At 37.3% G+C, this 72,089-nt stretch overlaps 2 protein-coding genes across 2 annotated transcripts; both read left to right on the forward strand.

Moving 5' to 3' along the window:
• The first annotated feature begins 29,316 nt into the window (after positions 1 to 29,316).
• LOC141602062 (uncharacterized) lies at positions 29,317 to 29,682 on the forward strand. Its single transcript, XM_074422371.1, has one exon. The coding sequence runs from the start codon at positions 29,317 to 29,319 to the stop codon at positions 29,680 to 29,682; it is 366 nt and encodes a 121-aa protein (XP_074278472.1).
• Positions 29,683 to 37,668: 7,986 nt separating this feature from the next.
• LOC141602063 (uncharacterized) lies at positions 37,669 to 41,749 on the forward strand. Its single transcript, XM_074422372.1, has 6 exons — positions 37,669 to 37,895; positions 38,330 to 38,583; positions 39,476 to 39,728; positions 39,879 to 40,148; positions 40,281 to 40,743; positions 41,660 to 41,749. The coding sequence occupies exons 1-6, from the start codon at positions 37,669 to 37,671 to the stop codon at positions 41,747 to 41,749; spliced, it is 1,557 nt and encodes a 518-aa protein (XP_074278473.1).
• The last annotated feature ends 30,340 nt before the right edge of the window (positions 41,750 to 72,089 follow it).

The raw sequence follows: 72,089 nt of genomic DNA on the forward strand, positions 1-72,089 counted from the left end.
AGTGAGAAAACATAATGTTGACCAAAATCAATAGAGATGGAGCAGTTCAGAGTAGCACTTACTTCCATTTCAATTCTCGCCCTGCTTTCTCGATTGAGGCATATACAACCTCAACATCACCAGGACGTCGCGCAACCATTACAAGAGGAATTTTCTGTGATGAGAGCTTCATCAAAAAGCGAGTCTGGAAAGGGATCTTGCATCCGTGCAACGTAACTTGGAGGGTCTTACTGACACTTTAACCACTCAAATGCAGTATGCCAGGAATCGTCTTAATTGACTCTCTTTATATCGAATCTTTGACAAATTTGAGTCGAAGTTAGACACTCATTAGCCTAAGATCTTGTTGATTGCCTTGCTAGAATAATTTGGTGTAAAACTAGACCAAATTATAACCCTAAAACAATTAAAAAAAATTATACAACATAATAAAATTAAACCGTTTAGTCAATCCTGGCTTTCATTATTTATTCCACAATATAATACTGAATACTCCTCTAATCATCTCTATCCAATAATTAAAAAAAAACAATTAATAATCCATCAAAAGACAAAATCAACCCACATACTTTAAAAAATCAATAATAATAGTCACACTTGGTATCCTCAAATTTCTGGGTAGATTTAGTATTATTCAAAGGCACCTTCAAATCACACTTAACCTTAGGCTTCCAAGTAACAGTCTTAAGCAAACCCACTTTAAATCTAATCCTTAAGTGTAGCTTCACGCCTTCACCTGCATCTCATACACTACTTCACTCTTCTGATTCTCATAATCCGTCTTCCCATCACTTCCAAGTATAACCAAATTCTGTACCTTAAACACCAACAGTCCAAACGATGTCGTATTCTTATATCCCGGGTAAAACGTGGTTCCTTCAACGGTCTGTGGTTTGGATTTGATTCTTAGCCTTCTCCTTTTCAATTATACAAATCTCATACTGAAAGAGAATAATGTCACCTTTGAAGTACCAGACAAGGTGTAGACAAGGTGTGTTGCTGTTTTTCCGGATAAACAAGGATTCCTTGTGCGTGCATAATTTGTTATGTCATTTGCATGCATGATTACACTGATAGCTTACTAAGACTAAACTTTTGATTATCTATATTGCTTAAAAGATACACATGGTATTACTACTATATACACAAATCGATTTGTGTATCCGAGTAATACCACGTGTATCCGGTTGTATTTCGTATCCACGATCAAAAGATAAACTACGACCACCAAACTGGCCATCACAACCACCAACACTACCACCGCCACACCTACTTCCCTGGACTAACCCCACAACAAGCCCCGACTCCGCCATCGCCCGACAACCACTTGAACCCGTATCGGCGACATCACTTTGGTGACATAAACGACCACCTCGGATCGCGACGGGGACATCACCCGTCACCACAATACACCACAACATACATCTCCAAGGCCACGATCAGGCCAAATTATAACCCAAAAACGATTAAAAAAATAAAATTTATAATGATCAATTTTTATAAACCTAATTTTTAATTAGAATTCATACCTAAATATCAAATTTCAGAGATTAAAATAAGAATTAAAGCTCACCTTTCTTCTATAATAGACTGAAATATGTTCTTGGGTGGTAGAAGCGGCGGTGGACATGGCGTCCGACGGTGGAAGTGGCGGCCGACGGTGGAAGTGTGAGAGGCGATGGAAGTAGAGTGTTTGTGGTGGTTTGGTGTTGAATTGTTTTAGTTTGGCAGAGAAAAATAAAAGAGCGTTTGAGAATGACTTTAATAGGTCAGTTCGTACGGTTCGCACCGTACTTTAGTTCGCACCTGACCCCGACCCTATATATATATATATATATATATATATATATATAGAGAGAGAGAGAGAGAGAGAGAGAGAGAGAGAGAGAGAGAGAGAGAGAGAGAGAGAGAGAGAGAGATAAGATCTTGTGAGTTTGGTTTATTATGGTGAGTTGTGAGTTTGTGCTTTGAAATCTCAGCCACTAGATTATATTATAGATGAATGGCCAAGATCTAATCTTACCCGTTATATAAAACCACTGTCATTTACTTATTTTCTCTTTTTTCTAGTGTTACTCTTTTTTTTTTACTTTAATTTTTTTTATCTTTTTTTTTCCTCGTGTTATTATGCTGTTATTGTGCACTTTGATTTTTTTTTCTCTTATATGTTTTTCTCTAATTTTCTCATTATGTTACCTTTTTATCTTTTTCTTATTGTACCAGTTTTTTTTTACTTTAATTTTTTTGTTCTTTTTTTTTTACCTCGTGTTATTGTGCTTTTTTTTAGAGTAAATTATCAATAACTCCCTTTTAAAATACACCTTTTAAAACTTACTCCATTTTAAAAAAAAGTTTAAAAATTACACCCAAAATATTGCAAAAATTTAAAAATTGCTCCCTAACCTATATTTTTGCATTTTTATGACAAAAATGCCCCTCATTTTTTATTTCTCATATGTTATTGACCTCCCTTACAACTCTACCCACCTTTCTACCACTCAAGGACTCCACGGTAAACCACCGCAATCCTCCACCCAAAATCCACCATCATATTCGTTATATAAGAATAAAAACTTAGGGGCATTTTTGTCATAAAAATGTAAAAATAGGAGTTTGGGAGCAATTTTAAAATTTGTGCATTATTCTGTGTGTAATTTTTAAACCTTTTTTTTTAAAAGGGAGTAAATTTTAAAAAGTGTATTTTAAAAGAGAGTTATTGATAATTTACTCTTTTTTTTACTTTGATTTTTTTTCCTCTTTTTTTTTGCCACGTGTTATTGTGCTGTTATTGTTACTCTGGTGTTATTGTGATGTTATTCCAGTGTCACTTTGATTTTTTTACTTTTTTCTACCACATGTTATTGTGCTGTTATTCTGGTGTTATTGTTATCCTGCTGTTATTGTGATGTTATTCCGGTGTCATTTTGATTTTTTTTACTACTTTGATTTTTTTACCACATGTTATTGTGCTATTATTGTTATTCTGGTGTTATTGTGATGTTATTCCGGTGTCATTTTGATTTTTTTTACTATTTTGATTTTTTTACCCTTTTTTAGCACATGTTATTGTGCTGTTATTCTGGTGTTATTGTTATTCTGGTGGTATTGTGATGTTATTCCGGTGTCATGTGATCTATCATATATACCTCTGTTCATCGAATCTTAATTATAGCGAGTGCTACCCCTTGCTACTAATGTGCGATCCTCTTTACAGGATCCGGCAAAGAACAGCGTTCTAGCAGTGCAAACCTTACGGAACAATTTAATGGCATCAACATTATTGGCAACAATAGCCATAACCCTGAGTTTGATAGTTTGATGTGAGGGCAAAAACAAAACCTGATCTGGGTTTTCTATTGCGCTGAAATATAGGCCATCCGGGGAAACTTCAGCAACGGAATTCAATAGATTTTTTCTAGGGATGCGAAGATTATCAAACCTACAATAAATAAGGAAAAACAAGATTATATACACAAAGTTAAATCAACTGAAAGCAAGACTAGTGTAAGAGAAATAAGAATCATTAGTTTATCTTGATCCTCCTGACTAGTGTAAGAGAAATAAGAATCATTAGTTAAATCAACTGAAAGCAAGACTAGTGAAATCAATGGAAATAAGTCGAAAAGACATGAAGAATGGGCTCATAATTACAACCTTTTTGTTTCCACCCTTTTAAAAAGGTAGGCATAATTTCAGTACATGGAAGATGCTAATTCACGAACTTCAGATGTAACCTGATCATAATCAGCCTTCAATTTATCTTGATCCTCCTAGCTCCACTTTTGTCGGCTTGGGTAGCACCAGAACACAGCCGGTTGGTCGCTTAGTGCCCCTGCATGTTAGGATTCAATAATCTCATTTGTTTACATATTGAATATGTAAATAATTAATTTAGTCATAAAATTAATTTAAGATCTTATGCATGCAAAACAAATACAAGAGTAAAGGAAAAACCGGTTCCTTACATTTGTAGTTTCGGCTATATGGGCACTAGTAAGGTCTTCTGCCTTACTTAGTTCTTGAGCTTTCCTAATGGATGAACACGATTCAAGAGTAGAATCTCTCCCCAAGGATTTGTACCAAGGAAATCCTTCTTAATACAAATATTAATTTAGATACTAGAAATTAATATATGTTCCCTTAAAACTAATATTATAAGTATACTACTTCTAGTATTGATTGAATAATATTAGAGGTTTATGTGAGATTTTATGAGTTTTGTTCAACAACAAAACTAGTGAGATAAGTTGTAATTCAAGTGATTGAATAATTGTAAGAATAAATTGTAAATATACGAAGAGAAAAAACTCTCTTTTTCTCTAGGGTGGCCGGGTAGAGGGAGAAGGGAAGAGTGCCCAATACCTTTTGTTGTTACTCTTCACAAGAGTGTAGGTACGATAGTCTATGTTTAGTAGGTAATGATTATGTTTCCACTTAATAAAATAATCAAAACACAACTAACTCCTAATCTCTCCATAATCACGGCACACCCATATTAACATGTGTCCATTTCAAGTTTGTCAATTTATTAATTGTATTGTGTGACAAATTGGACATGTTACTAGACATGTCATTTAAATAATGCATTTTTAACACATTAAAAATCATTATATAAATGAAATAAATCACATACAAAATTAACTAGTAATTCACAATTACAATTACTTAAAATGGGTCATATAATTATAAATCACAACTACTTGTATTTATAATAAACAATTCATTCTTATTTTAATTGTTTCATAAACAATAAATAAACCTTAAGCAATAAAACAATTTTAATTACTTAGCACGAATCTTATTTAATCAAATTACAATAAGATACGTATAATTACTCACAAAATTATTTGTTCAATTTTAAAGAATTAATTAACTTGTATCATCATACAATTAATTAATTGATCAATTAAGAATGTTTCCCTAAAGGTATGACCTTAAGGGATCAACTGATCACCACCGTCACACGACAGTAATGTCAAACTCTAGTAAGCCAATCATTACCGATTAATGTGAATCAGTTGACAATAAAATGTTACAATCCCTTATGTATTCTTAATATGAGATTTAAACATGTGATCGCATTATTGTCGAGGACACATACTCCAACAATCTCCCACTTGTCCGCGACAAGTGTGCGTCATCAATTCTCTTGTCCTATTACTATCTCCCACTCAATGCAAGGTATCTTGCAGGTCGTACTTGCATTTGATCATATCTTGAGTGATTTCCTCGATCTGGAGAATAACTGTCTGACCGGAATTATCTACCATAGATACCTTCCGAGCGTGGCCACGCATTTCCAGTTTATTGCTCCTCGAGTGGCCTTGAGATATAAGATAACCCTGACGGCGATGGACAATTCCGATTGCACTCTTCCCTTTAATTAGGCACAGCTCATCATGGACAATTCCGATTGCACTCAATGCAATTTTACTCTTCCCTTTAATTAGGCCTTGAGATATAAGATAACCCTGACGGCGATGGAATGTCGACCTCAGCCGGGATCACTGCTTCACATCCATAGACCAAGGAGTAGGGGGTTTGGCCTGTGGATGTTTTAGGCGTGGTTCTATCAGCCCAGAGGACTAGGGGGAGCTCTTCAGCCCATCTGCCTTTCCTTCTTTCTAGCTTCTTCTTTATGCAGCTGATTACTACTTTGTTCTTTGGATTCTGCCTGACCGTTAGCTTTTGGATATCCTGGTGTGGAGGTTACCAGGTTGATGTTCCATTAGGCACAGAAGGCTGCTGTTCTTTTTCCCACGAATTGCGTGCCATTGTCGCATACTATTTCAGAGGGGATGCCATATCTACATATGATGTTGTGTTTGATGAATGCTATGACATCCTTTTCCTTGACTTGCCTGTATGAATCAGCTTCTATCTACTTGGAGAAGTAAGCAGTCATTGCTAGCATGAAAACTTTTTGTCCGGGTGCTTGAGGTAGTTTCCCTACTATATCCATGCCCCACTTCATAAATGGCCAGGGTGCGGATATGGAATGTAGTTCCTCAGATGGCTGATGGATATATGGTCCATGAATCTGGCAAGCTTTGCATTTAGAGCTAAATTCCAGGCAATCGGCCCTCAAGGTGGGCCAATAATAACCTGTTCTGAGTACCTTGCTTGCCAGGCTTCTTCCGCCTTTATGATTTCCACAGTATCCTTCATGGATTTCTGATAATATTTGTTCAGCTTCTTGTGGTTCCAGGCATCTGAGGTACGGCCCAGCCTGCGATTTCTTAAAAAGCACGTTGTTAATAATAGTATATGAAGCAGCTTTTATTTTTAGTGCTCTGGCATCTTGCTTATTTAGGGGAAGGATTCCTGTTGTGATCATAGTAGGGTTTTGTCCAAGAATTGGCAACATAAATTGGGAAACTTTCATCTTGTTTATTTATTGCAGGTTCTAATAAATGTACGATGGGTATTTTGTCGAAGTCAAGGGGACTGAAGTTGGATCCTAGGCCGGCTAAGGCATCGGCCGGGGTATTCAAGTCCCTGGGAATTTGGTCAATATTAAAATTGCGGAATTTTGATTTTAAAATTTGAACAATTTCCAAATAAAGCATCATTTTTGAGTCTTTTGCAGTATATATTCCGTTTACTTGGTTGGAAATAAGAAGGGAATCAGTACGTACCTTTAGGTTTTGCACACCAAGGTCAATACATACCTTTAATCCAGCTATTAGGGCTTCATATTCTGCCTCATTGTTGGTAGCCTCAAATGCACAGCTTATAGCTTGTACTATCTTATCCCCCTATGGCGTTTTTAGTACTACCCCCAGGCCTGTGCCTCTCATGTTGGCTGCACCATCGACAAATAGGGTCCATTCTAGGTCTGTGTGGTCGCTGGTCAGTTTATTTACTTCTTTTATTAGGTCGGGTTCTAGGGTTGGACTAAAATCAGCCACAAAGTCTGCTAGTGCTTGTGACTTAATTGTTGTCCTTGGTTCAAATGTTATGTTGTATGTGCTTATTTGGGTGACCATTTGCACATTCGTCCGAACAATTCGGCTTCCTAAGTACGGACTTGATAGGAAGATTGGTTCGACTATTATAGGGTGGGTTTCAAAGTATGGTCTTAATTTTGTGCAACTCATAATTAAAGCTAAAACATATTTTTCAAGTAGGCCATACCCGATCTCGCATCCAGTAGAGTTTTACTTACGTAATAGACGGGGTGTTGTTGTCCGTCTGCTTCTTTGACCAAGACCGCACCGACGGATTTAGTTTTGTGGATCGATGGGTATATTGTCAGGGGTTCATCTTTGACTGGTTTTGCCAGCAAGGGAGGAGAGGATAGATATATTTTCAGGTCCTCAAAGGCAGCCTGATGATCAGGGGTCCATTGAAAGTCTTTGTTCTTCCTTAGCAGACTATAGAATGATTTGCACCTCTCTGACGATCTTGAAATGAACCTGTTCAGGGCCGCTATTCTTCCAGTCAGCTTTTGTATGTATTTGACCGTCTTTAGTGGTTCTAGCTCTAGGATAGCTTTGATCTGTTCAGGGCTGGCTTCTATTCCTCTTTTTGTCACCATATAGCCCAAGAATTTGCCTGCTGAGACTCGAAAATGGCATTTTTGTGGATTGAGCTTCATATTGAATTTCTCCAGTATTTGGAAGGCTACTTCCAGGTCTTTGACGTGGTCTTCTGCCTTTTTTGACTTGACTACCATGTCATCTATGTAGACTTCCATGGTATCTCCTATTTGGTCTTTGAACATCATGTTGACTAACCTTTGATAGGTTGCACCTGCATTTTTTAATCCAAAGGGCATAGTAGTATAACAATATATTCCTCTTTCAGTGATGAAAGCTGTGCTTTCCTGATCTGCAGGGTGCATCTTTATTTGATTGAATCCGCTGGAGGCATCCATGAATGTTAACATCTCGTGGCCTGCAGTGGCATCCACCATTGCATCGATGAATGGCAGGGGAAATGGATCTTTTGGGCAGGCTTTGTTTAGGTCGGTGTAGTCTACACAGACTCTCCATTTGCCGTTTTTCTTTTGGACGACTACTACATTTGCAAGCCAGTCAGGGTACATTACTTCCCTGATCATTCCCATGTCCAGTAGCTTGTCAACTTCTTGGTTGATGATTTCATGCCTTTCTGCCGCGAATTTTCTCCTCTTTTGCTGTACAGGCTTAAATGATTTGTCAATATTTAACTTATGAGTTATAATATCAGCATCTATACCAGTCATATCAAAATGTGACCAAGCAAAACAGGACATTTTAGTTTTGAGAAAGCTGACCAGATCGGGTCTGACCGAGTCCGGTGCATCTGACCCTACAAGTACCTTCCTGTCAGGGAACTCTGGGTCCAAAATGACCTCTCCTATTTCCATCTGTGTTTGTGCAATATATTCTTCCCTGACAGGTGACTTTAATTGCTATGCAAGGGACTTACCTGACTTTGAGGGTTTCAAAGCCTGGGTGTAGCATTCCTGAGCCGTCCTTTGTTCTCCCCTGATGGTGGTTATCCCCCATTCGGTTGGTATTTTCACACATTGATGGTATGTTGATGGGATTGCTTTGACGTTGTGGATCCATGGTCTGCCCAAGATTACATTATATGAGGATAGGCAGTCCATTACCCCGAATCTTTCATACGAAGCCACGCCTTCCACATAGGTTGGCAGGCTAATTTCTCCCAGGGTGTTCTTTGTTTCTCCGCTGAATCCAACCAGGACGCTGGATTTCTTGATGATCTTTCCTTCATCTATCTTCATAGCTTTGAGGACGTCAAGCATCACCAAATTGATTGAACTGCCTCCGTCTATCAGGATTCTTGATACCTTAGCTGTGCCAATTTGCATGGTGATTACCAAGCTGTCATGGTGTAGATCTGATATTCCCTGCAGGTCCGAGTCATCAAAAGTAATAGCAGGCAATGACTTGGACCTGGAAGGGGGCTGAAGTCTAGACTCCCTGGATATTCTTTTGGCAGCCGAGCTGGTCAGACCACAGATTTCTGATCCTCCATTTATGAACTTGACTTCATAGATGGGGGGGGGGGGGGGGGGGGGAAGGAGGATCTCTGCCGTTCCCTGAATCTCTCTTGTTTTGTCCTTCATCTTTGTTCTTTGGCTGCTGGATTAAGTCCTTCAAATAGCCTTTCTTTAGGAGATATGCCACCTGTTTCCTGAGTTGGATGCATTCTTCTGTGGTGTGCCCGATGTCCTGATGGAAATCACACCATCTCGTTGGATCTTTCCTGGGGTTGTCGGATTTCTTGGGCCATCTGACCGCATCTCCCAGGCTTTCCAGGCGTTTGATTAATCCTGCAGTATTAATAGAGAAGTTATATTCAGGAATAGTTGGAAGGCTAGAAAGGTTACCTTTGTGTTCTTGTGCCATGTTGACTTCAGATCGTTCAGGCCTGGAATAGGGTGCTGATCTGGGGTTGCCTCCTTTCTGATAGGAGCTTTTCCTGTTAGTGTGACCATAACCTTGTTTTCCTCCGGATGAGTTTGTCCTGAAATTGAGATCTTCCTCCAATCTGACATGTTCTAAGGCGATGGATTGAACAGTGGCAAAGGTTGGGCAGGCTTTCTTGGTTAAGTCCGCATAGATGTCACTGTCAAGCAGGACTCCTTGCCTGAAGGCTTCTACTGCTGTTTCTTCGTCACACCTGGGAATGGCCACCTTCTCTTTGACAAATCTGGCCAGGAATTCTTTGAGAGATTTTTCAGGGAGTTGTTTTACCCTGAACAGGTTACTGGGTCTCTTGGCCATATCTCTGCTGCTTGCGAATTGTTGATTGAAGGCATTGATCAATTCTGCAAAATTCTTGATACCTCCATTTGGGAGATTAATGAACCATTGTAATGTTTGCTCGGTCGGGGTTGTACCAAAGCCTTTACACATGCAGACCCGCCTGAGTTCACTGGGTATTGAGGCAGCCAACATCTTCTGTTTGAATATGGCAACGTGATTTTGTGAATCAGAGGTCCCATCATAAGTTCTCATGGATGGAACGGTAAATTTCTTGGGGAGATCAATCTTTGCAATTTCATCTGCAAAGGATGAATCTGCAAAGCTGTCAACTTCTACTTCAGCCACAGGGTCTGGTACTCCAGGTATATTTTCTATTTTGTTGTGGAGTTTTTGAATTTCCTGAAGCATAGCCATCATTATTGCTTCTTCAGTTTTGTTTGTTTCATTATTGGAAATGATTGGGGTACCGGATAATGTATCCTTCTCCGGGGTTCCAAAATTGGAAAAGTCAATGTTTTTGATAATGGATGAGAATGGGGTTCCTGGCTCGAATCTGGTCTTGGAGCCTGAAGCATGATTTTCCAATTTTTTCCTCAGGCTAGACTCAGATTCCTTCAGCCTATTGATTTCTGCTTCTGCTTGGGCTGCCTTCTCTTGAATTGCCTCAAATTCTTTGATTTTAGCCAGGGCAGCCGCTAATTGTTGTTCTGGAGTGAGTTCCACCATTTTTGTATGTGAATATTAAATGGAGAATGGTAAAAGGATTTTTTTTTTGATTAAAGAACTAGATGCCCCACGGTGGGCGCCAATTGTTTTAGCAGGATTTTCCTGAATGAATCCGGCCTGATTAGAGGGTAATTTGGGTATCTAGTTCTATATGTTTGGAAAAGATTAACGAGTAAATAATAAGAAAAGACTAAGTATAGAGAATATTGCTTATATTATATGGATAAGTTGAGTACAAATTAGTGTATATGATCGAATATTTGGGAAGTAATGAAAGGTAAAATGTAGAATAACTAAGGAGTAATTGATTAATGATTATCTCTCTACAAATGCTATTTATAGTTCTCTAAATATTAACGTTACAATGATTTCAACCTCTTTCCCAATTGTAGGAGCTGTTGCCGGATTAATAGGGCATGCTCCCTATTAATCCGCTTGACTTATTCTACTCTTAACCAATCTTCAGCTTTTTCTCCTTTACCCGTCTTGATTCATGGATGATATAGTCTTATAGTTGGACTTGGTCTTCCTTGAGAATAGGACACGATTATTCATTCCCAACAACTGGTTTTCTTGTTTATCTTCTTCCAGCCTGTTTTAATGCCCTACCAGGCTATTCTGCATTTACCATCAGGCTTCTCTTCCAGGATTTAGTAGCCTGCTTGCTATAATATTCTTCAACAGCTAAATAGTAGTTAGATTTGTCCGGTCTCTGGTTGCCTCAATCAGCCTAGTAAGGTCAGGCCAGGTTAGAGTCAGACCAGGCTAAACTGGGCCTAACACCCATAAGACCCCAGTTACGAAGGTCGCCGAACATAAATCAAAGTCAATCTGAAATTGTGCCATCTTGGGCGAACAGTCATTAGTCAAAGAATCGACTCATAAGAATACCATAGTAGCTCTCGCCACGACCATGCTATAAAAATTGCCAGAACTCTATAAGCGGTCATAAGCCCGACAGAGTGTCCCTCACAGTCTGCCTATGTGATCGACTAGTCATCTCTTATGACTCTATGGCACTTGAACTTGCCATCAACCGCATCACCCTCTAGTTACTTCGAGATGTCACCTCATGTAAGTAACTATGGGCGATTACTATGTCAATCTAGTTCACTTTAATGGGGTTCAATATTGTCTCAACAACCCATTTGGACATGACAAAGTAATAAAATTAAATTTAAAAGACAAATGCGATTATTCTATATGAGCAAATAAAACAACATTTTATTTCATATCAAATAGTCTAGTACAAACTGGGCATATGTTTAAGCCCCATGGATACAACATGTCCATCATGTTTAGCCTGCGATAAAGGCTTGGTGAGCGGATCAGCTAAGTTATCATCCGTCCCAACCTTACAAATCGCAATTTCCTTTCTTTCAATAAAATCTCTAATAATATGAAATTTTCTGAATACATGTCTAGATTTATTACTAGACTTTGGCTCTCTAGCTTGGAAGATAGTTCCATTGTTGTCACAATAGAGAGCAATGGGATCCTTGGCGGTAGGAACTACTTTTAGCCCTTCCACAAATTGCCTAATCCATACAGCTTCCTTGGCAGCTTCTGATGCTGCAACGTACTCAGCCTCCGTAGTAGAATCCGCAATCACAGCTTCTTTGAAGCTTCTCCAGCTGACGGCACCACCATTGAGCATGTACACAAATCCACCTTGTGATTTCATGTCATATCTATCTGTTTGAAAGCTCGAGTATGTGTAACCCTTAACACATAACTTGGAGTCTCCTCCAAACACTAAGATAGAATCCTTAGTCCTTCACAAGTACTTAAGGATATTCTTCACAGCTATCTAGTGACTCTCACCTGGTATCTCTTGATATCTACTTGTCATACTTAAAGCATATGAGACAACTTGACGAGTGCATATCATGTCATACATGATTGATCCAACAGTGGAAGCATAGGGAATAAATTTCATGCGTTCAACATCTCCGGGTTCGGAAGGAGATTGAGACTTGCTCAAGACGATTCCACTACCCATAGGAATTAAGCCTCTCTTAGACTTATCCATGCTGAAGCGTCGAAGAATCTTGTCAATGTAAGATTCTTGACTCAATGCCAATATCCTTTTGGGTCTCTCTCTATAGATTCGGATACCTAGTATGCGTTGTGCTTCTCCTAAATCCTTCATTTGGAAATAGTTTCCCAAATACTCGTTGACGGAGGATAACATTGGAATGTCATTTCCAATAAGTAGTTTGTCATCCACATATAATATTAGGAACACAACATTGCTCCCACTGAATTTCATGTAATAAACATGGTTCCTCAACACTTCGAGTACAACCATTTTCTCTTATAACATGATTGAATCGATGATTCCAGCTTCTCGATGCTTGCTTAAGACCATAAATGGATCTCTTAAGCTTGCACACTTTGTTAGGATTTTTAGGATCTACAAAACCTTCAGGTTGCATCATGTACAGCTCTTCTTCTAAATGCCCATTTAGAAAAGCGGTCTTTACATCCATTTGCCATATTTCATAGTCATGAAATGCGGCAATCGCTAACAATATCCGAATGGATCTTAGCATGGCTACAGGGGCAAAGGTTTCATCATAGTGAAGACCCTGAACTTGAGTAAAACCCTTTTCAACTAGCCAAGCTTTGTAGACATCATCATGTCCTTCTATGCCATTCTTTACTTTAAAGATCCATTTGCATTGAAGAGGTCTCACCCCTTCAGGCAAATCCACCAAGTTCCAAACTTGATTTTCATGCATAAAAATAATTTCGGATTCCATGGCTTCAAGCCATAAAGCTGAATTAGGACTAGAGATTGCAGCTTTGTAGGTGGCGGGTTCGTCACTTTCAAGAAGTAACACATCAAGACTCCCATCCTCTTGGATAAGTCCAACATATCTATTAGGATGTCGAGAAACTCGACCCGACCTCCTCGGTTGAGGAATGATAACAGAATTAGACGACGAAGGAACGTTTTCTTGCGTTTCTAATTCGGTTTGTGGCTCTTGAAGTTCATCAAGTTCAATATTTCTCCCACTCTGTCTCTTAGAAATAAACTCACTTTCTAAGAAGACAGCCACACTAGACACAAACACTTTATTTTCTTGAGGTTTGTAGAAGTAATATCCTCGGGAGGTAATGGGGTAACCTACAAAGATGCATTTTTCGGATCTTGGGGCAAGCTTGTTGTCGGTCTTTGCCTTGACGTAAGCATTACATCCCCAAATCTTCATATAGGATATATTAGGAACCCTTCCTTTCCACATCTCATATGGAGTGCTTTCGGTTGCCTTTGTTGGACTATTATTCAATGATTTGATTGCGGTTTGGATTGCAAATCCCCAAAATGAGTCGGGTAACTCGGTTTGACTCATCATGGATCGAACCATATCTAGTAGGGTTCAATTTCTCCTTTCCGCAACACCATTAAGTTGTGGTGTACCGAGTGGAGTGAGTTGTTACATGATTCCACAACCCTTCAAGTGTGAATCAAATTCATTACTAAGATACTCTCCACCACGATCGGATCGTAGTGCTTTTATCTTCTTGTTCAATTGGTTTTCTACTTCATTTTGAAATTCTTTAAATTTTTCAAAAGCTTCACTCTTGTACTTCATTAAGTAGATATACCCATATCTACTTAAATCATCGGTGAAGGTAATGAAGTAGTCATAATTACCCCTAGCGGTGATAGTCATTGGTCTACATACATCGGTATGTATAAGTCCTAATAGTTCACTAGCTCGAGTCCCTTTACCACTAAAAGGATTACGACTCATGTTGCCTAGGAGGCAAGATTCGCATATACCATATGATTGGAAATCAAATGGTTTGATGACATTAGTTGAGACTAATCTTTTTATGCGATTCTCGTTAATATGACCTAATCGACAATGCCAAATTTACGATTCATTTGGATCACTTGATTTGAGTCTCTTGGGTTCTATGTTATAGATGTATTTACTTGGATTTGAAGTTTCTAGAACATAAATGCCATTAATAGACGAGCCTTGGCCTATAACCAAGTCATTTCTAGTAATAATACAACAATTATTTTTAATGGCAAAATTAAAACCCTCTATGTCTAACATAGCAATTGAAATAATGTTCTTAGAAAGAGAAGGTACATAAAAGCAATTATGCAAATACAACTCAAATCCATTTGCTTAAACAAGTACATAAGTTTCCTTGGAGGTGGCCGCTACTCTAGCTCCATTCCCAAGTCGGAGATCCACATCGCCCTTGCTCAGCTTTTCCACGTTTCTTAGCCCCGGGCCTGTAAATGGTTACAAAGGTGAGAACCGTAACCGGTATCTAATACCCACGTCGTGGTGGAAGTAAATTTTACATCAATAATATAAATTTCAGAAGGAATTTTACCGAGTGGAATAACAAGTCCATCCCTAATATTTCCCAAAAATATGGGGCAATTCCTCATCCAATGTCCCATGCCATGATAATAATGGCATTCATAATCAACTTTGGCTCCTTTGGAAGTCCCACTAGCCATTTTGTTTCCATTGTTGAATTTTCTACCTTTCTTTCCCTTCCTTTTGAACCATTTTCCTTTAGTTGCAAGAGCTTGCTTGCTAGGACTCCCACTAGTTTCAATATCCCTTTCTTCCAAAGATAAGGATCCCATAGATTTAGTGAGATGGTCTTCCGATCCCGAGACACTGATGCGTGTCCTAAATATGTTGTTTTACGCCCTATTTTACACGCATTTCAGAGCTCATTTAAGTAGTTATTGCTACTATTCTCCCCATTTTGTCTACTTTCGTATTTTTATGTAATATTGCAGATTTATGCGGAAATGAGTAGAAATCGAGCCAAATCCGTCCCTAAGTACTTAGCATTGCATTTGACATGGAGTAGTGACTCGAGGAATGAGCTTGGTGCGCGTTTCAAGGCCTAAAGATAGCAAAAGCATGGGTGCGTACGAGTTTAACAAGCAAAGAAGCACTTCACATTATTGTAGCCTGCTTCAGATGGCAATATCTCGAGTTCTAGAGCTGATAATCGAGTGATTCCAATTGGAGGTGAAATCTTATCCTCTTAGCTTTCCAACGCCGCATAGAACGCCTGATTTGACCAAGTAACGAAGAAATGGCAGCTGTTTTAAGATCGGTGCGCGCTGCAGGAATCGACAGAATGCAATTCTGTACAACACCCTTGGTCGATTGACTGACCTACATGGTCGATCGACCAGAACACGACATACAGCAGCTCCTGTACAGCGCAAGTTGGTCGATCGACTGATGCTTATGGTCGATCGACTGAACAACGGGTCTGACGCAAATTAAAAGATCGAGGAACTTGAAGCCCACTATGTTTAGGTTTTGATAATAAGTTGTTACGTATGTTTGCTATATAACGTAACCTAGAACATCAGAACAATCATCTAATTTTCATTCAAGTTTAGTAGACAGTTTTAGTTTATCAATAATTAGGGTTCAAGGATTAATTCGGGATTGAATACAATTCACTTTGGCATTCGCTTTGTTCTTTTCCTTCGCAATTCACACGGTATTCTCCTGTTTATTCTGTTATTTTGCTTTCGTTCATAGTTATCGAATTGCTAGATCAGTTCCAAAGCCGAATTGCCATCTTTTGTTAATTTTTTATTTTACCGTATTAATCATGAATTCCGTAGTTTTAATCTTTAATATTATTGTTGCCTTTAATTTCAGTATGAGTAACTAATTTATTCGTGCTAGGATGTAGGGGAATTATAGTGTAGGCGGCAATATAATGAACACGGCCTGAATCGCGTGTCAGTCGATCGACTGACATACTTGGTCGATCGACTGACCACGTGAGGTTTTATTTTCGTTTTAATTGTTTTAATTCTTTATTCGACGAATCGAGTGCACACGACTAGTTGAATGTTTAGGATTTGACTGACCCATTAGATCGAGAGATAGGGACAGTTGTTAGATCATCAATTAAAATGACTAAACTATGCTGAGATCGAAAGATAGGTAAAGTTTAGACCGTTAGTCACTTTTCAGGACGAAAGTTAGTATTAGTGATATTAGGGACCTATAGCGAGATCGAAAGATGCTATTTGTTAAGAGTGGACCGAGAGGACCTCTTTATTTCCCGCCTCATGTGTTTTGATTTAGACCTGTTTAGTATGCTGCCGCCGAAGCTATAATGAACCGATCATCCTTGCACCCCTTTTTATATCTGTCTTTTTCACGTATTTAGTTTATTGTTTTTCTTTGCTATTAGCTGTAGACCAAATCAAATCAACCCCCACACTTGTTACCGTAGACTAAATTAGACAATTAGAAATTACATTCGCCTCCTTGTGGTTCGACCCTGTTACCACTAGCCTAGGTTAGTTTTAATAGGGAATTATAAATCTTATTTTTGGTACTCACAACGACGGGTATCAAATTTTGGCGCCGTTGCCGGGGAGGCAATTGTTCTAATTTTTGGTTGTCTTTATTTTAGTCTGTTTTTCACCTCAAGGGAAGACTGAGTACCTTGAGGCAGTTCTTATCTTATCCTTTAGTGTTGTTTATTTGCAGTACTTCAGGAGAGTCCACCCATGTTCCATTCTTGGGAGCAAAGCGGTGGAGATTTGTGGGAGATGTGGCGCTAAGGGGCATGCTTTCGTTATGTGCCGAGCGAGATATGGACCAAGTCTATGCTTATCGACATTATAAACAAGATCATTATGCGCCGCCACATCCGTGCTATCAGCAAGGCTTCCAAGAGCCTTCATATTCCTTTGCACCGCCTCAGCAAGGCCCTCTTCCTTCTGAAGAGAGTGCGGAATTGAAGTCTATGGTGGAGATGCTTAAACTCCAAATGCAAGAAATCGCTGAACAGAGAGAAGCTTCTTTCAAAAGACTTGAGCTTCTCTTGGCTCAAGTAGCTGCCGAACAAAATGATGATGTGTATGACTCGGAGGATGATGATTTGGGGGAAGATGAAGCGTCAATTGAAGACTTCAATCTTTGTGCCACATGAAGAATTCGATCAAGCGGCAGATTTATGTGGTCGAACGAATGACATTGCGAAGGGAGAGCGTTCGATCGATTGGAACCAAGTGGTCGATCGACCGGTTATCTTTGGAGGAGGAAACTATTCGATCGAGTAGTGATCTTTGTTCGATCAACCCCGCAGCCTTGGGAATTGTTAAATCGTCACCAACGCCTATTCCGGATGACGATGAGAAGGTAAATGAAGACCACTCCTATCCGATTAGAGGTAATTCCACTCCTTTAGTCGATTATGTGTACCTTCCTACTCCTTCTGTTGAACCATTTGATCGTTGTAGGATTGACGCCTCCGTCCCAGTTTGGGAACAAATTGGAGGAACATCGCTTTGTTTCTCTTTCTACAGGTCTTGGCAAGTTCAAAGACCCCGGAGGTGAGTTGGGTGTTCCTAGCTTGAAGTCACGCCTTTGCCGGATATATGATCCGAAGGAGGTCCCGATGAGGATATGCCGTCTAAGAAGAAGTCAGTGCGCTAAGGTGAAAGATTGGGATCCGGATCTTTGCGAGACGTTGTTGTTCTTCCGTTGCCATGTTGTGGAGGCCGGGAGTAGATTTGACGATTCTTTGAAGCCACCTGCGTTCGATCGAAGCCTAGTAGTGGGCCATACGTGGCCGTTATTGATCAACTACTAGTTGATCACATGCTTTATAAAAAAAACCTTCATTTTATTTGCTTTTGTTAGACACTTTTTATTGCTTTTGTGTGCGCGAAACTTCGCATTTTATTTTGCTTGCTTAGGATTTTATATGCTTTAGACTTTATTTTGGGTTTTGTGCAATTTTGGGCGTGTATTATTGTGCACTTGCAGGTTTTTAGACCTCATTAGCTCAAGTAATTGAGCAAATACGAAGAAATAAGAAGTTACAGCAGTATTTTTCGATCGATCGATCGATTTGTATGGTCGATCGACTGGTCTGCGATTTCCAGGAGATTCTGTTCCTGTTCACTTGGTCGATCGACTGAGTGGTGTGGTCGATCGACCACCCTGCACTGCTGTACCTGATCACGACCTCTCCCCTGCTGTGTTTGGTCGATTTGCGGACTTGAGGGAGTTTTCTACTCCACTTTATCTTCCGTCGTTTTATTTATTTCTTCTGATTTTCTCATTTGTACACAATTTTACCGCTTCATTATTGTCTTTCTCGGTTTTATGCGTGGTTTTTGTCTGTCTTTCAGGTACTTATTGGTAGCACTGCTGGCTACTGAAACCTCCTAGCTCACGCTGGTTTGGGGAGGTTTCCTTTGCGCTTAAAGTCTTGTGAGTTCCTGATTTCTTTACTTCATGTCATATTTATTTCTTTTCTCGCAAATTCCCATTTCTCTTTTCTTCACTACATGATTTTGCACAATGGGGACATTGTGCGATTTGGTTTGGGGAAGGGTTTTGCGTCGCATATCATTTGCTTGCATTCACGTTTAATTTTGTTTTGCATTGTTTATTTCATTTTTCATATATACAGAAAATCCAAAAAAATTGAAAAATTTCAAAAAAATTCAAAAAAATGCATGTTTATTTTAGCATATAGGTCGAGTCGGAACGGTAGTATTTCAATGATGATATTGCAATTACAGCTGTTTATGCCTAAGCCGTGCTTAATTGACATGTTATTAGTAGAATCACATATGCATATCTACGAGTTTTCGTTAAATTTCTTGCTGGACTTGAGACTTGACTTAGAATTTTGGCAACCTACATCATATCTCTGAGATTTAGAGCCTATAACTGATGACATCTATGACCGGTTTATTTAGGAATGTGAGTAGTACTCCTTATGAGACATGTTTCCTTAATTTGCATAAATATGAACTTAATCTGCTTAATACCTGTATGCATTCGGTTTGTGGATTGTTGACACATGTGGTAGAGGTTTTCCTTTATTCATTATGCCCATAAGCTCCACACTACCAAAAATAGCCTTTTTTGTCCCGTTAAACACATCCTACATATAGCCTGCCCTTGTCAAGCTAGTAGTTTACGTTTTTGGGATTGTTACTTCGTTTTTGGTGGTATTTGCTCGATTGAGATGTTGTTGGGAAAATGAAAAGAAATAAAGAAATAGAAAAGAAACAAAAAAGAGATGAAAAAAATGATTCGAAAAAAAAAAGTGAAAAAAGAGGTTCTGTACTGTTCAAAGCAGTCGATCGACTGCCATATATAGTCGATCGACTGAAGTTCGAAAGAAAGAAAAAAAGAAAAAAAATCAATTCGCATAGTTTAATCCTTATCTTTTGGCGATTTTTGCTCCCATGATTCATTCGTATCCTATGGGGAGTTTATTGATTTAGTATTTTGGAGACTGTGAGATTTGTGCTTGTTATAGCACCGTTTCGTTTGTTTATGAGCAAGAAGTTGGATGTTGCCATTTGGTTCCGTTTTGGTACTAGCTTGATCACCTGTACCTCCACTTTACCATAAAATGTTTTGCCTCTTCTTACCCATACCTCACATATCCCATATATACCTCGGCGTGTGTCATTGGTCATCTGTTTGGTTGGAATGCATATGTACGGTCATAGAGATCATTTTCATATTCTATTGCTGGCATGTTTTCATAGGTCGTAGTTAGGTGAGAGTCACTACAAAATTAATTCTTTCTATCTTACATATAATCACCTGTACTTATTGAGTGATTTGAGCGACCCGTGAGAGTCCAATTTGATAAGTCTCTACAGTTGGCGGCTCAGCATGTCTTTGACGACTCCATAACTCGTTTGCATGATTCACATTACTAATTGATTGTTGGTTGTGCATTAAATTGGTTTAGGCTTAACAGTTTGCATTTCGCTCTGAGACTGAACTCGTTCCATTAGGTCATTAGATCGAGTCTAGTTCTTGCTTGGGGACAAGCAAGGGTTTGGTTTGGGGAAGTTTGATGCGTGTCCTAAATATGTTGTTTTACGCCCTATTTTACACGCATTTCAGAGCTCATTTAAGTAGTTATTGCTACTATTCTCCCCATTTTGTCTACTTTCGTATTTTTATGTAATATTGCAGATTTATGCGGAAATGAGTAGAAATCGAGCCAAATCCGTCCCTAAGTACTTAGCATTGCATTTGACATGGAGTAGTGACTTGAGGAATGAGCTTGGTGCGCGTTTCAAGGCCTAAAGATAGCAAAAGCATGGGTGCGTACGAGTTTAACAAGCAAAGAAGCACTTCACATTATTGCAGCCTGCTGAGATGGCAATATCTCGAGTTCTAGAGCTGATAATCGAGTGATTCTAATTGGAGGTGAAAGCTTATCCTCTTAGCTTTCCAACGCCGCATAGAACGCCTGATTTGACCAAGTAACGAAGAAATGGAAGCTATTTTAAGATCGGTGCGTACCGCAGAATCGATGAATGCAGTTCAGATAAAGACCCTTGGTCGATCGATCGACCTACATGGTCGATCGACAGAACACGACATACAGACAGCTCTGTATAGCGCAAGTTGGTCGATCGATCGATGCTTATGGTCGATCGATGAACAACGGGGTCGACGCAAATTAAAAGATCGAGGAACTTGAAGCCCACTATGTTTAGGTTTTGATAATAAGTTGTTACGTATGTTTGCTATATAACGTAACCTAGAACATCAGAACAATCATCTAATTTTCATTCAAGTTTAGTAGACAGTTTTAGTTTATCAATAATTAGGGTTCAAGGATTAATTCGGGATTGAATACAATTCACTTTGGCATTCGCTTTGTTCTTTTCCTTCGCAATTCACATGGTATTCTCCTGTTTATTCTGTTATTTTGCTTTCGTTCATAGTTATCGAATTGCTAGATCAGTTCCCAAGCCGAATTGCCATCTTCTGTTAATTGTTTATTTTACCGTATTAATCATGAATTCCGTAGTTTTAATCTTTAATATTATTGTTGCCTTTAATTTCAGCATGAGTAGCTAATTTATTCGTGCTAGGATGTAGGGGAATTATAGTGTAGGCGGCAATATAATGAACACGGCCTGAATCGCGTGTCAGTCGATCGACTGACATACTTGGTCGATCGACTGACCACGTGAGGTTTTATTTTCGTTTTAATTGTTTTAATTCTTTATTCGACGAATCGAGTGCACACGACTAGTTGAATGTTTAGGATTTGACTGACCCATTAGATCGAGAGATAGGGACAGTTGTTAGATCATCAATTAAAATGACTAAACTATGCTGAGATCGATAGATAGGTAAAATTTAGACCGTTAGTCACTTTTTAGGACGAAAGTTAGTATTAGTGATATTAGGGACCTATAGCGAGATCGAAAGATGCTATTTGTTAAGAGTGGACCGAGAGGACCTCTTTATTTCCCGCCTCATGTGTTTTGATTTAGACCTGTTTAGTATGCTGCCGCCGAAGCTATAATGAACCGATCATCCTTGCACCCCTTTTTATATCTGTCTTTTTCACGTATTTAGTTTATTGTTTTTCTTTGCTATTAGCTGTAGACCAAATCAAATCAACCCCCACACTTGTTACCGTAGACTAAATTAGACAATTAGAAATTACATTCGCCTCCTTGTGGTTCGACCCTGTTACCACTAGCCTAGGTTAGTTTTAATAGGAAATTATAAATCTTATTTTTGGTACTCACAACGACGGGTATCAGACACATTCACAAAAGATCTAGTCATAGTAGCTGGAATGGAGGAAGTAACGAAATTAAGGTTTCCATCGTAACCGATCCCAAAATGAAGCTCTCTAGTAGTATCGAAATTGTTGTTAGAGCAAATATCGTCAAAAAAGTTATGACAAGACTCAATGGTAATAGGTGTTGTTGCTTTGGTAGGATCCATTGCGATTTATAAACTACAAACATGGAGGTAAAGGAAATATTAACATTTGTCATTTTAATCATACTTGCAAACATTTTAAACAAGTTTCAAACATTTATATAGTGACCTCTACCCAACTATTATAAATGATTCCGAGATCCAAATTCATATTAATTTGGACACGGTGAGCCGATTCATCCCTTATCAATATAACTAGGTGGATTAACTCTTTAATCGATTCTACTTTTAGAGCTGTCGGTCGATAAAATTACTCTAATATTTATCTTTAGCCTGGAACACATGCGACTACGGTCACGAATACTTCCGTTGAGCTCAATCCAAATTTCGATGTAATAACATTTTACTACCCACTTACCCAACGTAACAAGGTTTCTATTACGGTGAAGCCGGATTAACTCCCTTATGAAATTGGGTTTCGTGGGTTATACTATTTGGTAAGGTTGAATCTCAATTATTAATTTAGCGAGAGGTCATGTCAATTTATTATCTATCACGTTTTAAGTGAACTAATGCGGTGAACTACGATAATTATAATTGACACGGTCGATGACTCGATAAAATAGAGTGCGTGTTTAGTTATGGCGATTTAGCGATGCATGCAAACATATAAATAAAATGCAAAGCATAAATATAAAATCCTAGTATGGTCTTCCTAAAATAGTAAATCTAATAAACTATTACAAATTCGGAAACCAACTCCTTGATCCCTTGAACTTCGGTCTTGGCACGCATCTCGAGGTAACACCGTCTTCATGTAAACTCCGGTAAATACAAGTAATAATTAAAATTACATAATTTCCTATTATACATTTGTAATAAAAATAAATCTATTAAATTACAAAACGGTGATACGAGATCACAAAAATTACAACCGAATCGATACTCCCATACATTTCGGGTAATACCAATTAAAAAACTAAGGCCACACTAAGTAAAATTACTGTTAGGCCCAAAATCTGGATATGGGCTGATCTGGGGCAGCAGGTCTGGAAGCATTGCGGGACGCAGGATATCAGGGAGCCAGGGTGACAACATCAGCATGTGGCGCAGAACGTGGGCTTTAATCCGCGTAGAAGACGCACACGAGGACTCTATCACTTGCCATATCCGGAGAAACAAAGTCCTACTCCGCGCCAAATTAGGAACACTTGGGAAAGAAGTAAGAAACCCTAGATGAATGAGCTCTACTATATAAGGGGCCTCAAGGCAAGATAGAAAGATCATCGAAAAATACAAGAAATATACCCTACCATTCATAGCAAAATACACGAACTGTACTTCCTCCCGAATTATAGTGAAAATCTTGGTGGGATTCCGTCTCCCCCCGCGGTTGTTTCCGACATCGGGTTTTCCGCGCCACCAAAATTGCTTGTGTTCTTTTCTTATAACGCACCTTCCGATCAGCATACAGAAAACAATTAAATCGCAATACGGACCTAACGCTAAGACCGCTTTAACCCTAAATTGGTAGAAATTTACCAAAACAGTTTGGCGCCCACCGTGGGGCATAGTGGTCGTCTTTGTTAGTCAGTCTACACAGCAAGCACAACATGTCCGGACACCAAGAAACCAACCCAGGTAGCACCAGCGGTGCCCCAGCAACGCGGGTACCACCCACAACAACAGCAACACAGGTATCACCTCCCTCGGCAACAGCAGCACGCACAACCTTGATTCTGACCACCACTGCTGCCCAGATTCCAACAGTCAAGCAAAGTCAAAGTTCCCAGGTAGCAGCAAGGCCATCTTCGGAGAGAGTCCAGACCAGAGATCCAGGAGTCGTCCAAGGACAGCAGGGAGTCCTACAGCCTGAGAGAGGAGCACAATCTAGGCAACGGGCTCAGGCTCCTCCGAGTCCCACCAGCATCATGATAAGCGGATTGGACACATTAGCAAGGACAATCCGGACTATGCAGAACGAGAATAGAAGCATGAGGTCCTAGATGGAAGAGGACAACAATCTCCTCCGAGCACAGATCAATGAGTTAAGGAGCCATGCTGCTAATTCGGCCCCTTGGATGCAGGAAGACAGGTCCAGGAGGTTACCAGGAGAAAGTGGTGATCGGAGGCAGACGCGGGTGTTGCCACGCGAAGTAGCACTTAGGCTAGACATGGACGCAACACCACAGCCAAGAGGAGGCCTGGTCCCAACAGGGCTGGGGCCATTAACACCAGATGAGGAACCAGTCCACCAAGAGCCAACACCCACGTCAGATGCAGAAAGACACCAGCAGAGCGGAGCAGCAGCTGCGGTCCCGATGATTAGGGCCCTGATTCCAAATCAAGCTGAGTATACCTGGGAAAGCGGCCCGACTGCAGCAGCATCGCAGATGCGCCAACCAGCAGTCTTGGGACAGCAGAACTTCATACGAGGAGCCGAACATCAGTCACAAGAGCACCTGCGACCTGCCGGGAGAGAGACATACATAGAACAACAATACCAGGAACTACAAAGCCTCCTCTGAAGGGTCCCAGGAATGCCGTTGCCTATGGAAATGGCCACACCAGAAAGCTACGTTGACTCGCCGTTTACTGATGATATAGCTACAGTGGCCCTATCAAAAGGATTTAGCGTTCCAACAATGACCCTCTTCGATTGAACCACAGACCCCTTCGATCACATTAGCCAATTCAAGCAGAAAATGATGGTTACCACTGCCACATGAGCCTCAAAAGAGGCATGTATGTGTAAAGGATTTGGTTCGACCCTAACCGGAGCAGCACTACAATGGTTCGTTGGCTTGCCTAACGGGACCATATCTTCATTCGCCGATCTGGTCAACGCATTCAATCAGCAGTTCTCCAGCAGCCGGAGAACACCAAAGCAGCCAAGTGATCTGTATAGGATCGTTCAGGAAATAGGTGAGTCAATCAAGGATTACGTCACTAGGTTCAATGCAGAGAAAGTTTCAATCCGAGGCTGCGATATGTCCACGACCATCAACGCCTTCAGCCCGGGCTTGGATAAAGAGTCAAACCTCTACAAAGAATTAACGATGTACCCTTGTGAAAGATTCGAAGAAGTCCAGCAGAGAGCTACATCAGCATTAAGATTGGAAGAAGATATACAAGCTAGAAAGGTAATAACAAACTTCGACAAACCTGGCAGGAAAATTCTTACAGAAAAGAAAGACGAGCGAGCTAAGCCATACAGCAGACCTAATATCAGCAGAATAGCAGAAAAAACCCAGCAAGTTGACGACTCCCAGCATCCTCCTAAGCTATCTGAGTACGGATTCAACACGGGAATGGAAGGATTGGTGAAAGCGCTGAGAGGCCTAGGGGATCAGGTTAGGTGGCCAAAGCCTCCCACTCAGGATCGACCCAATGACGACAGGTACAGTAGCAAGAGATGCGAATGGCATCAGGACATAGGTCACAGGACAGAAGACTGCTACAGGTTGCGAAAGGAGGTAAAGTTCCAGGTACGCAGGGGAAACTTGGACCACCTGTTATCACGTGGGGGCAGGCAGGATAGGAGAGAAGCAGCAAATCAGGTGCTTCCTTCTGCTCCACCCATATGCACAAAGATTATTAACGTGATAATAGGCGGATCCGAGCTATCAGGTTTAACATATTCCGCCGCTAAGAGGAAAGCCACCGGAAGCAAAGGAGATCATTCACAAACTTCATACAGAGTAAGCCAGAGCAATTTACCCCCAGTAACCTTCGACGAAACCGACATAGAAAGCGGCACAGAGCAACACGACGATGCCCTAACTATAACGTTGTCTATTGGCAATTGCACCGTGCGAAAAGCATTAGTGGATACAGGGAGTTCTGTGAACCTCATCATGCTTGAAACCCTCAAAACCATGGGTTTTAATAAAGAGAACCTGATAAAGAAATATGTGCCTCTGGTGGGATTCAGTGGTGAGACTACGCATTCAGTAGGTGAGATAACCATCCCAACATATATTGAAGGAGTTAATAAACTAGTGAGATACATAGTCATTGAGGGTCCAACCACCTACAACGTGATACTGGGAAGACCATGGCTGCATCAGATGAAGGCGGTGCCCTCAACATATCATCAGTGTCTTAAGTTCCCAACACCATGGGGTACGGTCACAGTAAAAGGAGATCGAGAGGAATCCAGAAACTGCTACGCTCAAGCCCTCAAGGCTACAACCAAGCTCCCCTCATAGCAATTACTGGACCGGGCACCTCGACAGAATACAAGGAGCCTCCCTCGGAGGAACTGGACCAGATACACCTGGACGAGGAACACCCGGATAGGACAATATTGATTGGGGCAACTTGCAGTGAAGAGCTACGCAGCCAGCTGACTTAATTTCTGAAAACCAACATGGACTACTTTGCTTGGTCCCACAACGATATGGTAGATATAGACCCATCCGTTATTTCACATAAGTTAAGTGTGAACCCAGGCTGCACCCCAGTACAGCAGAAGAGAATAAAATTCGCGGCAGAACGAAACGAAGTCATTAACAAAGAAGTAGACAGTCTCTTGGCAGCAGGTAAAAGTAGAGAAGTTAGCTACCCTGAATGGCTTTCTAATGTGGTAGTTGTGCCCAAGAAGAACGACAAATGGAGGGTGTGTGTAGACTTCACAGATTTAAACAAAGCTTGTCCCAAGGACCCCTTTTCATTGCCACATATCGATGCAATGGTGGACGCTACTGCAGGATACGAGGTACTCACTTTCCTCGACGCCTGGAGCGGTTACAATCAGATCAAGATGCATCCACAAGATCAAGAGAAAACGACATTTATGTCGGAAAGAGGCATATATTGTTACAAGGTCATGCCCTTTGGCCTGAAAAACGCTGGGTCCACTTACCAACGATTGGTAAATAAGATGTTCAAGCAGCAAATAGGAAAGACCATGGAAGTATACATAGACGACATTGTGGTGAAGTCCAAAAAAGCAGAAATGCACATGGAGCACTTGGCAGACACCTTCCAGACATTAAGGGAGTTTAAAATGAAACTTAATCCATCCAAGTGTTCGTTTGGAGTATCCTCGGGAACATTCCTAGGGTATATGGTGACCCAGAGAGGAATTGAAGCAAGCAAGGAGCAGATAAAAGCAATACTCCAGCTGGAGTCACCGCAGAAACCAAAAGATGTGCAAAGGCTGGCAGGGAAGGTGGCGGCGCTAAATAGGTTCATATCAAGGGCTTCAGATAGGTGCAAGCTGTTCTATGATATATTGAGGAAAAGTCAGAAATTCGAATGGACCGAGAAACATGAAAAGGCATTCGCAGAACTCAAAAGCTACCTAAGCACGCCACCGTTACTCGCAAAGCCGGAGCAAGGGGAGCCACTATTCCTGTACCACTCAGTCACGGAAGCAGCTGTAAGTGCGGTCTTGGTCAAAGAACAAGAAGGAGTGCAGCATCCCGTATATTACATTAGCAAGTCTCTGCTTCCTGCAGAGACCAGGTACACTTCCTTTGAAAAACTAGCATTGGCTTTGGTTACTTCTTCCTATAAACTGCGGCCGTACTTTGAATCTCACACCATCCACGTAATAACCAACTACCCGCTAAAGACTATTATGACGAAACCTAAACTTTCGGGCAGGATGACTAAATGGTCAGTGCATCTTAGCGGGTATGACTTGCAATTAGAACCCAGAATAGCGACAAAATCCCAAGCCCTAGCAGATTTCGTCTCTGACTTCTGCCCTGCTACCCGTGGGGAGGCAGAAGAAGGAATGCTGGCCATAACGGGGAGTCAGGATAGCGAGATATGGACCTTATACATTGACGGAGCCTCAAATGCAAGGGGAGCTGGTGTAGGTTTGGTCACCCGATCACCTAAAGGTGATATGATAGTACAAGCTGTTAGGTGTGAGTTCAAAGCAACTAACAAAGAAGCCGAGTATGAAGCCCTTATACTTGGGATGCAGATGGCGTCGGGGCTTAAGGTGAGGAACTTGAGGGTGTATAGTGACTCCTTACTTGTGGTAAATCATGTAAACAACGAATATGTGGCACGAGATGCAAAAATGATAGCCTACTTGAAGATAGTCACAGAGCAAAAGTCAAAGTTTAGAACGTTCAAGATAACTCAGGTACCGCGAGATCAGAACGTAGAGGTAGACGCCCTGGCAACATTGGGGGCCACCTTCCAGCCCACAGAGCTATCAAATATACCTATCACCCATGTGTTGACCCCAGCCATTCAGAAGGAGCTAGATCATAATCCGGTGAAAGAGAATGTACACATGCAGTGTACACAAGGAGCCAGGACGCTGGTTTCCACGGTAGGACAGCAGGATGCAGATTGGAGGATGCCATACATAAATTGGCTAAGGGACGGGACACTCCCTGAAGACAGAAAAGAAGCACAGAGTTTCAGGATAAAAGCCTCCAGGTATATCATGATTGATAATATTCTCTTCAGAAAATCATTGGCAGGACCATGCCTCAGGTTCTTGAGCAAAGAGGAAGCAGAAACAGTACTGCAGGATGTGCACGGCGGAGAATGCGGGAACCATGCTGGAGGACGAAGTCTGTCTAACAAAATCTTAAGACAGGGGTATTTCTGGCCCACCCTGCGCGCATATGCCGTAAACCATGCCAAACGCTGTGAGTCATGTCAAAAAGCGGCTCCAGCAATCCACCAGCCAGCAGAACCAATGCATCCGATTATCTCTCCATGGCCATTCATGATGTGGGGCATGGACATAGTAGGTAAACTGCCCAGGGCTCCAGGAAACAGAGTGTATATGCTAGTTATGACTGATTACTTCTCAAAGTGGATTGTAGTAGAGGCAATGACAGAGGTAAAACAACGGCAGGTGATCTCTTTTATCAAGCGCAACATCATAAGTAGATTTGGGATACCATCCGAAATCATATGCGACAATGGATCCCAGTTCATATCAGATAACACCGAGGGCTTCTGTGCACGATGGAACATAACACTGAGAAAGTCAAGCCCCCAGATATCCGCAAACCAATGGCCAAGCCGAGTCCAGCAACAAAATCATTGTGGAGAACCTCAGAAAACGGCTGGAAGAGTTGGGGGGAAAATGGGCAGATGAACTACCATTAGTACTCTGGTCAAACAGAACAATCTGCCCATTAGTACTCTGGTCAGACAGAACAACACCGAAAATGGCAACAGGCCAAACTCCATTTAGCCTCGTATATGGAGCAGAGGCAGTGATACCCTCAGAAGTCCTGGTGCCCACGCACAGATACGGCTGTCAGACGGCAGAGCAGAACAAGGTTGAAATGGCTAGGATCCTGGATACAGTTGATGAGCTGCGAGAAAGCGCCTACATACGTATGGCGTCGTATAAACAATCCGTAGCAAGGACATATAACAAAAATGTCAAGATCAGGACCCTTGAAGTGGGGGACCTCGTACTCAGAAGGGTATTCGAAAATACCAAGAACCACAAAGCAGGCAAGTTTGCCTACCAATGGGAAGGCCATATCAGGTCGAAAGCATTGTCAAGAATGGGGCATACAGGTTAATGACCATGCACGGTCAAATCTTGGATAAACCCTGGAACATTCGTCACTTGAAACGGTACTTTGTCTGATAAAGTGCCAAAACTTTAGTGTACAAAGGACCTTTCGAAAGTCCGTGAAGCAAAAAAAAAAAAAAGGAGGGCTTTAGTATATGCTTTAGGTATTAGTGTGTTTCAAAACACTTTTTTCTTTTGTTTTCCCTAGTTTTTCTTTTTTTCAAATAGAGTCGTTTTTAAACCAAGTAGTCCAGACCGTGGCTTCCTGGATCCAGGTGTTGCCCTGGAACACCATGAGATAGCACGAGGTAATTTGCACTACTTTGGACTTTATAATGCTTCTACGAAGAAAGGCTTTGGTACTAATGTTGGTTACTTGTTAGATGAAGAACACTTTGAGGGTCCAGCCCCTGCCATGTGAGGCTGCGAAGACGTTTATCTTAAGTCAAGCCACATGGAGAGCATACGCCGAGGTAGCGCGTAGGGTACGACATACTAAGACCACCCATACCTTAACGTTAATCTCAGTAATTCCATAGCTATGACGTAGAGCAAAAGGTGCACGCACGGAATTTCAAACGTCTGGAACCACAAGGAACGCAACATTCCTTGTTAGTCAGAAACAGTCAATGAAGGTACCTGAACAGCCTCAGGAGTTGCAGCAGCACCTTCACCAGTCTACTCCACCAGGATCTCCTCTACAGTCCCAGAGATAGCCCCAGAGATATCCATGGCAGTGAAATCAGGCTCCGGATTAGCAGCCTCAGCTTCAGGAGGGAACAGGACGCTCAGATCCATACCATTGAGAAACGCACGGGCAAACTCGGCCAGCTCCTCCTCCAGGTTCCAGGATGTGTGCCTCCCCTCAGTATAAGCACGGATGCAGTCAATCCGCCCCTTAAAAGCAGTGTAGGCTCCCACGTTTTTGGCTAGCTCAGCCATCTCTTCAGCACGGGCCTCTGCCTTTGTCAGCCCAGAAGTCAGAACGCAGTTAGCCTCCTGCGTCCTCGCCAGCTGGTCTTTGACTGCCTCCTTCTCCTTTTTGGCCGCATGGAGCTACTCCCTCAGTTTGGCACATGTAGCTGTAAGCTCCTTGTTCTTCCCCACAGAAGCCAGACACTCAGTCTTGGCCCTCTGCAGCATCTTGCGGAGATAGAGGGATGATTGGAGAGCATGCAATGAAGAAAACCATTAGTCAAGGAAGCACAGGGGAAGGGAAAGTAAGGAGCCAGTAAAGGAAGACTCACCAGGAAGCAATGTTCAGCAGCCAGGTCAGTCATCTCCTGGGGGGCAGTTGAATCAAATGCCCTGGAGCAAGCCGGAGTCAGGAGCCTCTCCAGTGCAGGCCAGTAGTTGGCATGATCAGCATCCCCAAAGTTAGCAGGGGGCGCAGCAGCAGCTCATCAGCATGGATAGGGGACCCAGGGGCGCGTGATATTGGAGTCACTTCGATAGGTTCTGGAGCAGGCCTTGAGGTGGATCTCTTTCTTGAGGAAGCAGGAGAGGTAAAGGAGTCAGCAGTTCTTTTCCTGGCTTGACGCATCAGGATCTCAGAAGCAGAGGGTTTAGCACTTCCTGCGGAGGCACCAGGACGCAAGAAATCATAATAGAGAACCAATGGGTAAGGAAGCTTCTAAAGATTAAAAGAGGATGTTTACCAGAAGACATGGTTTCTTCAGTGGCAGAATCGTCTAAACCAGAGAGCAGAAGGGGAAACAGTCTACGGTCTTCAGGGATGGAGAAAAGCTTGGCAACAGAGATTGCTTCGTCTTCATATTTCTCAGGGTTCTTGAGTTCTGCGTCAAATCAAAGAGTAAGAACAGTGAGCGACAGGGGCAATCAAAAATAGACATGCAAAATGTACTTACTCTTGGCAAAAACCCAGTGCTCGAACAAGTAATCAGCGTGGATGGGAAGGGATTCAAGCTTGACATATAAGAAATCCTCATACCACCCATCGTCCTTCCCTTTAGCCGCCGACTGGAGGAAGTTTTCAGTCTTCTCCACGGCCCTGAAGGTATATTGGCCATTCCCCAATGACCGACACTCGAACCTATGGGCCAGATCTAATAATCTAATCTTGGCGCCCATACTGTTGTTCAAAGCAACAGTAGACAAGAGAATCCTCCATGCATAGGGGGCAATTTGGGCCATGGGGAGAGAGTTCAGGCATATGAACTCTTGAATCATCGGGGGGAAGGGAAATTTAAGACCAAGGACGAAAGGGTAAGTGTACAAGCAGATCCACCCTTCACGAAAGGCGTCTGCTTTCTGACCGGGTTTGGGGATGAGGATCACCAGATCGTCACCTAGCCCAAGTAAAGCTTTGATCCTAGGGATGTCCTCTTGGGTTAGGTGAGAATCACCGGAGTGTGGTCTTTTGAGGACTCCTTGCGAAGGGAAGTCATCGTCCTCAATGAGGTAAATGGTGGCGGATGAAGATGACGTGAGACGAGTTTTAGCCATGACAAGTAAGGAAAGAGAAGCAGGAGTACCTGAAAAGACGGGAGGAGGCGGCGCTGACAGTGAGAGGACGTTGAAGAAGAAGGGTTTGGGGAGACGGGAATTTGAAGATTTTGAGGAAATAAAATGATGATGAAAGAGAAAAAGGGGGATGGGTGAGATTAAATAGGAGAGGGTAGTTGGGGTTTTGAAAAATGTGAACTGAAATGGAGTACGCAAGAAGTCACTCAACGATACACTGCAATTTCCCGCTCAAATAATTAGGGTTGCGCTTTCGCGGAAAATTGGGGGCAAACTGTTAGGCCCAAAATTTGGATATGGGCTGATCTGGGGCAGCAGGTCTGGGAGCATTGCGGGACGCAGGATATCAGGGAGCCAGGGTGACAGCATCAGCATGTGGCGCAGAATGTGGGCTTTAATCCGCGTAGAAGAAGCACATGAGGACTCTATCACTTGCCATATCCGGAGAAACAAAGTCCTACTCCGCGCCAAATTAGGAATACTTGGGAAAGAAGTAAGAAACCCTAGATGAATGAGCTCTACTATATAAGGGGCCTCAAGGCAAGATAGAAAGATCATCGAAAAATATAAGAAATATACCCTAGCATTCATCGCAAAATACACGAACTGTACTTCCTCCCGAATTATAGTGAAAATCTTGGTGGGATTCCGTCTCCCCCCGCGGTTGTTTCCCACATCGGGTTTTCCGCGTCACCAAAATTGTTTGTGTTCTTTTCTTATAACGCACATTCCGATCAGCATACAGAAAACAATTAAATCGCAATACGGACCTAACGCTAAGACCGCTTTAACCCTAAATTGGTAGAAATTTACCAAAACAATTACATAATTCAAAAATTATATAAATAAAAAATATGACAATCATAAATATAATGCAGCATTATAATATGTATGAACATGCGTAATTTTATGCTAAATCGCCTTTTTAAGAGCCAATATCGTATATTACATCGGTTTTTATGGATTTGCGTGATTTAACTTATTAAAATCACAATATGATACATAAATTCATATTTATGTTCAAGTTAATTACCCTAACCATCTTAGGTCTAAAAACTTAGTCTTCACTAACATTTTGACAATAATTCAACTTGATTTCTTAATATTGTTCATAATGGACCCAAAAATAAAATTTTATATTATAAACTCCAAATTAAATTATAAAAATTTCAAATAATTTCAAAATTTTAAATTCAAACTCATGAATATTCTGGAAAAATACTATGATACTCATAATGTTCAAAACTTAGGTTAAAAATTTCGAAATGTTTTGAGAAAAACATCGTTGCGGTTTATTGGTTTTATCAAATATGACCATTAAAATATGAGATAATTAATTTTAATTAAATTTTCACTTTTAGATCTGAAAAAGTGAGATAAAATGCAACATTGGATGTTTTTCTTAAGTCATGAAATATGTTTTAGCATTATAGGCTAATTTAAGTCACTATTTATTGAATTTTTACTCAAAAATTCATAAATCATGCATAAGACGTTCAATCCGTCTAAGATTTTTACACACACTGAGTACAAATGCATGTGACAACATATTAAATTTTCATGACCAGATACAAAATTTAACTCATATTAACCTAATAAACCCTTTAAATTCGATTTTGACTTATAAAATCCATATTTTATGTAAAATAATTTAGTTTTTCACGAAATTTAACATACAACCAGTAGATAATATATGTGAAATCATATCCAAAAATCACTAAAAAATTAGAAGTTTAGCTATTTTTCGTGTTATATGCGAGATCCTGGCAAGATCCTGGCAAGATGTACAAAATCAAGTCTAAGGAAATGGCTGAAAAGAAAATAGTCGATATTACAGGAATCCGATTGGTTTAGTTGATAATCCATATCTTTTAAGTTTCAGTCACAATCTTTGATTGCCTTATTGTTGGCCTACAATCTGACATTATAGGCAATTTTCTCCGAGTAACTATCCTCTCTATAATTTTCATCTCCACTTCGAGTACTACAGAGAATAATAAGTATTCCTAAGTACACAACATCTTAAATGTTGATAGTTAGATGAGTCGCAACAAAACGATACCAACAAAAATCCGAGACAATATAATTAAATTCATATATATATTTGATTTAATACTCGAGAAACAACAGTATTTCATAATCAAACAGAAGAATTTCATAATCAATTAGTTTGTGTATGATTGGAATTGTAGCTGGGTTTGGGAAGATGATGATGTAGGGATTGGAGTGTTAAAGGTTTAAAGTAGAAAAAAAAGTTACGAATTTTAATTTGAGGTCAGGAAAATGAAGATGAAAGAAGAGAGAAAATGACGGGAGCAAAAGTTTGGAAGAGTAGAGTTAGATTTGTTTTTTTTATTACTATTAGATATTTAGATGCAATCTCAGCGGTCTATTTTTTTTATATATATATATAGGTCATTCCAAATCTTTTCATTTAGCCCAAAATACTTTCTCTCACTAAAATATTAAATCATACAATAGCCCAATTACACACTCTCTCTCTAAAATATACAAACAAAATTATTTTCCTGAAAATTCTTCAACAAGCAAGCTCTCGTTCGTTCAACGGAAATTCTTCAGCAAAGCTCATCAATTTGTTCATCGATTGTTCGTGGATTTCATCAAAACAACATTCAACAACGTTGATTCAAGTAATTTCAGAAGAAAAATCGATTAATCTCCAGGTAATTTCATAATTTTGATCAAAATTGAGTATATTCATACAATTCTGTCAATTCACTCATAAATTCATGATATCAGGTTCGAATTTGATCAAATTGAACGATTTTGTAAATAGAACGTTCGAATTTGACTAATATTTTGAACGATTTCCTTTTTCTCGCGATTTCGTACTACTTACTAAATTGTTTTTGACGATTTTGCTGCTCTGATTGCTATGGAGATTGTAGATATCACAATGACTGATGATAATAGTGTTATTGAATCAGGTATATCGTTTTTTATGTAATTTTTGTAAAATCTCATGTTTTCTGATTCAATTTGTATTTGTCAAAATTTCTGCTCGATTATTATGGAATATATGGATCGATATTGTATTTCATTTTTTTTGCAAGGTTTAGTTTATGAATTGAGTTGAATGTGTGAATCTTACGACCTAATTGAGTGGATTTTGCTGTTTGGTGAATCTCATACCTTATTTTGTGAATCTCAAACCTAGTTTAGTGAATCTTAGAGCTTGTTTTATGAAACTTGGTCATCATAAATTGTTAGAATCACCTTTGCTGCACTTTTACTTATTTTGTGAATCTTAGACCTTATTTTGTGAATCTTAGACCTTACTCAGTGAATCTTACCAAATGATGATAGTGTGATAATTAAATAAAACTTAAAAATCTTCACCAATTTTTTTTTAAAATTATTTGAACTAATAATCTGATACTTTATTTAGTGAATCTCGGACTTTATTTGGTGAATCTCAGCCTTTATTTAGTGAATCTTGGGCCTTATTTTGTGAATCTCTGTTGTTAAACGTGTTGGAATATATGTCCCCCGACAATAATGCGATCACAATTGTCGATCATATTGATCACATATTTAAATCTCATTACAAGAATACGAAAGGGATGATACATTACATATATAGTCAACTGGTCCACACATATCGGTAATGATTGGCTGGCTAGAGTTTGACATTACTGTCGTGCGACGGTGGTGATCAGTTGATCCCTTGAGGTCACACCTAAAGGACAATTCCCTTAATTGAAAAGGTTAATTAATTGTATGTCGATACAGATTAATTAATTCCTTAAAATTAAACAAATTATTGTCATAAGAGAGAAAAATGACATCTTATTATAATGTGATTAAATAAGATTTTATTTAGTAAATTAAGAAGTTATATTACTAAAATTAATCGGTGTTTGCGAAACACGCGAGATGAGAATGATAAGTTAGTCATAATTACAAGATGTTGTGAATTATACTAACTAGTATTTAAATGGCCATTTTATGTGAAAGTAATTTTGAATTACTAGTCAATTTGTTAAATGTGATTTATTTAATTTGTAAATGATATTTAATTTGTTAAATATGCATTTTAAATTAAAACATGACATAAGACATGTCACATGACACATGACATACAATTGTACAATTGGCAAAAATAAAATGGACTATATTACACATATAAACCGAAAATTGGTGAGCAATGGGAGAAGTTTTGTCTTTTTCCATTTGTCTTATTCATTTGTCTAATATGCTTGATAGTGACATGTATATGGACAAAGGCTTACACAATTGGTCTTGTGAAGACAAAAAGGAAAAAGATAGAGAGCCTAATAGCTCCCTACCCCACCGGTTTTGTGCATGCACAATTGAGAGATTTTCTCAATTTTTATCATTCTTCTTATGTTTTATGAAAAACACTACCTTCTCTCTCTTGTTCTTCATAAAATTCATTTTTATGAATCTAATTTGTATAAATCAAACACTAATAATACTAGTAGTAGTATATGAGTATTAGTAACCGATTTTAAGGTAAATCACATTACAAATATTTTGTACATGTTAGTTTGTGAGATTTTGGGATAGTCTTGGGTGCTACTTATTGGAGGGCTTCTATTTTGAAGTCATGAATGTTCATCCATTATTGGAAAGCTCAATAACTAACAAGAAGGAGATCTTGTTGGTGCCCATAAACGACCGAAATTATAGATGGTGAGAAATCGATTTTCTTATCTCTTCTTATTTAGTTTTCATGCATAAGATCTAAATTAATTTTATGACTAAATTAATTTGTAACATATAAGAATATGTTGTATAATGAGATATAGATTTCTAACAAAACGTTACTGATGTAATTTATTTATTTCTTTTTGTGTGAAGCAGAGACCGTAGTTTGTGAAACTAGAAGGTTATTTTGTGAAACTTAACTAATATATACAACCTGGGTAAGATTAAAAACTGAACTAATAAACTGAACCAAAAAGTGAACTTGTGAATCTTAGTCCTTGTATTTGTGAATCCTAGAGCTCTTTTTGTGAACCCTTTAGGAATGACCTATTCTGCTCTCTTCCTTGCTCAGATAATATCCTCAGACTTTATTTGTGAATCACAGACCTTATTTAGTGAATCTTAAACCTTGTTTTGTGAATGTGAGGTGTGACTTTGTGGATCGTTTATCTTCTTAGGTATTGATTCAAATGTCAACAACAACTCACAGTGTAGTGTGACGCCTCGTGTCGGTTGTGGTGAGGTTCCTTGCTCTAATGTTGGTTCTCGTCAGGATAGTGAGGGTTCTACTGCTGTCTTAACAACCCCTACAATGCCAACTATTTCCACACCAACTACTTTGGTAACTTACATACCGGGTGGCACTGAGCAATGGATAAGTAGGATTGAAGAGAAGTTTACACCCGTGCTTGGCAAAACATTTGTGGACTTAGAGTCAACAATGTTGTTCTATAAAATTTATGCTATTGCTTGTGGGTTTGAAGCAAGGAAGTCTTCAACTAAGAGGTTTAAAGATGGTATTATTCGAACAAAATGCATGGTTTGTCATCGTCAAGGTTTTAATAACAGGAAAAATCGTCCTCGCAAAGCTGATGCAAAAACAACAACTGTTGAAACTGGTGACAAAACAAAAGCTGGTGCAATAAGTGCAAGTAGAAAAACAAAAACTGCTAAAACCAGTACGAAAAAGAGTGGAGTTGCAGGTGCAGGTGAAGCTGAGAGTTCCAATAAGCAAAGTGGTACAAGAATAACTAAAATTAAAAGGTGGGTTGTGAAGCAATGATAAAATTCATGTTCCATGAAAAGATGTACAAGATTGAACAATTCCGTGAGGGTCACAATCACCCAGTGACGCCTGTCAAAAATAGGGAATTTGAGAAACTTGCTCTTAATATAAATTAACTGAAAGAATATCATAAGCAATTGATTATCCAAAATTTGAGATTGAATGTCGGGGCTAGTTTAACATACAAATTATGCAAGGAACAAGCAAAGGGTTTCGAAAATGTTGGAGCTACCCTTACGCATTTCAAGAATTTCCAAAGGGAAGTAAAGTGTCTACTTAATGGCAAGGATGGACATATGTTCATCTCTCGTTTAGAAACCCTCCGAGAAACAAAAGGGTTGGTATTTTCATATGAAACAGATGATGACAGTGCTTTGACAAGAATTTTTTGGACAAATGCGGATTCCATCAGATGTTACGCATTGTTTGGTGATGCTATTTCATTCGATCCAACCTATGGAACGAACAAAAATAACATGAAATTTGCACCTTTCACTGGCATTGACAATCACAAAAAGTCAATAACATTTGGATGCGTGCTTTTAGATCAAGAAGATGATGACTCATTTATTTGGGCATTTCAGCAGTTCCTGAAAGCAATGGGTGGCAAAGAACCCAATTACATCATCAGTGACCAAGATGCCGGAATAATAAATGCAGTTCCAGGTGTGTTTGGAATATCTTACTTTTGTGAAACTGGTTATTTATTTGGTGAATCTAGGAACATTATTCGTGAATCTTGAAGTTTATTTTGTGAATCATAGAGTGTGTTTTGTGAAAGTTAGATCTTGATTTGTAAAACACAAAGCTAATATTGTTAAACTTGGTCATAAGTTGTTGAAATTGCCTATTTTGTTATTTCTCTTATCTTGTGAATCCGAGACATTGTTTTGTGAATCTCAAACCTTATCTTGAGAATCTCAGACCGTATCTTGTGAATCTCAGACCTTGTTCAGTGAATCTTTGGGCTTGTTATGTGAAACTTGGTCATGGTTTAAAATCATCTATTTTACTCTTAATTTTGTGAATCTCAAACCTTATCTTGTGAATCTCAGACCTTGTTCAGTGAATCTTTGGGCTTGTTATGTGAAACTTGGTCGTGGTTTAAAATCATCTATCAGTCTCTTAATTTTGTGAATCTCAGACCTTATCTTGTGAATGTCAGACCTTGTTCAGTGAATCTTAGGGCTTGTTATGTGAAACTTGGTCGTGGTTTAAAATCATCTATTTTGCTCTTAATTTTGTGAATCTCAGACGCTATCTTGTGAATCTCAGACCTTATTCAGTGAATCTCAGGGCTTGTTATGTGAAATTTGGTCGTGGTTTAAAATAATCTATTTTGCTCTTAATTTTGTGAATCTCAGACCTTATCTTGTGAATCTCAGACCTTGTTCAGTGAATCTTTGGGCTTGTTATGTGACACACAAAGCTAATATTCTTAAACTTGGTCATAAGTTATTGAAATTTCCTATATTGTTATTTCTCTTATCTTGTGAATCTGAGACCTTGTTTAGTGAATCTTAGAGCTTGATTTGTGACCAAAGATCTCTGACAATAGATAATGTGGATTTTATGACTTACAGCCGTGTTCAAAAAAGTAAGATATTAGCAAGATATCGCTTTTGCATGTGGCACATTATGAAGAAAGTAACAGACAAGGTTGAGAGCACAATTTGCAAAGAGACTGATTTCTTAAGTCGTCTGAACAATGTTGTCTGGAACGAGGACTTGGAGCCTGAGGAATTTGAAGAGAATTGGGCTAAGGTCATTAGCGAGTTTTCGTTAGAAGAAAATAAATGGTTGACTGACAAGTTTGCGGAATGAGATCAGTGGATACCCGCTTATTTCAGGAATGTGCCGATGGGCAACATTTTAAAAACCACAAAAAGATCAGAGAGTTCGAATAGCTTCTTCAAGAGATTTGAAAATAAATATGGGACTCTTGTAAAATTTTGGATTAGATTTGAGAGTGCCATGGACCAACAAAGGCACAATCTAAAGCTTCTTGAAGCACAGAGCCACAACTCAATGCCTGAAACCCTATTCAGGTCAAACTGGGAAGCCCATGCAGTGAAGGTCTATACACATGAAGTGTTCTTTGACTTCCAAGAGGAGGTTAAATTTTCGGTAAATGCGTGTAGTGTTTGTGGATACACCCCACTAGATCCAGTAACTAACTTTGAAGTTTCAATTGTTGAGGACGCGAACAAGCGAAAGAGATATGCAGTTGAGTACAATAGGAGAACAATGGATGTCCGTTGTGAATGTAAATTGTTTGAAAGGAAAGGTATCTTATGCAACCACATCTTTTGGATTTGCTCGGGAAAGTTTAAGGAAATTCCTGAGAATTACATTTTGCGTAGGTGGAGTAAGAATGCACTCAGAAACCCGGTTTATGATTTGAACGAAAATCTACTGGAAAACAATGATCTTACTGGTAATAGTAAATTTGGAATGTCTCGGGTGTGGTCTGAGATTTACGCAACTGTTGGTATGCTCAAAAGAGAAGAAGAAGAGTCAGATATGAGAGAGTTTGCCAAGCTAATAAAAGAATTCCGAGAGAAGTTGGAGCCAAACCCAAAACCTTGGACCAAAGAACAAGAATTGGAGACCCTTCTCAACTGCAAGGCTCCAAAAGAAATCAAGATCTTACCACCTAAAGCTTCTAGAAACAAAGGTAGTGGTAAAAGGATGGTGAGCAGCAAAAATAAGGCAATTATGAAGGCAAAAAAACTGAAAAGGTTGTGTGCTAAGTGTAAACGCATGTCACACCACGATAAAAGAAATTGTCCAAATGAGTTTGCAGAGCATCCTCCTGAGAATCAAGTATGTATAATTCTACTCTTATCTTTCCATTTTAGTATTGCTTGAAAACGCAACTACTATTGTCTACTAATTCTTTTTTTTTTCTAAAAAAAAGTATCTAATTAAAGGTTTGATTCTTCACATAGGGAGAAACATCGGAAGAAGAGGAAGAAGAGGAAGAGGTCGAGAATGAAGAATGATGTAATGGAGTAATGGAGTATTCTTAAGCAACGAGAATAGAGATGACGATTGAAGAAGACAAGTTTTAAGCTCGTTTTATTTTTGTCAATGTTGTGAATCCTATGAATCCTGGACTTTATTTTGTGAAACTGGAACGTAGAATTGTGAAACTTGGTTCTGAATCTAGCATCAAGCGGTTTTATCATTTCAGACCTTGTTCAGTGAATCTTGTGAATCTCAGACCTTGTTCAGTGAATCTTAGGGCTTGTTCTGTGAAACTTGGTCGTGGTTTAAAATCATCTATTTTGCTCTTAATTTTGTGAATCTCAGACCTTATCTTGTGAATCTCATACCTTGTTCAGTGAATCTTAGGGCTTGTTCTGTGAAACTTGGTTGTGGTTTAAAATCATCTATTTTGCTCTTAATTTTGTGAATCTCAGACCTTATCTTGTGAATCTCAGACCTTGTTCAGTGAATCTTAGGGCTTGTTCTGTGAAACTTGGTCTCAGACCTTATCTTGTGAATCTCAGACCTTGTTCAGTGAATCTTAGGGCTTGTTCTGTGAAACTTGGGCGTGGTTTAAAATCATCTATTTTGCTCTTAATTTTGTGAATCTCAGACCTTATCTTGTGAATCTCAGACCTTTTGCTCAACTCATTGACAATGTCAATGTCAAACTTGGTCATGGTTTAAAATCATCTACTTTACAACTATCAAATATCTTTACAAGACTTGATGAAGGCAACAATCTTTACAGGAGGCTCGACCCACTTTTGCTCAACTCAATGTCAATGTCAATGTCAAATTAGCTCAAATTGCTCAACTCAATGTCAAATTAACTACATAAGTCACATAAGTGACCCTGAAAAATTATTACGACTTTACAAATATCAAATATCTTTACAAGAGTTGATTAAGGCAACAATCTTTACAGGAGCCTCGACCCACTTTTGCATATTATGACTTCACGGACAATTGTCTGCTTTAATTAAACACCTATATAACCAAAAACAAGTACAATCGACTTATTTACGAAATATTCGCCAAAGTTATGAAGAAATGAACTTCACATCATTTTTAAGACAATGAAGTGTACCTTTTTAGTATTTTTATCCCATCTAAGTAGTTCCAATATGATCGATTTTCGATATTGTGTCAATTTCTGCCAAAAGCGACATATATTATTGATGTATATAGACAACCAACCTATCTTTATTTGGTGAATATCAAACCTTGTTTTGTGATTCTCAAACCTTGTTCAGTGAATCTTAGAGCTTGTTCATTGAATCTCAGACCTTGTTGATTTTAAACCACTTATAATGACTAAGTTTCACAAAAAAAGCTCTGAGATTCACTGAACAATGTCTGAGATTCACAAGATAAGCCTTTATTTTCGTATACTAATGAAGTTACCTCAAATTATTCACTTTTGGTCCATAAATTATCATCGTCCAAGGCACTCAACCACTGCAACAGAAAAACTCCACAATCATAACTAGACAAAAAAAACAGTAAATGGTTTAAAATCAACAAGCTCAAAATAATAACTATTGATCTGTTAACAAAAGGAAAAAGATACATGCTTACATACCTTGTTGTTTGTTGAGGGACTTCGAGATTGACAAATTCGTTCGTGTTCATGAACTCCAAAGATTTATATGACTCTCCCAAAATAGCTGAAACATGATGTACCTGAAAAAGAAAAGGCAATAACAAGATCAAAATATATTTTGGAGTATACTTTTCAAAGAAAAGGCAATAACAATATTTTGGCAAAAAAAAAATCATACAATCTCTTTGGCATGCTTGTTGTCAGGATCCACATTAACAGCCACGCATGACTCAAGGATGAAATTTTTTCCCTGCTTTATATCACAGACACAAGCCCACCAATGCAGCGGCAGCGTGTTACTATGCAAAGGGATAAAAACCTGAGATAGTAAATGTACAAGACAAACCAAGAGATTAATGCTATAATAAGGAAAATAAGGCCCAAGATTCACAAAATAAGGTCAAAGATTCACAAAACAAGTTCACAAACTAAGGTCAAGGAGTTCACAAAACAAGGTCCAGGATTCACGAAATAAGTTCCAGGATTCACAAATAAGTTCACAAAATAAGGTCCAGGATTCACAAAATAAGGTCCAGGATTCACAAAATAAGTTCACAAAATAAGGTCCAGGATTCACAAAACAAGTTCCAGGATTCACGAAATAAGGTCCAGGATTCACAAATAAGTTCACAAAATAAGTTCCAAGATTTACAAAATAAGCTCCAAGATTCACAAAACAAGTTCAAAAAATAAGCTCCAAGATTCACAAAATAAGGTCCATGATTCACAAAATAAGGTACAGGATTCACAAAATAAGTTCACAAAATAAGGTCCAGGATTCACAAAACAAGTTCTAGGATTCACGAAATAAGGTCTAGGATTCACAAATAAGGTCCAGGATTCACAAATATCTGACCTTGTCGATATGGCTACCAGCAAGTGGAGTGTAACTGTCCTTTATGTGTGCACCCCAAATTTCGGGGTTGTTTTCTCGATGAAGACCCTACAAGTCACAAGAAGGCAATTTTAGAAACAAAGCAACTTTAAGAACGCAAAATACTTGAATATCAACATATAAAGGATTTGAGACTGACAAATATTGTTGTTGGCAAGTAGAGTAAATTTCTTCTACTGAGTGTGCACGTAATTCCAAATATATCAATGACCTACAAAATTAAATTTGTTTGGAAACATATGAAGGAAATGTAGATCTATATACATACTAACATACTCATATATGTCGAAATTAATTTGTCATAAAATTAAATGCGGATTTTATGCATGCAAACAATATAATAAAATAGAGAAGAAATCATATCCTTACATTGAAATTTCGGTTCAAATGGGCACAAAAGAAATCTCCTTTTCTTTTGTTCTTGAGCTTTCCTTTAATGGAAGAACAAGATCCAAGTGTAGGATCCCTCCTTAGGAATAATACCCAAAGCTTAACTCTTAATCTAATTAATATTATAAGAACTAGTACAATATTAATTTAGTAGAAAAATGACCCAAAAATATTACAATACACTTGATATTTTCGGTTTTTATGAGGAAGAATAAGAGAGCTTTTTATCTCTCTAGAAATCTTATTTTGGATGAGTAAAAAGTGAATGAACAATACAATTACATTATTGTATATGAGGTAAAAATTAAGAGAAAAACCCAATGTTTTTCTCTTCTTAAAAACCGGACAAGGGTAGTGGGATGAGAGCCAATGCATGGAAAAATTGTTCTTTACAATAAACCATAGGGTTGCATGGCTAGTTACTAGGGTAATCATCATGCCCTCCACTAATTATAATCAACATATAATTAGCTTAAAACTCCTCTAATTTTCGGCCCACTTGAGTTAATATGGATTCCATATTATTTTTGTCAATAGTCAATATGTCACATGTCACATGTCACATAAATTTGTTATGTATTTTTAACATATTAAAAATCAACGTATCATCAAAAATACGTCACATACAAAAATCGACTTAGTAATTTCATAATTACTTGTGCCAAAAATTTTACCATTTATAAATCACAACAGATTGTATTTATAATAATTCATTCAATTTTTGATTGTTTCTTTAAACATTAATTTCATCCGAGTAATGATACAATTCAATTACTCAGACCGTATCTCATTTAATCACATTTCAAAATGATACGTAAATTATACTTCCAAAATCGTCCGTCAATTTTCAAGTAATTTAATTAACTCGTAACATTATACGATTAATTAAATAATCAATTAAGAGTGTTGCCCTATAGGTATGACCTAGGGGTCAATCGATCACCACCGTCACACGACAAAGTAATGTCAAACTCTAGTCACCAATCATTACCGATATATGTTGACCAGTTGTGAGAACAATATTACTTCCCAATTGTATTCTTTATAATGAGATTTAAACATGTGATCATCATGATCAATAGTCGTGATCGCATTATTGTCGGAGGACACATATTCCAACAATCTCCCACTTGTCCTCGACAAGTGTGCGTCACCAATTCTCTTGTCCTATTACTATCTCCCACTCAATGCAAGGTGTCTTTCAGGTCGTACTTCCAAGTGATCATATCGAGAGTGGTTTCCTCGATCTGGAGAATAACTGATTGACCGGATTTATCTATCATAGATACATTCCGAGCGTGGCCACGCATTTCCAGTTCATTACTCCTCGAGTGACCCTGAGATATTGTTATAACCCTGACAAGGGGGTGGACAATTCCTATCGCACTTATTTCCTTCGACTAGCCACAGCCATCATAACCCAAAATATGCCCATTTGACCCCATTTACGAAGGTCGTAGTAACACAAATCAAAGTTAATCTGAAACTGTGCCATCTTAGGTTAATAGTCTTTAGTCAAAAGAATCGACTCATTTGAATACTATAGTAGCTCTCGCCACGACCAGGCTATATAAATTGCCAGAACTCTATAAGCGGTCATAAGGCCCGACAAAATGTTCCTAACAGTCTGCCTATGTGATCGACTAGTCATCTCACATGACTCTATGGCACTTGAACTTGCCATCAATCGCATCACACTCTAGTTACTTCGAGACGTCACCTCATATAAGTAACTATGGGCAAATACAATGTTAATCCGTGTTCACTTTAACGGGGTTCAATTGTCTCCACAACCCGTTTGGATGTAACAAAGTATAATAAAAGAGTTTTTAAAGTAAAACTCGAACGACAAATGCGATTATCACATATGAATAGTCAATGCCTGATTACTATTTCATGTTCTATAATCTAATTTGATCTTGTACGTAGTTGTTCATTTCAATTCAATTGAAATGACATGACTCATCATGTTTAGCCTTTGAGAAGGCTTTGGTTAGTAGGTTTTATCAATTTCTTGTACCTTACTCAACCTCACTACATACTCGTTTTCCTTTGTAATGTATACATTTGCATTACAAAACTTTCTGAGTACGTGTCGAAATCCAATCAAGACATAGGCCCTCTAGCCTAAGAATAGCTCCCACTGTTTTCACAGTGTGCAGGACTCATCTTTCTTGCACATCTCATGATCGCAAGTGTACTCAATTTCCGTTATAAATATCTCTCATTGTTCTTTATTGCCTAGAACGATTCTAGAAAATCTACTTCTTAATTAACATTGCCACAATGGTATCTTAACCATCCTAATGTTCTTTGATTATGGTTTTGTCGGAAACCATGCGCAATCTCAATTGTCAATTGTCACTTGTGTAACACCCTTACACAATATTGCATCATAAACACTTTGCTTTACTTCTTTAATGCTTCTGCAAGCACTTAAGGGTAATCTTTATAGCTTATTTGGTAAAGATTACTTAAATTCGATTTTGAAAACAATTCATCATACTCAAAGCATATGAAGTGTTATACATCATTACTCATTTAATTGATCCGGCAGCGGAAGCAAATGGAATCAATCAAATATGTTCAATTTAATTGAACTGGTCATGGATCTTATCAACATAAGACTTCTTATTGACGCTAATATCACGTGGATTTATCTTTATAAATCCGTATATTAAAGATGTATTATAATACTCCAAAAGTCTTAAATCATTCGCAATGATCAATATGTCATCCACATATAAGACTAATTAAAACTTCTGTAACTCCCACTAAACTCCATGTATAAACACAACTTCTCGACTTATTGAGAAATGTTTTACCACATGATCAAAATGTTGATTCTAACTCATTGATGTCCTACTTAAGACCCTCTCTTAAGTTTCACATTATCTTAGGATTGCAAGAATCTACTAAACTCAAGACATGTATTGAATACATTCCTTCTATTGAAGAAGTGGGTTTTAGATTTACTCGCTATGTATTTCATAACCTCATGATGAAACACAATCCTTAAGAAGATCCAAATAGACTTAAGCATTTCAATTGGTGTAAAAACCCTTTGCAACCAATCAACCTTGAAATCTCTCTTTATTAGTGCAAAACCCTTTGCAACTAATCAAGCCTTGAAATCTCTCTTTATTAGTGCAAAACCCTTTGCAACTAATCAAGCCTTTTATTTCGGATTTTCATGGCTCTAAGCCTTATATTGAGTTGTGACTTAAACACTCTTATGTAAGTCATATGTCCATTTCTTTCTAGAAGTAATCAATTTGAATCAAACAATTTTTTTTGTAAGTTATAAGCTCTTTACTTTCTTCAAAGTAGCATGAATTCATCATTTTTAACAAGTGACGAATTTTAACCTCCTAGGTTTTGAAGAAACAACGTCTTACACAAAACGTCTCATGTAGCCAAGAAAGACCAGTTTCTTGCTACATAACATTCTTTGTGGCTCTTTGAATAATTTCTCCCACTCTGTCTTCTAGAAATAAACTTGTATTTTAGAAAGACAGCTTCATGAGCCGCAAACCCGTCGTACTCGTGATAATTGAAAGGGAAAAAATGAGCATTTGTTTCTTGTGATAACTTACAAGCATGGTACCCTTACCATTTCATATCTCATATGTTTTGATTTAGTGGAAAAATAGTTTAGACAAAAATGATAAAATCCCCAAAAGGATTCAAGTGACTCAAAGTAACTTGATTGAAGTTCAAACCATATTGAATAGCGTTTGAATTCTTATCCAATCACACATTATTCCATGATGCGTGCTAAGAGAGATTAACTTGTGATACTATATCACATTTCCTTTGGCTTATATCAAAGTCTTCACTTTGATAATCCCATCACGACTAAATCGTGATTCCTTGAACTTTTGAACTTCTTCAAAGATTTCTCTATTTACCTTATTAAGTGAACACACTAGTGTCAACTTAAATCGTTGGTAAAAGAAAATGATCAACCTATTTTGGATCAATGATTTACAACCTCGATCTCCTTTTCAACCAAAAGGCACGAGACATCTTGCTTTGAATACAAGATACGCATATACCATTAACGATCTAATGGTTTCAAGAGTACTTGATAACTCTTTGCGTTCATCATTCCAAAATTTAAGGTTTAATCTTGGGTTACCAATTTGAATCTTACATCATCTACATGATATATCATTCTAGTTTGTTTTAGAATATAATCACCTTGATAATGGGCTAGCCATACATCAAATCGTGGTGTATAGGGTCACAAAAGTGAAAACCCTTTTTGTATCTTAACAAGTTTATATTCTTATTTAGAGTTTATGCACTTAATAGTCACAATTAAGTACAACTTTAAATCCAAAAACTAGATTGAGTACACAATTACTCTATCTCTCGACATTATTGTTGCTAGTCGTCATATTCTAATCATCCTATGTATCAAGTACAATGATGAAAACCTCCACTGGTTTCTAATATTGACGAAGTGGTACTAGCAAAATTTATGTTTAATCAAATAAACATTTAAAGAAGAAGGTCCCATTAGATGTCCCACAACTAACTTGTTGATTCTTCAATAATTTGGGGCAGTTTCCTTTCTTGTGTCCAACATTTAAGACAATGGAAACTTTATTGGTCGGGATTGATAGGTTTAGTATCGTCATTCCTCAATGACTTTACTTTCAACATTACCTTGTATCAATTCCATTACTATCTTTACTTCTTGAACCTCGTCCTCATCTTAACGGTTTAAGAGAATGCTCCCACTTATTTCAATGAGTCTTTGCTTTGAGAAGCAAAATTGAATTCACGAAGATCACTCTTCATTTGTTCGTTTTAGTCTTAAAACTTTCATTGAAGTGGTTGCATTATTTTGGTCAATTACGAATTCTTGACAAAACTAATTACCAAAACAATTTATCGCTTCAAGGTACTTAATTCATTTAAGTACATGAAAAATAATCCATTGTAAGTAGATGTGTTAGTCAAGAATCAAAAACCTGTTTGATAATGAATAACTTCAATCTATACTCTTTACAAGAGATCCTTAGCAATGGTTCATATGAGGTTTTAGAAGCAAATTCATATTTGTCTTTGGTTACGATGTTTTAATGGAGATTTGAATCAAAATCGAAATGATATCGTATATGAATTGTGGTAAAGAAATAGAACAATATAAAAACGGAATAGTGGAAAACTTAACATTTATCGTTTTATTAATACTTGTAAACAAGTATAGCATTTACATAGTGACCTCTACCCAACTATGATAAATGATTCCAAGATCCAAATTCATATTAACTTGGGCACGGTGGGGCCGATACATCCCTTATCAATATAACTCGGTGGATTAACTCTTTAATCGATTCTACTTTTAGAACTCTTGGTCGATAAAATTACATTAACATTTATCTTTAGCCCAAAACACATCGACAAGGGCACGGTGGGGCCGATACATCCCTTATCAAATACTTTTGTTGAGTTCAATCCAAATTTCGAATAAATGTGTCCATGATCCAAACCCACATTAACTTGGGCACGGTGGGGCCGATACATCCCTCATCAACATGAATTCGGTGGATTAACATTTATCACCCACTTCCCCTACATAACAAGGTTTGTACCCCGGTGTGGCCGAGTGCACTCCCTCACGAAATAGGTTTTCATGGTTTCTACTATTTGGTAAGGCTATGTCTCAATTGATTGTTTTAGCGAGAGGTCATGTCAATTTATTATCTATCACATTTTAAGTGAACTAAAGCGGTGAACTACGATAATTCTAATTGACACGGTCGATAAACTCGATAAAAGATAATGCATGTTTAGTTATGGCGATTTAGCAATGCATGTGACATAAAATAAAATGCAAGCATAAAAAATAAATAAATAAATCCTAGTATGGCCTTTCCTAAAATAGAAAAACTATTTATCTATTACATATTCGGAAACCAACTCCATTGGTCCCTTGAACTTCGGTTGTGGCACGCATCTCGAGGTAACACCGTCTTTATGTATCGCCATTCTTGAAGAAATCCGTCTTTTGGAACTCCGGAATGAATAAAATTACATAATAAATTACATAATTTCCTATTATACATTTGTAACTAAAATAAAATAAATCTATTAAATTACAAAACGGTGATACGAGATCACAATAAAATTACAACCGAATCGATATTCCCATACATTTCGGGAAATACCAATTAAAATCTAAGGCCATACTAAGTAAAATTACATAATTCAAAATTACATAAATTAAAATTATGACAATCATAAAGAAAATGCAGCATTATAATATGTATGAACATGCTCAATTTTATGCTAAATCGCCTTTAATTAGCCAATATCGTATATTACTCGGTTTTTACGGATTTGCGTGATTTCAACATTTTATAATCACAAAAATACATAAACTCATATTTATGCATAAGTTAATTACCCTAACCTCTTAGGACTCAAAATTTAGTCTTCACTAATAATTTGACCATAATTAACCCATATTTTATAAAATTGTTCATAAATGGACCAAAATTACAAAAATAAGCTATTAAACTTCAAATAAATCACAAAATTTCAAATAAATTCAAAATTTGAAATTTAAACTCATGAACATTCTGGAAAATTTCCATGACACTCATAATGTTCAAAAACCTTAGGTTAAAAATTTCGAAAATTTACCGGAAAAACAATGTTGCGGTTTATCGATTTTTAATAAAATAATCATAAAAACATGGAAAAAATTATTTTCATTAACTTTTCAATCTTAGATCTGAAAAAGATAATAAAATGCAACATTAGACGTTTTTCCTAAGTCATAGATTATGTTTTATTAATTTTCCACTAATAATGTCACTATTTATGCTATTTTTCTTCAAAAATTCATAAATCATGCAAAAAGACTTCTTTATAGCCAATTATTTTACACACATCTTGTAAAATTTCATGTGACAACATATTAAAAAACTATGACCAGATTCGAAATTTAACTCATATTAACCTATTTTTTCACTTAAATCCGAATTTAATAATGAAAAATTCATTTTTCGAGCATAACAAGTCCAAAAATTATGAAAATTTACAGGTTATCTCAAAATAATATGTTTCACAACATATCCAAAAATCAATGAAAAATTCGAAGTATAGCTATTTTTAGACCAAAAATGACATTTTTACTCATAAAATCACATTTAAATGCCATTATTGTAAATTATGAACAATAAAAATCCGAAAAATTAACCAAAATATCCTAAAACATTTTAGGACCAGAAATATTAACATGCGTGTAATAATTTCGTGATATATCATAATAACACAAATTTTACAAGTTTTATTTGTTATTCTTATAACTCGGAAAAACTTTTAACCAATTTGCATGCAAACAACCGTGGCTCTGATACCAATTGAAGGAAATGTAGATCTATATACATACTAACATACTCATATATGTCGAAATTAATTTGTCATAAAATTAAATGCGGATTTTATGCATGCAAACAATATAATAAAATAGAGAAGAAATCATATCCTTACATTGAAATTTCGGTTCAAATGGGCACAAAAGAAATATCCTTTTCTTTTGTTCTTGAGCTTTCCTTTAATGGAAGAACAAGATCCAAGTGTAGGATCTCTCCTTAGGAATAATACCCAAAGCTTAACTCTTAATCTAATTAATATTATAAGAACTAGTACAATATTAATTTAGTAGAAAAATGACCCAAAAATATTACAATACACTTGATATTTTCGGTTTTAATGAGGAAGAATAAGAGAGCTTTTTATCTCTCTAGAAATCTTATTTTGGATGAGTAAAAAGTGAATGAACAATACAATTACATTATTGTATATGAGGTAAAAATTAAGAGAAAAACCCAATGTTTTTCTCTTCTTAAAAACCGGACAAGGGTAGTGGGAGGAGAGCCAATGCATGGAAAAATTGTTCTTTACAATAAACCATAAGGTTGCATGGCTAGTTACTAGGGTAATCATCATGCCCTCCACTAATTATAATCAACATATAATTAGCTTAAAACTCCTCTAATTTTCGGCCCACTTGAGTTAATATGGATTCCATATTATTTTTGTCAATTGTCAATATGTCACATGTCACATGTCACATAAATTTGTTATGTATTTTTAACATATTAAAAATCAACGTATCATCAAAAATACGTCACATACAAAAATCGACTTAGTAATTTCATAATTACTTGTGCCAAAAATTTTACCATTTATAAATCACAACAGATTGTATTTATAATAATTCATTCAATTTTTGATTGTTTCTTTAAACATTAATTTCATCCGAGTAATGATACAATTCAATTACTCAGACCGTATCTCATTTAATCACATTTCAAAATGATACGTAAATTATACTTCCAAAATCGTCCGTCAATTTTCAAGTAATTTAATTAACTCGTAACATTATACGATTAATTAAATAATCAATTAAGAGTGTTGCCCTATAGGTATGACCTAGGGGTCAATCGATCACCACCGTCACACGACAAGTAATGTCAAACTCTAGTCACCCAATCATTACCGATATATGTTGACCGGTTTGACAGTAACAATATTACTTCCCAATTGTATTCTTTATAATGAGATTTAAACATGTGATCATCATGATCAATAGTCGTGATCGCATTATTGTCAGAGGACACATATTCCAACAACATACACATCGAGTGACGTGAACAAAATGAAAACATGGGGAGGAAAAGGAAAATAATACTCAGGGGTTGCTTACCTCATCCATAATAAGGCCTTTCGGTCCAAGGCTATGCAAAGCTTCTCTTCTGACTTCCATCCACGGAGTGGACACCATAACGTCACTTCATTATTGATAAAATTCAATTAGTAGATATATTTATTACAATAAAAAATCAAAAAATCAAAGCAAAAATATGACATTACTGTTTAGTTTTCTTTGATTTCTTTTGAACAAAATTCAGCAATTCATTGTCAGTGTATCGAGGCCATTCTAGTGCATCATTTTGTACTATTTCTCTAGATAGGTTCTCTTGATTGCACGCCCTCAACTCCTTACTGGCAGATGGTTTATCGAGGCCGGAAACAATTGGTGTAGAAGGAGGATCATTGTTCCCTACCACGGGAGGAGGAGTAGAAGTCGCAGGAGTAGCTAGAACAGTAACGGTGGGGTGAGTGGGCTCACTATTCTCAGAACATGTAATAATTTGATCGCACGCCCTCAACTTCTTACTGGCAGATGGTGTAGAAGGAGGATCACTGTTCCCTACCGTAGGAGGAGGAGGAGGAGGAGGAGTAGAATTAGAAGGAGTAGCTAGAACAGTCACAGTGGGATGAGTGGGCTCATTGACGGAAGGGACATCATCAATAGCACTGGAACTTGTTTGCATATCTCTTTCACTTGTTCTCCTCCTATTGTACTCAACCCACCGTTCTTGATTATGATGATCATCCGCTACCACTGTGGGCTCAGAATGGTCAGGTTGTTTATCATTGACGGGAGGGAAATCATCACTGACGGGAGGAAAATCATCAGTAGCAGTATTATGAGAGGGAGATAAAACATGATCAGGTTGTTCATCAGCTTGAATACAAGATGTTGAAGGTTCACCAAGTGGTATGATTTGGCATTCTGGTTTTGGTGGTGAATGACGTGACTGTATTGGTTGCAAAGCTTCACCCATCACATCCAATGCCTCCAACAATTCAGCTAGATTATCCCCACTATTACCCTCCACACTCTCCTGGACATTACCCTCCACACTCTCCTGTACATTACCCTCCTCATTATTGTCTTCTTGAGATAACCTAAAACCATCTGTCATACCATCTACAGCTGCAACTAGTTTAGAAACTGTTGCTGAGGAAGGTAGTTTGCTCAGAGCTTGGCTATCAAGAGATTTGTACTCCATGAAAGCTTGAGCCATGACCTTTGCGGAAACCGCAAGTTTATTAACAAACTCAGTAGTACTACCTGAATTATTAGTTAGAAGAGGATCAACATTTGCGGAAAGTGCAAGTTTATTAATAAACTCAGTAGGAGGATCATAAGGTTCTTCATCTTCAGAATGTTGTTGTTCACTTGTTCGCTTTGAAGACTGCCTAAACTCAATAGTAGGCAAAGGTGCACTCGGTGGCCTTAAGACTGCCTAAACTCAATAGTAGGCAAAAGTGCATGTGCCTTATGCTGAGTGATGACCAGTGGAGGCTCAATAGAACTTTTGCCGAAAGTTTTATTGTCCGAATTTTTGTCATTCACTTCCTCCTTAATTCTCTCGGATATAGCTTCTTTAGTCCAAGTTGAGAGCGTTGGAAACTGCCGAGTAACAAGGCGTGCTTTGAAGACACATCGGTCTAGATAAATAAAAACCAAGATCATAATAGGTCCACCAAACCAATTTTCTTTCAGCTTTTTGGTCTTCCACTCCTCCTTTTGCCAAGACTCAACTTGGGCAGCCAATTTACATTTGATAAAATTGCACCAGTGGAATTCGGAGATCAACTCAGTGTTTACCAAACTTTTAAGAAGTCTCAAACTTGCCTGATTGCTTACAACACCGCCTAAAAGAGCATTGAAGATATAAATGATGAAAGTGCGTTTGAAATCATCTCCACCATCTCTTTGTGTAGAGAGCTTTTCCATAATGTGTTTGAGCTCAATGGAACTACCTTTGTATTGACTTCTGAACTCCTCCAAAAGAGACACATAAGAAGGGCACTTATCTCCAATTTTTGCTTCTTCGACAATGTTTCGACCCATTGGCAATCCCAGGCATATATGGATATCTTCCTCTAAAACAAGGAGTTTCCCATCACACAACGATCCTGTAAAGGGGTCATAATTTGAAACTAGCCAGTACGCCAAGTGACCCGGAACAACATCTGTTTTAAGATGCAATAGATAACCAAATCCCATTTCTTGTATAGCTTCAATCTGCTTATCTGATGGTGGATTCTCCTTATTGTTAAGAAAGTGGTAAAGCCCAACAGGAGACATCCGAGTCCTCAACACAGGCATTCTGTGTTTGTAAATTCTTGTCTTTTTTGTAGGTGGCTCAGAGAGTGGTTCAATAGCTTCAGTAGGTGCTTCAGTAGAATCAGCAGCTGGTTCAACAGGTCACTTCATTTTAGCTTGCTTCCTATTATGCACCAAGTAAGGCAAAATAACATCAGAACTAAAATCCAAAATGTAAACATTTTAAGTAAGTTTGACAACAGAGAAGGTGATTTCATGCACTTATTAACAAGTATAACAATATTATCTTCTAGCTTCACAAAACAGGGTCTGAGATTCACACAATTAGGTCCTAGATTCACACAACTAGGTCCTAGATTCACGAAATGCAAATGAGATGTAGCTACTGAAAACTTAACCAACAATACATTTAAAAACTGGCAATATAGAAGGATAAGATAATGAAAACATATAAGGTGATTTCATGCACTTATTAACAAGTATAAGAAATATTATCTTCCAGTTTCACAAAACAGGGTCTGAGATTCACACAATTAGGTCCTAGATTCACACAAGTAGGTCCTAGATTCACGAAATGCAAATGAGATGTAGCTAACAAAAACTGGCAAAAACCCTAAACCCTAAACCCTCACTAACAAAAACATTTAAAAACTGGCAAAGAACATGCATCCAAAGAACATGCATCCAAAGAACGATAAATTAATCACAAAACCATACGCAAGAGAATCGAAATATACTAAAAAAACCCTAAGCCCTCACTAACAAAAACTGGCAAAAACCCTAAACCCTCAATAACAAAAACCTGCATAATAAAAACAATAATTTCACGAATTAAAGAAGTTGATTGAAAATTATGGTGAAAAATACGAAACAAAAGGAGGATGAATCGAAACTTGAGAAAGTAGATAGAAAATACCTAACTTGTGGATGATAGCGATAGTAGAAACGGTAATGCTAATGACAGACGAAAAGCTCAATGATAATGGCGGATAATGGCGAAGACGGATGCGAAATTGGAGCACTGAATATGGAAGTTGAAAAGAGAAACAGTTAGTGAATATGGAAGTTAAAGAGAGAGCACTGAATATGGAAGTTGAAGTGAAATTTGAAATTTCGAAATTTTGTGAAACTGGACCACGTGGATCTTTACTTAAGAATACATGACTCCTAATTTTGAGAATCTTGGAACTAATTACGTGAAACTGGAGCATGAAATTGTGAAACTAAGTCTTGAATAGTTGATCTTCACTTAAGATGTTTCTTTTACTCAATGTTGTGAATCCTGGAACTTATCTTATGAAACTGGAACATAAAATTATGAAACCTAGACCTGAATCCAGCATTAAGTATTTTTGTGATTTTGATCAAAATTTAGTCTTTAGTCGATGGCATCGTTTCCCAATTTAGCCTGAATCCAGCATCGTTTCCCAATGAAGTAAAGCCTTTAGTTGATGACATTAAACATGTAATTGTACATAATACAGAAAAAGATGCGAATCAAATGAGAAAGCGGCTTGCATTAAACATCTTTGTCTCTCAATAAAAGACTGTCATACGAAGTACACCCGTCTCATCTTATGGTCAAATCCAAGTTTCACAATTACTACTAAATACATTCTCGACTACTCAAATACAAGACTACAGACTAATCAATTCATGGTACCATTACAAACAAACAAGGTCATATGGCCGAATTTCACCATTTCGAATACTGAGTACATCAACACAAGATAGATATAGCAAGCCTGCTGAAGCAAGGGATGTCCGCCAGTAAACACATATCCATCGAAGAAAGATTATTTGCTTGCAAAAAGACTGTCATGTCATCAATGAAACACCTATACCATCAAAAACAAGTAACAATTAAGATATGTTCACCAAAGTTATGACCAAATGGACTTTGCATTAATTTTAAGTCAAGCAAGTGTACCGTTTTTGTATTTTTATCCCATTTAAGAAGTTCCAATATTATCTTCTTTCGATAGTCAGACAATTTCTGCAAAAGAGATTTTCATACAGTATAGTATATATTTAATATGTAGCAATGGCAAGGTAGGAGGCAAAACCCGTAAATCTATACCTCAAAATATTCACTGTTGGTCCATAAACTTTCATTGTCCAACGCATCCAACCATTTCAGCACAAACACTCCACAATCAAAACTACAAATAAATAAACATTTATGAGTAAAAGAAACATCTCAAGTGAAGATCATCTATTCAACTATTCATTTCAGCAATATGGGATTGGGTACTTGGTTTTGGTCAGAGAGGGACCATTCTAACTTGTACGATAAAAACACAAATATAGCCTAAAAAACGAAGATACATGGTTACATACCATGTTTTTTGTTGAGGGACTTCAAGGTTGACAATTGGGTTCATCTACATCAACCGCAAAGGTTCAAATGCAGATGAACCACCACAAAGAACAGATGAAACTTGGTACAACTGGAACATGAAAAAGCCAATAGAACATAAAAATATGACAGGGTTATATTTTTAAGAAACTAAAGATAAATACTCCAAAATATTTTGGGAAAAAATCATACAATCTCGTGGGATATGTGGTTATCAGGATCCGCATGTAAATCGGTGCTCGAGTCGAGGATGAAATTTACTTTTGCTTTAAATCGCAAACGCAAGCCCACCAATGACGACACTTATCGTTAAGCATAGGGATAAAAACCTGCAATAGACAAACCAATTAACAATACACATGAACGAAAATAAATAAAAAAGAACATAAATAGTAGAAGAGGGATCTTTCACCTTTTGGATATTGCTCCCATCAAATGGAATGTAATCAGACTTCAGGTATTGACCCCAAATAGCTGGGTTGCGTTCTTCATGAACGGTCTGCATGTGACAAAATTAGGACCATTTTAATAAACCAGAGAGGAGCAACATTAAGAAAGCAAATACTTGAATATCAACATCTAAAGGATTTGAAGCTCACATATACTGTGGTTGGCAAGTAGAGGAGATGTGATCTACCGAGTGTGGACTTAATTCCAAACATATCAATCACCTACAAAATCAAATTTAACAAAACATAGGTAAAGGATTCACAAAATAAGTTCCAGCATTCACAAAATAAGGTCCAGGATTCACAAAATAAGTTCCAAGATTCACAAAACAAGTTCCAGGATTCACAAAATAAGTTCTAGGATTCACAAAACAAGTTCTAGGATTCACAAAAAAAGTAAAATGAAACATGAAAAGAAAAAGGAAGGGAAAATGATACTTACCTGATCCATAACAAAGCCACGTGGTCCAAGGTTCTGTAAAGCATGTCTTGTGACTTCCATCCACGGAGTGGACACTATAGCGTCACTTAAATATTGAGGAAATGCAATTAGTCAATATCTCTCATAATATAACTTTTATATTGTAAAATCAAAGCAAAATCATATAACTTTTATATTGTAAAATCAAAGCAAAATCATTACAATTTAGTTTATGCCGATTTTGATCTGCAAACATAATCCAACAATTGTTGGTCACTGTAAGGAAGTGGTCGAGAGCCACTGCCACAATACGAACATATAACATTATTTAATCAACTAAAGTACTAAAGGTTTTGCAAGAAAAATTAGATAATATTAAAAGAAGAAGGTTCTTACAGCGGTACACGACTCCATTCTAGTGCATCTTTTTTCACTCTATCTCTTAATACGTTCTTATCACATGTAATACTGTGATAGCACACCCTCAATGCAAAACGCTTCACCTGAGCTTCCTATAAATGGAAAAAGGGGAATAATAATGTGTTGCAAACTTATAAAAATTTATATTTATCAATGTATAAATAGTGTTGAAAAAGTAATCTTACAGTATATATGGTTATTGGACAATCACTTTTGTTTCCTTTGTAATTCTCCAATATGTTCAATAAATAGATGCCATTATCTATTTCATCAGAAGTTAGGTTTGATTTTGGGATAAACACTTCGGGCGTCCACAAAATACTTGTCAGTGCTGGCAACTTTGGTTTAAGAAGTCGGATGAGCTTTTCTTTCTGTATGAACAAAAGAGAAATCAGTCTTTCTTAGTACAGGTATAAACAAAACTTATTTTGTGAGGTACAACACACTATCTAGGAATCATGTAAGGTACTATATTGTCAAAACAGACACTAGCTACGAAATTGCACCAGTTGAACCATACATCTTAGTTTGTAAAACTTGGAGTGAAATGGTAAAGGACCATAGGTTCACAAAATAAGATCTAGGATTCACAAAATAAAGGCCTACTTTCACAAAGTCCCCTATTTTGCCCTTTTCCCATTTTGGTGAACCTCAGACCTTGTTTTGTGAATCTCAGACCTTGTTCAGTGAATCTTAGGGCTTGTTTTGTGAAACTTGGTCAACATAAGTGGTTTAAAATCTTCTATTTTGCTCTTAATTTTGTGAATCTCAGACCTTATCTTGTGAATCTCAGACCTTGTTCAGTGAATCATAGGGCTTGTTTTTGTGAAACTTGGTCAACATAAGTAGTTAAAGTGATAAGATTCACAAACCTTAAGTGTAGGCTTCACAAAATAAAGTCATACATTCACAAAGTCATTTCCTAGTAGAATCACAATAACACACATTTTCCTAAGCAAAATGGAAACAATAGACGTACCACAGGTTGTATAAAACAAGAATAATCAATAGATCTGCCTTTCATAGGATGGATGATTTGCACTTTGCTACTTTTAGTTCTGAGGTCTATACAAATCAAGAAAGGTGGACATGAGGCGGAGACTATTGGAGCGCAAACCTGAAAAAGGACAAAAAGTAAACTGAATTAAAAAGACAAAAATACAGTGAATAAAAAAGACAAAAATGAACTTAAGTTGAAATATAAGCAGACCAAAATCAAAGACTTACTAGTTGAACTGTAGAAACATCAACATTTGAGAGACATTGAGAACAAAAAATAAGATCAGTATGAGTAACGATTAGAAGTCAACATCATGTAAAATAGACTTGGAGAATTGGATAAAGTAGAGGGTAATAAGACTAACACTTTCATTTCTATACGGCACAAATAAACGAGAAGGGGAAGTCCGGGATTTGAATATCTCAATACTATTTAAGATCTCACAATACACATCTATGACATGAGATGATATCCGATCGCCTTTAGCCACACTCTTCAACTGGCTCCTTGTCAAAGTCTGACATTGACTTTGAAAAAGAATCTCCGTTTCATCATATGATTCGCCAAGTATAAAATCTAATACTTGTTTCTCAGCTTGATTCAAATCCCTAAAAATATTAAGATTTCTTTGCAAATAGGGCTATCGTAAAACTTCAGCTGGAACTACAACCCTCCTCTTACCACGACCCGGAACATCCTCTTCAATTGGTAATGGAGATAAGGGAAATGGGATTGCAGCAGTAGTTGGGGTTTTTCAAGGAACACTGGCAATCGACTTTGCCAAATGACGTGGCGATCGACGAATATAGACACTGACAGATCGTTTACTGACAAATGGGTTATCAATTGTTGAAACAAGTGGAGTATCTGGTAGGCAAATAACATCAAGAGTTGTCTTCCGTACCACAGTACTATGAGGAGTAGGAGGAGTAGCTGTTATCTCAATAATTGTAGGCTCAGTGACGTCCTTGTCAGGAAGAACATCATCCAGAGCAGCGTGAGAGGATGTGTTCCCTACCAAAGGAGTGGGCTCAGTGAAAGGAGGGATGACATCCACAAGTAAGGATGACACAGCAGCATATGTGTCAGGCTCAGGCTCAGGTTGAGACAAGAAATGGTCATCAGCTGCTAAGAGCCTAAAGGATGGGTATTCTGCATTTGGTGGTGGTGAATGATGTGGCGTTATTGGTTGCAAAGCTTCACCCATTGCATCCAATCCCGCTAACAAATCAGCCTCAGACCACCCATAAAAATTATCCACATTCTCCCCAGCTTTCTCCACATTCTCCCCACCTTTCTCCACATTCTCTCCACCTTTCAACACATTCTCATGAATATCGTCAACCACTTTCTCAACGATATTCTCATCCACAATGTCCGACACCTTTTCCTCATTCTTTAAATCCTTCACATTTTCAGCATCATCCTCTTGTTGAGATAACTTAAAACCTTCTGCTATGTCGACTACAGCTGCAACTAGTTTTTTCACTGTTGTTATTGAAGGCAGTTTGGAGGGAGCTTGACTAGCAAGTGATTTGTAGTCCGTAAAAGCTTGAGCCATTGCCTTTGCGGAAAGTGCAAGTTTATGGACAAACTCACCAGTGCCTTCATTCCCAGGCAGAGGTAATTTTTCAGCTTCAGCTTCAGATGCTTTATCTTGAATTGTTGACTTGGAAGACTGGCCGAGCTCAATCTTTGGAGAAGGAGGACACAACTGTGGAATATGGTGGTTGATGACCATTTGAGGCTCAATAGAACCCCTGCCGAAAGTTTTCTTGTCCGAATTTTTGTCATTCACTTCCTCCTTAACTCTCTTGGATATAGCTTCTTTAGTCCAAGTTGAGAGCGTTGGAAACTGCCGAGTAACAAGGCGTGCTCTGAAGACACATCGGTCAAGATAAATGAAAACCAAGACCATAATAGGTCCACCAAACCAATTTTCTTTCAGCTTTTTGGTATGCCACTCCTCCTTTTGCCAAGACTCAACTTGGGCAGCCAATTTGCGTTTGATGAAATTGCACCAGTTGAATTTGGAGATCAACTCAATGTTTACCAAACTTTTAAGAAGTCTCAAACTTGCCCGATTGCCTACAACACACCCTAAAAGAGCATTGAAGATATAAATGATGAAAGTGCGTTTGAAATCATCTCCACCATCTCTTTGTGTAGAGAGCTTTTCCATAATGTGTTTGACCTCAATGGAACTACCTTTGTATTGACTTCTGAACTCCTCCAAAAGAGACACATAAGAAGGGCACTTATCTCCAATTTTTGCTTATTCGACAATGTTTGGACCCATTGGCAATCCCAGGCACAGATGCAATAAAGAAAGTGGTAAAGCCCAGCAGGAGACATCCGAGTCCTCAACACAGGCAGTCTGTCTTTGTAAATTCTTGTCTTTTTTGTAGGTGGCTTAGAGAGTGGTTCAAAGTAGCTTGAGAGGTGCTTCAAAGAGAGTGGTTCAAGTAGCTTCGACGTCCTCAACATGTCGCTTCATCCTGGCTTGGCTTGCTTCCTACAACTCAGTAAAGCCTATTATTCACAAAGCAAGGGAAATAAGTTCACAAAATAAAGAAACTTGGTCAGTAAGGTTTAGATTCTCAGACCCTGTTTTGTGAATCTCAGACCTTGTTAAGTGAATCTAAGGGCTTGTTTTGTGAAACTTGATCATTATAAGTGGTTTAAATCATCTATTTTGCTTATACCTTTATTTGGTGAATTCACATACCTTGTTTTGTGAATCTCAGACCTTATTCAGTGAATGTAAGGGCTTGTTTTGTGAAACTTGGTCTTTATAAGTGGTTAAAATCATCTATTTTGCTCATACCTTTATTTGGTGAATTCACAAACCTTGTTTTGTGAATCTCAGACCTTATTCAGTGAATATAAGGGCTTGTTTTGTGAAACTTGGTCATTATAAGTGGTTAAAATCATCTATTTTGCTCATAACTTTATTTGGTAAATTCACAGACCTTGTTTTGTGAATCTCTGACCTAATTCAGTGAATCTAAAGGCTTGTTTTGTGAAACTTGGTCATTATAAGTGGTTAAAATCATCTATTTTGCTCATACCTTTAATTTGTGAATTCACAGACCTTGTTTTGTGAATCTCAGACCTTATTCAGTGAATCTAAGGGCTTGTTTTGTGAAACTTGGTCATTATAAGTGGTTAAAATCATCTATTTTGCTCATACCTTTATTTGGTGAATTCACAGACCTTGTTTTGTGAATCTCAGACCTTATTCAGTGAATGTAAGGGCTTGTTTTTTGAAACTTGGTCATTATAAGTGGTTAAAATCATCTATTTTACTCATACCTTTATTTGGTGAATTCACAGACCTTGTTTTGTGAATCTCAGACCTTATTCAGTGAATGTAAGGGCTTGTTTTGTGAAACTTGGTCATTATAAGTGGTTAAAATCATCTATTTTGCTCATACCTTTATTTGGTGAATTCACAGACCTTGTTTTGTGAATCTCAGACCTTATTCAGTGAATCTAAGGGCTTGTTTTGTGAAACTTGGTCATTATAAGTGGTTAAAATCATCTATTTTGCTCATACCTTTATTTGGTGAATTCACAGACATTGTTTTGTGAATCTCGGACCTTATTCAGTGAATGTAAGGGCTTGTTTTGTGAAACTTGGTCATTATAAGTGGTTAAAATCATCTATTTTGCTCATACCTTTATTTGGTGAATTCCCAGACCTTATTTTGTGAATCTCAGACCTTATTCAGTGAATCTAATGGCTTGTTTTGTGAAACTTGGTCATTATAAGTGGTTAAAATCATCTATTTTGCTCATACCTTTAGTTGGTGAATTCACAGACCTTGTTTTGTGAATCTCAGACCTTATTCAGTGAATCTAAGGGCTTGTTTTGTGAAACTTGGTCATTATAAGTGGTTAAAATCATCTATTTTGCTCATACCTTTATTTGGTGAATTCACAGACCTTGTTTTGTGAATCTCAGACCTTATTCAGTGAATCTAAGTACTTGTTTTGTGAAACTTGGTCATTATAAGTTGTTAAAGAACAATACATTATAACAATAAGCTATGGTCAATTAACTGAATTTAAGTGATAATAGGTAAGAAAAGGGAAAACCGTACGAAGAAGCAGGAAAATTCACTAAACAAGGTCTCAGATTCACTAAACAAGGTCTAAGATTCACAAAATAAGTTCTAGGTTTCACAAAATAAGTTCCAGGATTCACATAATAAGTTGCAAGATTCACAAAAGAAGTTCCACAATTCACAAAATAAGGTCACAAAATAAGTTGGTCATTATAAGTGCATGGAAGAATATGTAAGAAAACAAATACAAAATTAAATAGAAAATCAGAAGTAAGAACATTGCATTATACATAGAAAAGTGATCCATGCAAATATTTAAAACAAAGTACAACATTACATGATAATTTATGTTATCCGAAATGTTAAACTAAGACATACATAATTATACAGAAAGTTGACACTACTACGAAATTATACAAAATAATAAAAGGGCAAAGTTAAAACCTTAAAGTGCAAAGCCCTAGTTACACAGATAGTACATTACAAACAAGGGACAACTCTAGGCTATATATACAGCATCAAAGGTATGTCAAGAAAAGATATATCTCTACGAGTGACTAGTAAGTCAGCAGCAATGCCAATAGCTATATCTCGTTCTTCACTCGGCGTAGCTAAAACATGCAATGACTCATTAACTGCACTGCGTGCAGCATCATCAAGAGCATTGAGATGAGTACTCTGAGATGGAATTTTTGCTTGGTGATAATGCAGTAAGAATTTGGCAATCATATCCTCCGTCATGAAACATTTGCATGTTTGAAAGACTATTCTAGTACCCCTACGAATAGTCCGAACACCATTCATATCATTTATGTCTACAGAAACAACAACAACAGCAGAAAATGCAACACACAGCCAAATTTACTGGTTTGAAGATAATATAACAATAAGCTACTGGTTTCACAAATTTACCTCCTAGATTCACAAAATAAGTTCTAGGTTTCACAAAAGCAGGTAAACGAAATCTTAACAAACAGATGACAAACATAAATTCCAAGTTTGAAGATAATATAACAATAAGCTACTGGTTTCACAAATTTACCTCCTAGATTCACAAAATAAGCTACTGGTTTCACAAGTTTGAAATAGAAAGGAACATATGAAAATGCGGAGAAATCGACTGCAATTGATTTTATGCGTTCCTACTGTGTTCGATTATGCTCACAAAGCGATCAAAACCTGCATAATAACAACAATAATTTAGTAAAGAAACGGAAAATAGAAAAATAAGAGAAAGTTTCAATCAAATTGCGAGCAGAAACGAAATGCATAAAAATCAAACGAAGTCGAGTGAAGGAAAATAGAAAAATAAGAGAAAACTGAGTAATCGACTTCAATTGCGGAAAGGAACATACGAAGAAAAGGAGAAATCGACTTCAATGGCGGAAGATGGAGTTCAGCGAAAGGCGAATGGCGATGACGGAGAAAATGGTGAATGGTGAAGACGGAGTAAATATGACGGAGTAATGGTGATAATGGCGGAATAGATGAGCTTGTAATGGTGATAATGGCGGAAAAGTAGCTGTGAAGGAAGAGAGAGAAATAAATGAGAGGAAGTGATATTGTAAATGAGGGAAGTGGGTTAGTTGGGGAGTATATATGGGGGACACGTGTCAACATCTGGTGCATTTGTAATAATTAGATCCAATGGTGAGTAAATGGTTAAGCCGCCTCACCCTAAGGAGGGTGCCTCACATGATTCAATATATATATATATATTTAGTTGTGTGAGTTTCGTTGAGGTCGAGTTTAGAAACCGAGTCAACGCAAGTTTATTATTTAATTATGCGATGATTGACTAATAAAATTCTACTCCCTCCTATTCTAAATAACTCTCCCTATTTCCTTTTTCGTCTATTCACAATATTTTCCCTATTTCCTTATTTGGCAAACTTTTATACTTATTTTAATCACCCTACTCCACAACAATACCCCACAGTACTCATACTTTATCTTATTTTAATCACCTTACCCCACAACAATACTTATTTTAATCACCTTACGCCACAACAATACTTATTTTAATCACACAATACCTTCCCTCTCTCCAATCTCCTACCTAACTACAATACTTTACCATATAATACTCCCCTCCCTTAATTCCTGTGCCCTCCATGAAAGGGGAAGGTTATTAAGAATAGGAGGGAGTATATCTTGTTCACTACTACAGATACAGGCTATAACAACGGTTAAAATCCGTTGTTATATAAAAAAGCGGACGTTGTTAAAGCGTCCGTTGTAGTAGGTTTTAACAACGGTTGGTTTCTAAGAAACCCGTTGTGAAAACTATTAACAACGGTTTAAAGTAGAAAAAACATTTGTGGAAAGGGTGACTAAATTTTGGTGGGAAAGTTATAACAACGGTTACAGTATAAAAAACCGTTGTTATAACTACAGACAACGGGTTTTTTTTAAATAACAGTTGTTGTTTATTTAAAAAAAAAATTAAATTAAATATTACTAGATGCATGCATTATTACGGCCCGTTATAATTCTGATGCATGCATTATTACTGCCAATCCCTGCATATGAATGGACAATATATGGAATGAGAAGGGTTATAAGATTTGAAGCAGAGATATGATGGCACAACTTCCTAAACATATATTAATTAAAAATAACTCAAAAGACACATTACTTAGTATAAATACATGCATTATCTCAACCAGCATTCCATTATCTCACTATATATCTCCAAACCCTAACTGCTAAAACAAACTCCAAACCCTAAATCTTTCAAACAAACTCCAAACTTCATCAACAATGAATGATACCATCCGTAAGACTGTTACTATGACCGAGCACAACAGGAGTTTATTTTATTTAATTTGTTTTACAAGCTAATAAACGCAGAAAAACAACAGTGACAAAACTAATTAAGCGAATAATACTTGGAGAAAGAACATAATGATCGATAAAAACACATGCAAATGAAATAATTAGAGAAAAAAATAATGACTGAGATGACAAAACCTAAATTAAATCATGCATATTTACCTGATAATTAGAGAAAGTAAGAGACGATGAAACCAACAGTGACGGCGAGATGATAAAGCGACGATGAGAAAGAGAGAAAGAGACGATGAGAAAGTGTGCGTGTGTTTGTGTTTGTGTTAGGTTTGTGTTTTGTGGCTGTAGCTGATCTGTGTTTGTGTGGTTTATAGTATGGAAAGTATTGGCAACGGTTGTTAAACAAAAACCCGTTGTCATTACAGAATATATTAACAACGGATCCATAGTAAACCGTTGTTAAAAAGTATTAACAACGGGTTTATAAATAACCGTTGTAATTACTTTTCACTAACATTGGCCAATTTTGCGCCAAATTATTAACAACGGTTGTGCATGTTTGACCCGTTGTTAAAACCTATAACAACGGTTATGGAACCATAACCGTTGTAATTAATTTTAGTAAAATTCGCGCCATCCGTTCTACAACGTCTTATGGTGATTTTCGTGGATAAGCTTTGTTAAAGGGGCGTTGTAGTTGCCTGGATTTGTAGTAGTGGTTGTAATGTGATTAAATAAGATTTAATTTAATAATTAAGCGATAATTTATTAAATTAGTCGAGGTATTGTATTTTTCCGAGGTAGAGGTAATTGGTTATTATATTTACAAAGAAATTGTAAATTAATTTAATTGGGCATTGTAGAACCCATTATATGTTGATATAATGGTAAAATATCTCTTAAAAATAAGTGTACATTGCTTATTAATTTGTATCATATAATTGTTGTATGATCATATTAATACTTAATTATACAAGATAATTAAGCATACGATTTAAAGGCATTTGTGAGACAAATACGAAAAATCAAAACGGACCTATTTTGCATGTAGTAGCCGGTTTTATATGGACTATGGACAATGATGATTGTTCTTCTCTATATACACACTCTACTATGTGACAATGACATGTCCTACAACCTTTAATCATATTGTTTTCCACTACACTCTACCTAATATACATAAGATTAAAATAAAAAGCAAAAGATACCCATATATTGTGGGTGGGTCGAGCCGGTTTTGACACTACAAAAATAAGACATTAGTTGTCTTATTTTGTGACTTGCTTTTACATCTTATTTTTCCTCCATCTTCTCTCTAAAACTCACATGCAAACTAATATTTATCGTATATTACTAGAGTAGTAATATTATTAATATTAGTAAGGTCAAGATCTCTTCTTGTTATCTAGTTAATAATAAGTTGAGTATTTGGGTGAAGTCTTGGGTGCAACTAAGAGGAGTGTCTCTATGCTTGAGACTTGAAGATCTTGGAGGATCATCCCAAATTAATTAAGCTCAAGAACAAGTGAATGTAGGAGACCTTATTTGTGCCCAAAATTCGAACCATTTACAATGTAAGGAATCTCGATTTTCTTCCTTATTTCATTATTTTGTTATGCATGCACTAGATCCACATAAATATAAAATATGGGTAATTTATAAAATGGATTAGATGAGTCTAATAGGGGTATATAAACCCAACAATTGGCATCAAGAGCTTTGGTGTTGCATGCATAATCGGTTTGGTTTTTCCGAGTTAAATATAACTTAATTAAAACTAGATATTTTGTGATTTATAAGGATAAAGCCACGAAAATTTTGCATGTTATACATTCTGGTTCTAAAATAGTTTTAGGTCATATTAATGATTTATGGATGATTATTGCTTATTTTAATGTTTTTTAGTGAAATAATTACATTTTATTGAGTAAAATGAACTTTTATTTACTAAAAATAGTTAAACTTCACTAATGGACATGATTTTTTAGTATGACTTCACATGCATATTTTGCATATTGTATGGATCATTGTGATTAGTTTTGCATGTTTTATAATTTTTATGTGATAAAAATGGTATAAATGAAGGTTAAATGACTAAAAATAGTTATACTTCGAAATAGGCCATGAAATTTTGATATGATGTCATATGCATATTTTACAGATTGTATGTAAAATTTGAGATAAATGTGATTTATTATGCATGATTTATAATTTTAATGGTTAAAATGATATAAATAGTGACTATTTTTAGCAAAAATAGCTAAAATGAATTTTATGGCATGAAATTTTTTCCTAATGTTTTATATATGATATGAAAATCATATCTAAAGTTGCATGATTAATTTTGATTGATTTGGTATGTTTATTGATTTTTATGTGATAAAATCGATAAAAGGGCAACTTTATTAGCCATAAAAATTAATTCGAAATTTTTAGTTGAAATTTTGCCATTTCCAGGTTCTGGAAATTTTTTAAGAATGTTCAAAATTTTGATTTTTATTTTTTCATAATTTTTATGTATAATTTGGAATTAAATGTTCAAAGTTATGATTTATACGATTTATTAATGAAGTAAATTATAAATATTTTGTGGACAAATTTTATTGAATATTTGGAATCTTGATAAAAATCCATTATTTGCAAAAATGTGATTTCGAAATTTTTCAATTTTATGATTTATTGGGAATTATTTTATAATTGTTTTGATTAAGAGTAGTTTAATAAGCAATAATAGAAAACCAAGTTGAATTATCGTCAAAAATTGAGCGAAGACTAATTTTTGAGTCCTAAGAAGGTTAGGATAATTAAATTGGGCTTAAATTCGATTTAAGTATTGATTGGTGATTTTAATAAGTTATTATCATGCGTTTCCATAAAACCGGATTATATACAGTATAAGGTTTATGTAGGGCGATTTGGCATATTAATTTGGCATGTTAATCACATATAATAATGCTGCATTTTTATTGATGAATGTCATAATTTATTTATGTAATTTTGAATTATATAATTTATCTTAGTATGGCCTTAGTTTTAATCGATATTACCCGTAATGTAAGGGGATATTGATTCGGTTGTAATTTAATGTGATCTCATATCACTTTTATTTTACTAGTTTTTTATATTACAAATGTATAATAGGAATAGCTATGTATTTTATTATTATTTGTAATTGCGGAGTTCCTTCAAGACGGTGCCAATCGGAAAGGCGTTCCAATAAAGACGAAGTCCTTGGGAAGCGTGCCATTTGAAGTTCAAGAGACCAATGGAGTTGGTTTCCGAATTTGTAATAGATTATTTGATTTTCTATTTTAGGAAGGTCATACTAGGAAATTTATTTATTGCTTATGCATTTTTCATTATATTTTGCATGCATTACCAAATCGCCATAAACAACACATGCATATCATATCGAGTATTCGACCGTGTCAAATATAATTATCGTTAGTTCAACAATTTAGTTCACTTAAATTTGATAGATAATAAATTGACCCGACCTCACACATTTTAAAAGATTGAGACTTAGCCTTACCAAATAGTAGGGACTCATGAATCCCAATTTCATATAGGTACAATACGGTATTGAAACATTATACCGGGGTGCTTTCAATTGACGTTGGGTAAGTGAGGTAATAAATAGTTATTACACTTCGAAAATTTGGTTGATCTCAACGAAAGTATTTGCGACCGTAGCCGCAATAGGTTCGGGCTAAAGATGAACTTAACGTAAATTCATCGACCGAGAGTTCTAATTGTAGAATCGGTTAAGAGGGTTAATCCACTAAGTTATATTAGTAAAGGTGTAGAGGGCTGTTGGCTCACATCCAAGTTAATATGAATTTTGGATCTCGGAATCATTTATATAATTGGGTGGAGGTCATTATATAAATGCTAAAACATGCTAAAATGTTTTAAATATAACGATGTGTAGATACCCGTATCCGTCGATATTGGAATTTATAGAGAACCCGACAAACACCCGATGATGATAGGACACATGTATCCTTTAGTTGTCATTGTCATTATTTGGGCTCGTTTTACGAGGTAGAATGGGCGCCGTCGATGAAGTAATTTATTAATTTAAATGATATTTAAATTAATGTTTATTTAAAATTAATGTGTTTTTTAAGTGAATTCTTTATTCATTTAATTTAAATGATATTTAAATTAAAGCTTTATTTTGAATTTATTTTCTTAAGCTTATTTTATTGAAAATAAAATAAATATTTGATTTGAAAAATCATTTTATGAGAATATTTGATTTGAAAAGTCATTTATTTTAATTTGTTATTTGATTTGAAAAATCGTTTTTTAAAAAGCGAGAAACTCGTTTTTTGCATCGTGTGTTTTGAGCTCGGTTTTAGCTCGTTTTTTAAGCCCGTTTCTTTTGCGAATTGGCACGAATCTCGAGTACACTAACCCACCTATACCAATACCCATCAACCCATGTTCGAACCCCCATACCATGGCCCAAAATTCTCGTTCAAAACCAACCCCAAGCAGCCCGCACCAAACCGCAAACAGCCCCTGTTTTGCGAGTCAATTCCCGAGCCCAAACCCGCTCCAAACACTACCAAGACCCGTACCCATTAACCCTAACCCATACCCTAGTATCCTACCCATATTATCCTAGCTTAATCACCAAGAAATCCCCCAAAAACGAACCCTAGAAACCCCTCCCAAAGCTGCTGGACAGCAGCTATTCCCATTGAGCCCGATTGCTCCTTACCCCCTTTTAACCTATTTTAAACCCTTATAAATACCACCCCTTCACCATACAATCATTCCTCTAAGTTCTCCATACATCCAACCATCACCCATAAGCTTTAAACCTCAGAAACAAACCCTAAACATCCTCCAAAAACCCTACACAAAACCGACACACAAACAGAAACTGTTTGTGTGCCTCCTTCGAAAATCATCTCGTTCCTCCATCAAATCACCATAAAAATTCGAGTTTCTTGTTCCTAATTAACCATACAACATCCATACACACATTAGATAAAGAATCACGAGCCAAATTGCCCTTGAGAGTACACGAAATCCCTCGAAAAACAGAGTGAAATAACACTCTGTTTTCGCGGTTTATTCTTGTCTGTCCAGTTCTGTTTGTGCTCGTTTTTCGTGCCCAATAACCCAAATCGAGCAGGGGTTGCTTTAATATCCTTGTTCTCCTCTCTTTCTAGTTTTCAAAACATCTTTCGGATCGAATTTTCGTCGTGAAACGAGGGAGATATCATTGTTTTAAAACTGCCGTCCAGAAACTTTCCAAAACGCGCGTGTGCTTTGTTCTTCGTCGACGACGGCCTCTCGAGATAAAACCTACCTTCGATTACGACCCAAGACGGTGTCAACGATACATGTAGGTTGAGGGTGCATCAAATCCCCTTCTCTTCCTTTTTTATTTCGTTTTTTATGCCTTTTTTTATAACTTGTTTTTGTTTGTTTTTTGTTTGTTTATCGTTCGTTCTAAATTAACTATGAAACTAGTTAGTCCGAGTATGAGTTAAAGTACCACCATGAACACCCGCGTTGACTTGAGATGGGAAAAGAAACCGCTCCTTCTGTCGGTCGTACACCCCCGTCTCATTTACATATCCTCGTGTTCAAGGTAGGGCATAAATAAAACGATTGTTTAACTTCGATCTTCGTTTTCGACCCCCTTTTGTTTCGGCCAAATCGATGGACCTTAGGACCCGTTGCATGTTAGTTTAACTTCTGATTGTTAACCTATGACGTAATTAGATGACTTTAAATCAATTCAATAATCTAATTAGACACTTTAGGTGGCTTCGACATAGCTTTAAAAATCAATCGACGATTTCTGTAAATA

The sequence above is a fragment of the Silene latifolia genome, chromosome 9 (assembly GCF_048544455.1).
Source record: "Silene latifolia isolate original U9 population chromosome 9, ASM4854445v1, whole genome shotgun sequence".
NCBI classification, from domain to species: domain Eukaryota; kingdom Viridiplantae; phylum Streptophyta; class Magnoliopsida; order Caryophyllales; family Caryophyllaceae; genus Silene; species Silene latifolia.

Excerpts from the sequence above, each read along its gene's own strand:
- LOC141602062 (XM_074422371.1), top strand. The coding sequence starts at position 29,317 with ATGGCAACAGGCCAAACTCCATTTAGCCTCGTATATGGAGCAGAGGCA.
- LOC141602063 (XM_074422372.1), top strand. The coding sequence starts at position 37,669 with ATGGTTTGTCATCGTCAAGGTTTTAATAACAGGAAAAATCGTCCTCGC. Across the intron at positions 38,584-39,475 it reads AATAATAAATGCAGTTCCAG|ATAATGTGGATTTTATGACT; the intron begins GTGTGTTTGGAA and ends CTCTGACAATAG. Across the intron at positions 40,744-41,659 it reads AGCATCCTCCTGAGAATCAA|GAGGCTCGACCCACTTTTGC; the intron begins GTATGTATAATT and ends CAATCTTTACAG.